Source organism: Peromyscus californicus, unplaced genomic scaffold (assembly GCF_007827085.1).
Source record: "Peromyscus californicus insignis strain IS unplaced genomic scaffold, ASM782708v3 Scaffold_4__1_contigs__length_199733344, whole genome shotgun sequence".
NCBI classification, from domain to species: domain Eukaryota; kingdom Metazoa; phylum Chordata; class Mammalia; order Rodentia; family Cricetidae; genus Peromyscus; species Peromyscus californicus.
In genome coordinates, this window is record NW_026294562.1 from 187,144,234 (window position 1) to 187,215,357 (window position 71,124).

Below are 71,124 nucleotides of genomic sequence, written 5' to 3' on the forward strand. Positions count from 1 at the left end.
CTGCCTTGAGAAAGGATATTGAAGAATGAGAGAGCCATGAATCCTTATGCTCAGCTCACTTTCTCCTCAAAAATGATATTCTTGCATTTACTTTTGTACACGGGTTTGTGGGATGTGGATATGTCACAGCATGTGCATGGAGGTCCGGGGATTTTGAGTCAGTTTTCTCCTTTCACCGATGTGATCTCAGGGATCAAATTCAGGTTGTCAGGCTTGGCAGTGAGAACTTTTACCAGCTGAGCCCTTCTGCTAGCCCTCTCCATTTTACACAATGTGGGACCACAGCCTAGGGAATGGTGCCACCCATAGTGAATGTGTCTTTCCATGTCAATTGAGCTAATCAAGACAACCTCTCATAAGCATGGGTAAAAAAGTCGGATGATTATAGATTTCATTGAGTTATAATTGAGATTAGCCATCACACCTTTAATCCTTTAGAATTTTAGGAGAGGTTCACTGTGATGAAGAGTTAATTAATTCTGAATTCTTTCCAGAGGAACTTCCCAGACCTTCCATCAGTGCCTGGCCCAGCTCTGTGGTCAAGTGCAAGAGTAACGTCACTCTTCGATGCTGGACTCATTTCCAGAATGTTACAGTCACTCTGGGAAAGTTACACAACTCTGGGTACCAGCAAGAGCTGAGATCAGCGGGAAAGGAGGCCGAGTTCCACCTCACTAACCTGCAGCCTGAAGATGCTGGGGGGTATTTCTGTGCCTACAGGACAGCAACCTCCCACCGGTGGTCAGGACAGAGTCAGCACTTACAGTTGGTGGTCACAGGTGAGCGGAGCACCCTCAGATCTTCTCCTCGTATGCTTTAAAATTGTATTTATTTATTTGTCGGGGGTGCATGGATGTACACATCCATGCCACAGCCTGTGTGAAGAGGTCAGGAGACAAGTTGTGAGGCTTGCTTCTCTCCTGCCACTGCATGGGTCTGGGGATCAAACTCACGTCGTTACACTTAACAGCAAACACCTTTACCCATCCAGCCAACCCTCCACTCCCTGGATTTCTAAAAATCATTTTGTGGTATATATGATATATGTGTATATGTGTGTGAGTGTGGGTGCAAGAGTGCCGTGGCATACACATGACGATCAGATGATGGTCTTCATTTCCTGCCTTGTTTGAGGCAGGGTCTCCTTTTTGTATTGTTGCTGTGTCCTCCAGACTAGCTGGCCTGAGAGGTTTCAGAGGTTTTTCTGTCTCCACCTCCCATCTCTCTGAGGGAGTACTGGACGACCAGTACTACCAGATGCACCAATCCAGCTTTAGATAGGTTCTGGGTATCTGAACTCAGGTCCTTAATACTTGGTCCGTTACCCACTAAGTCATTTCCCCAGCCTTACTTCTTGAGTTTTAAAATAATGCTATAATAATTACAAATATAATTAGTTATAATTATATTTTATAATTTTATATAACTTGTATAAATATTATTAATTATATTTGTAACTTCATATTCTTAGTATTATAGTGATTGTTATAATAATTAATAAATAGATATAATTGATATTTGTAACTGATGATGATGATGATGATGATGATGATGACAAAGTTGGCCTTGGCCCAGGCTGTCCTTTAACTCATTATATAGTCAAGCCTTGAACTTGCTATGTAGTGGAGAACGGCCTTGAACTCCTGATGCTCTTGTCACCCCCTCCTAAATGCTGGGATTATAGATGTCCACCATGCCTTGCTCTGATTTTTCAGTCAAATTGGTATTATTGTACATCTCCTATACAAAGTGATAGGTTTAATGACATTTTCCTTCAAGTCTATCATTGCTTAGCTTTATTGACCACTGGATAAGTTCCCTTCCCACTCACCCTCTTCCCAAATGGTCAGATCAGTTCCTTTATGGACATGTTCCTTCTTTTCTGATGGGACTTGGCTGGAGACTCCAGGAAGCAATAAAGATGCAATAACTCAGAAAGGACTGGGGAAGTGGGAGCTGAGTGCAGGGGATAAGGTTCTGGCTAGGGATTCTAAATTGGTCTCAATGATATGGTCATAGATGAATGTCTCAGTAGAGTGAATTAGTAGAAAATCTGATGTGCAGTAAGGTCAGTAGATCAGAAGATGAATATATGATGATCCAGAGGACTCAGCTTGGAAGCAGCAACTTATCACTGGGTTTTTAGAGCTAAATGTGAGTACATGAAGTTCTAATGCCTGTGAATTAAAATCTATTAGAGCAATAATGTGTAATTGATTTCAAGGCAATGGGCACATGGTTGGAGCATCCGTGATCGAAATACTCAGGAACAGGACAGTCAGAAATGAAATCCCAAGAAGAAAATCATAGACAGTGAGTGGACATGGTTGGTAGTCTATAACTGCATAGGAAATAACCATGAATTTGGAATCTCAAAACATCCCTTTTTTTTTTTTAGACAGGGTCTCCTGTAGACGAGGTTGGCCTTGAACTCCTAACATAGTCAAGGACAACCTTGATCTGCTAATCCTTTTGCCTCCACCTCCCAAGGGCTAAGATCATAGGCGAGGACCCCCTCACCCAGTTTATGTGGTACCAGGGGATCAAACCCAGGGCTTTGTGCATGGTAGGCAATGAATCAACCCACTGAACCACATCCTTAGCCCCATTAAACATCCATTTATTTGTCTTACAGTTTGCGTGGGTCTGGGGACAGAGAGGTTTAGTTGAGCTCTCCACTTTGGGTCTCACAAGGCTACAATCAAGTTTTCAGGGCTGTGTTTTCTTCTGGAAGTTGAACTGGGGAAGAATATCCTCTTTTGCACTGGTTTAAGTGGGGGTTCTTAGATAACAGCATGCTGTTGTAGGGATGACACTCAAACACCCTGCTGTATTTGCATGATTTTTGGTCAGAAGCCTGGGTATCTGTCTGCACTCAAGGGCAGAGGAATACACAGGAGTGTGAATATCAGGAGGGGAGGCTCATGAGGCTACTGAGAGGCTGTCCGTCACAGTTCTGGAGGGAGAGAAATACCCAATCACACAGCCTTCCGAGGATGAGCCTTTGCCAGGGGAGAGAACAGGAAAGCCAATATCAAAAAGTGTGTCTCTGGAATGCAGGAATGAGGTAGAAAAGAGAACAAAGAGGAAGAACGTAAGGGAAGAAGGTGAAAGACAGAACCCAGAGCCTGGGTCCTGTCCAAGTTTCATTTCTATTACTGTGATAAAATACCATCACCAAAAAAAAATTTAAAAAAAACGCTTATGGCCCAGCACTCGGGAGGCAGAGCCAGGCGGATCTTTGTGAGTTCGAGGCCAGCCTGGTCTACAGAGCGAGAGCCAGGAAAGGCGCAAAGCTACACAGAGAAACCCTGTCTCGAAAAAACCAAAAAAAAAAAAAAAAAAAGCTTATGGAAGAAGGAGTTTATTAAAACTTCAGGTTTCAGCCCATCCTTGAAGGAAATCAAGGCAGGGACTTGAGACTGCTAGTTGCGTCCACAGCCAAGAACTCATAGCTCTATAGTCAAGAGCAGAGAGGGAAAGGACACACCCAAGCCTACTGCCCAGCTCCTCTTCTCTACCCTTCCACAGTTCAGGACCCAAACGTAACGAATGGCATCGCCCACTTTAGGCTGGGTCACCCCTTACCTGTAAACATAATCAAGTCCATCTCCCACCCCATGCCCACAGGCCAACATGATCTAGACAGGACCTCAACGCTCTCTTCCCAGGTGACTCTAGGTTGTGTCAAATTGTCAATGAAAACTAATCATCACAGGTGTTTAAACTGACCATGGATTCTGTCAACCAGAACAAGACTCCCCTGGCAGCATTGGAACGAGAGAACAAAGTGATTGATTTATGTGCTGTAAGAGTTTCAGGATTTTGGAAAGTGGGTTTGGAGGATGGAAGATGATATTAGCTACTGTGTGTGGTGGTTTGAAATAAAACGGCCCCCAAAAGGAGTGACACTAGTAGGAGGTACGGCCTTCTTTGAGGAGGTGTGTCACAGTGGGCATGGGCTTTGAGGTCTCTTTTGCTCAAGCGTCCCTCAGTGTGACAGTCACTTGACTTCCTGTTGCCTGCACGATGTAGCACTCTCAGCTCCAGCACCATGTCTGCCTGCACACAGCCACGCTCCCCTTCCTGATGATATGAACTGAACCTCTGAAACTGTAAGTGAGCCACCTCAATTAAATGTGTTCCTTTATAAGAGTTGCTGTGGTCTTTAGATCACTAGCAATAGGGGAGAGGGGACCTGAACTAGCCTACTCCAGAAATCAGATTGGTGAATACCCTAACTGTCATCATAGAGCCTTCATCCAGTAACTGATGGAAGCAGATGCAGAGAGATCCAAAGCCAAGCACCAGGCGGAGCTCTGGGAATCCAGTCAAAGAGAGGGAATAGGGATTATTTGAGCAAGGAGGGTCAAGATCATGATGGGGAAATCTACAGAGACAACTGAACCAAGCTAGTGGGAACTCATGAACTTTAGACCAACAGCTGTGGAACCTGCATGGGACTGGACTAGCCCCATATGGGAGACAGTTGTGTAGCTTGTTTTCTTTGAGGGGCCCCTGGCAGTGGGATCAGGATCTATCCCTGGTGCATGAGCTGGCTTTCTGGAGCCCATTACCTATGGTTGGATGCCTTGCTCACCCTTGATGCAGTGGGGAGGGGCTTGGACCTGCCTCAACTGAATGTACCAGGCTGTGCTGACTCCCCACGGGAGGCCTTACCCTTTTGGGTCGGGGGGGGGGGGGGGGGGCGGGGGGGGGCGGGGGGAGGCTGGGGAGAGCAGAAGAAAGGATGAGTGGGGGATCTGTGGTTGGTATGTAAAATGAATAAAAAAATTTCAAAGAAAAAGAAAAAAGAATTGCTGTGGTCATAGTGTCTCTTCACAGCAATAAAAACCTTAACTAAGACAACTGTGTTTTAGATAGTGGAATGCTTTCTCTTTTATTTAAAAAAAAATCACTTAATTGACAAAGATTGTACTCAAGATGCACATTGTGTAATGATTATTACAAATTGATACATCCCTCAACACCCACACTGTACATCAGAGTCCCACAAATGGATCACATTATAAATGAAAACTTCCCATCTCTTTATTCAGTGCATTCTGGAGAATGATCTATGATAGCTATGTTTTCTGTTTTGAATAAGTGAGTTTATTAAGTAATAAATAGTGAGAGGGGGGATAGAGGAAGAGGGAGAGAGAGAATGAATTACCAACTTGGGTACTCAAAAATGGGGTGATGCCTGCCTTTAATCATCACTGGGAAGGCAGGTGCATCTCCCTGAGTTCCAAGTCAGCCAGGGGTACATGATGAGACCCTGTCTCAAAAAAAAAAAAAAAAAAAAAAAAATGGATACCAAAACATCTAGCAGGAAACCTAGGTTTTTCATATCTTGATGGGCCAGAAAGCAGAGAAGCTGAGTCAGAAAGAAGCAGTACTTGGGGCTGGAGAGACAGCTCAGCAGTTAAGAGCACTGACTGCTCTTCCAGAGGACCCGGGTTCAATGCCCAGCGCCCACATGGCAGCTCACAACTGTCTCTAACTCCAAGATCTGGCACCCTCACACAGACCTACATGCAGGCGAAATACCAATGCAAATGAAATAAAAGTAAATAAATTATTTTAAAAAAAGAAAGAAGTAGGACTGGATTATAACCTTCTAACTGCCCCCACTCCATGGCCCTGCTTGAGCTGGCTAGACTCCTTGTCCAAAAGGCCCCACAGCTCCCCAAGACAGTGCCACCAGTCTGGTAACTGGGCTTTCTGGCTCCTGGCTTTTGTTTTGTTTTTATTTTCAGGCAGGATTTCACTACACACTTGAGGCTAGCCTGGAACTTACTATATCGCCAAGACTGGGCTCGAACTCCAAATCCTCTCACCTCTGACTGGAATGCTGGGATTCTAGGAGTGTGCCACCACGCCTAGTGTGTCTGGAGCCTCTTAACCGTTGTGCTAAACTGTTTGGGGAAGCAAACTGATTCCGTGACTCAGTTCTCAATAAATGATCCAATGTACGGCTGTGAGTGAGATGCGCACATGGAATTTCCCATGTGTAAGGCTCTGTCTGGACCTCTTCAGCTAGACCGACATGTGCTCTCGGGATCATCTCATGATACGGCTGCCATTTCTGTCTCCACGGTACAGATGGAGTGGGAGGAGGTGGAGGAGATTCCCCCAGACCATCAAACAGCAAACTCATCTTCCTTACCACCTTCAGCTGCCTCTGCATCTCTCTCCTCTTTGTCTCCATCTACTTTATCTACAGACGCACTCAGCAAGGTGAGTTAAGAGTTCTCCATGCTTGGGAGGGAGAGGCAAAAGCAAAATTCTAGTAAGATGTGGGCACACCTTTAATTCCAGCTCTTAGGAGGCAGAGGCAGGTGGAGCTCTGTGAGTTCAAGACCAGCCTGGTCTACACAATCAGTTCCAGGTCAGCCAAAGCTACATAGTGACACCCTGTCATGCGTGTGTGAGCACACACACATACACACACACACACACACACACACACACACACACACACACACACACATACACACGTGTTTACATAGACACATATATATGTAAATTCTTCTTCCTGGTATGTTTTATAGGTTCATCACATGAAGAGCCCCCCGAGAGGTAGATGAATGCACAGTCCTTGGCAAGCCTCTCACCCCGCTTCCTTCCCACCCCATTCTTCTGAGACTCCATTGAAATGTCACCAATTGCTATGCTCAGCCCTACCTCCCCCGAGCCTGTTTCTGCCTCACCTCCCTCTCCCTCAAGTCTTCATATCCTATACTTCCATGTTCCATTTATGTTCTCTCCATCTCTCCCTCCCCTCCATTATCTCTCTCTCTCAAAACCAGCCATTCTAATTTCCCAAGGCAGGAGGAGGCTATAGGTAAGTGATAAGATATCAGAAAACCATGAGATTTTTTTTTTTTTAAGCAGACAAAGGGATGAGCCCTTTTATATACTGTTGGTGGGAGTGTGAACTAATGTAGCCACTAGCGGAATTGCCGGCAGGAAATAATATAGTATGGAGGTTTCTCAGAAGTACTAAAAACAGAACAACCAAATGACCCAGCTGCAGTTCTCCTGGGGATTTGCCTATAGGAAAATTCTCCCCCATATCAACAGTTCAGTCCTAGGTTTCAGTTTCTTCCAGGGGTTCATTCCTCCCAGCCTGGCCTACACCAAGAAACAGATCCCTGAAAAATGCACCCTGGAGGCTGGACATAGGCTTCTTCCTCTTACAGAGGACCGGGATTCCATTCCCAGCATCTACATGATGGCTGGCAGCTGCCTGTAACTTCAGTTCCGGAGAATCCATGGGCTCCTGCATATATACACTCAGATACACACATAAAACAAGATAATATATTTAATATATATGTACAATAATACATATATTAAAATGATGTGCCCTGGAGCTGGGCAATGGTGGCATGCCTTTAATCCCAGCACTTGGGAAAAGAGGCAGGTAGATCACTCTGAGTTCGAGGACAGCCAAGGCTACACAAACAAACCCTGTGTCCAAAAACAAACAAACAGAATGTACCCTGATTTCAGCTGAAATCTGGACATTTGGAGCCTTTCCAGCCCCACAGGTAGAGGAAGGGTGGGTGGTATTAGATGGGTAAGCTACCCCTGAGTTTATTATGGGTATGCTGTCAGTTAGAGACCACAATCTGATTATTTAATTCATCATTGTAAGGTTTCTCTAACATGGACTTCTTTGTTTCAGTGACACCGAGTGACCACATGTGTAAATATGAACATGAAGCCGACTGGGGTGAGTGACACCTGGAATCCAACACACAGGAGGCAGAAGCGGAAGACTGTGAATTTGAGGTCAACCTGAGCTGCGTATGGACAGCATATCCCAACACACATACACAGAGATGCACACAGAGATGCACACAGACAGACATACACAGACACAGAAACACAGATACACACACACACAGGTACACATACAGGCATGCAGAGAGACTCACAGAGACACATACACACACGCACATGCTTTGCTTCCAAAGTTCCGTCACTCTGGTTTGCAAGGCATTGTTTTTGTATAGGAAGGAATGAAAGTATGAACATTTGGATTATCTATATAAATATCCTTAGCTCATGAGCAGCTTTTGGATAACTTTCTCTTTTTTATGATTTTTGGTGTTTGGTTTTTTTTTTTTTTTCAATCTTGGTCATTGTTTGTTTGTTAAAACAGGTTCTCACTGTGTAGCCCTGGCTGGCCTGGAATTTGCTATGTGGAGTAGGCTGGCCTTGAACGCACAGAGATCCACCTTCCTCTGTGGTGGTATTTTACTTGTACTGAAATGTGATTTTAATTGTATATTAATAAATAAAGTTGTCTGGGGGTCAGAGCTATTAGAGTCATAGCAAGTGCATGGCGGCGGTGGCGCTCGCCTTTAAGGACCTGGAGGGCGGTACATTCAGGCAGTGACGAGGCAGTCACATGTTTGGGTTTACAACCAATGAGAAGGCAGAACAGGAAGACTTTAAAGACAGACACACAGGAAGTAGGTCCTTTTCGGAGAGCTCTCTTGGCTGGAGAGGATCCCTGAATCAGGAAGGGTGAGGCTCTTAGCTCTGACCTCTTGGCTTTCTTCTCTGAATTGGCTCTGTGTTTCTTATTTTATAAGACCGTTGGTTACATCTACATTCCTCTGCCTGCCAAATACTGTGATTAAAGGCATGTGCCATCATGCTTGGCCCTCTTTTAAAATTTTTAATTTCACAATAATTCAATCATAATAAAAAATAAAAAATATAAATAGAAACACATAGCCTGACATTGTCTAGACTGTGACATCTTCTCCTTCTCCTCCTCCTCCTTCTTCTCCTCCTTCTCCTTCTCCCACTCTTTTCAGTTTTAAATTTTCTTTTTTGCATCATTAAGACTTAAACTCAGGGCTTCACCCACGTTAGGCAAGCACTCTCCCGCTGAGATACAGCCCCATCCCTATCTATCCTTAGTTTATTTTCCCCTCTCTCCCAGTCACCCAGAGGCAAACGCTTTGTAAGGCAGTCTATATTTCTCCCGTGCTTTTTTGTTTGTTTGTTTGAGATGCCCAGGCTAGCCTCAAAGTAAGCTGAGGATACCCTTGAACTCCTGATCCTCCTACCTCCATCTCCCATCTGCTAGTAGTATTAGAGGCTGAGCCATCATGCCTGGATTCATTCTTGTGTGTTTTTTCCATATTTTTATTAAATAAGCATCTATTGATAGTCAATATATGGTAATATTTATGCTATTAAATACATGCATAAATACATTCAAAATCATGTTTTGTTTTGTTTTTTACCCTTGCAATATTTGGCACAATTGAAACTTCCTAAGGTGCTTTTAAAATGTTTATTATGACACTTTTCATGTGTGTGAGTAGATACATACCTGTGGGGATCAGAGAATAACTTGTGGGGGTTGGACATCTTCTTCCACCGTGTGGATCCCAGGGATCAAACTGAATAGTCAGACTTATCAGCAAGCACCTTGACCCACTGAGCCATCTCTTGGGCCCATTTGAAACTGGGTTTTGTTGTTGTTTTCGAGACAAAGGGCTACTCTGTGTAGCCCTGACCATTCTAGGACTCTCTCTGTAGTCGAGGTTGGCCTCAAACTCAGAGATCCCCTGCCTCTACCTCCAGGGTGTTGGGATTAAAGTCGTGTGCCACCATGCCTGCCTTGAAATTGCTTTAATCTAAACTGTAGATTCAAATTTGGGTCTGGGTAGGGGGCCTAATGTTTCTATATGTTAGTTTATGTCTTATGTAAACCCTCTTTGACAATTAGCTTAGTTTAGCCTCTTGGATCAAAGTAACAAGGGGAAAAGTCCAAGTAAGCGAGCCCTAGAGAGGGAGGGAGGGAGGAAGGAAGGAAGGAAGGAAGGAAGGAAGGAAGGAAGGAAGGAAGGAAGGAAGGCTGGTTATGTAAGCAAACTGAAGAAAACCCAGAGCTGTAGAGACATCCTCAGATGCCTGCATCCACATAATGAAAAGCACTCCAGCTTCCCTTCCTTTACCGCTCATCTCCATTTCTATTTCTGTGTTATTATTATTCAGAGCAGCTGTTCCTATGAGTCTATGACTGATAATGACAATTCCAGGCTTACAGACTCACAGACGTTTAGCCAAGGAGAAAAGGGAGGGGTTGGGGGATCTTATTTACTGGATCTGTTAGGGAAAAAAAAAAGTATAGACTCCCTTCAGAAGAGGCTAGAAGACTAACTCAGAGAGGTGTTGAGTGCGGGAGGTTTAAACAATCAAATATTTGAACTGAGTTAGTACAGTGCTTCCCTAGCACACCCAAAGTCCTGGGTTCCACCTCCAGGACATAAACAGACCTGAAATCCCAGCACTCAGGAGTTGGAGGAAGGAGGATCCGGAAGTTTAAGGCCATCCTTGGCTTCACAGTGAGTTCCAAGCCAGCCTGCCACACAAGGCACGGTCTTACAAAAGCAGGGAGCAGTAGCAGAGGACCTGGGTTTGGTTCCCACCACTTACGCTGGCTGGGTCCAGGTCCAGCTGATATGATGCCCTCTTCCACAAGGCAACTGAACCATGTGCCCACACCCACACAATGACACACATGCATATACATAACAATAATTTTTAAATAAAGCATAAAATCAAGCATTTATTGCCTGCTTTTTTTAACCTATAATTCAAAACAAGCAATAGTTATAAGGAAAATTTGTTGTTATTTCATTACAGTAATGAATCCATAAAGAAGACACCCTCCAAATCCTATCTGTGACTAGGACAAGCCCACATCATCAATAATAACAGACATCCTGTCTCGGTGTCTACCTTTCCAGAAACATCAAAGTAGCATGTTGGGAGGCCTTGCTGCCTGGTCAGAGGTTCAGTCTATCATGGCTTGGCAGCTTTTTCCAAAGCTCAATGACAGGGGGACTCCTCCCACCCCCCACCTCCTCCACCCCACCCCCACCCCGGGCCTCCTGAGGAACTTCCTGCTCTCTACCTGCCCTTATCTGGAGAATGTCCCGGGGCCTGGAGGACTGACCTTATCTGAAAGCTGTCTCTAAGCCTGGATGCCTGGTTTATCTCTAGTGTGACCCTTGGCACAGTTTCCTGCTGGAAGCCTTTCCCTGATGCACATATGGTAACTGAGCTTTGCTGTAGGACCCTGCGTCACATACAAAGCCTTATGATAGGAGCATGCCAGTTAATGCAAGCTAGGGTTTGTCTCGGGCTCCCCAACCCTATGTATTCCCTATATTCTGGAATAAAGTTGAGCAGATTCACCGGTCATCTCCCGGAGAGCTTCCTCTGTCATACCCACAGCCCTCCCAACCCTGTCCCCCACTTCAGCTCCCTCCACCTTCATGGGCCAATGCACCAATGATCCCAAGGAAGAAGTAGAATCACATTGGGATCAGAGGCCTGTGAACATCCAGAGGAAAGGTGGAAGGGATGTGAGACGGTCATCTTTCTCATTTCCACAGTGATGAACAAAAGACCCAAAGTTCTCACAACCAAAAGTATTTATATTTCCAAAGTCATGAAGGCTCAGATCTAAATCCCAGATCCTAGAGCCTCAGAAGATAGAAGCTTTTTGTTTTGTTTCTGAAAAGGAGCAAGCAGTAGTGATTTTAGCTTGTGATTACAGGAGTTCAGCACCCAAAACTGATACATAAATAAGCATGGCTGGTTATATTCAAATAAAACATTACAAAAACACATGGGGAACCATAGTTTGCCAACTCTTGTTCTGGACAAACGCATTGTGTGACTCTGAAAGAATTACCAGGATAAGAACTGGAGGGGCAGAACTATGTGTTCTAGGGTATCAAGGAAGACTTTTTTTTTTAAACCCCAGGATGGGATGGTTTCTGAGGACCTTCTCATCTTTGACGAACCGGGACTCTGGAACCATCCACCATGTAGTGGTTATGGTATGTCCTGTGGGAGGGCTAAATCCCACAGTACTGTGGAAAGAGACTGAGCATGCTCAGCAACTTGGTTTCGTTCATGGTTTCTCCTTCACAGCCTGAGTCATTACCACTCTCAATGCAGTGATGGAAGCCAAATGAACACTCTGTACTACGTACGCAGAGACCCACAGGGACAGCTTCACCCAGTCACCCACAGGCAAGCCTCCTTTTTTTTTTTTTTTTTTTTTTAGATTTTCAAGACAGGGTTTCTCTGTGTAGTTTTGGCTCCTGTCCTGGAACTCGCTTTGGAGACCAGGCTGGCCTCGAACTCACCGAGATCCTCCTGCCTCTGCCTCCCAAGTGCTGGGATTAAAGGCGTGCGCCACCGCCCAGCAAGCCTACATTCTTATAGAAAGCCACCAGCATGTCAGAACCACAGACCAAAACTTCTGCAGAGTCATTAAAAATTGAAGACACGGGACATGCCATGCAGGTATACACAAAGGAGATGACATACACACATCTTACAGCCTATATTCCCAAACCCAAAGGTTCTGAAATCAAAGGTCATGATCTTTAACTAAGTCTGACTATTTAGGCTATAAGCCCTAGACCATCATTACTCCCTCCACTTCTGTTCCTGATTAAGGTCCAGGGCATGAGAGGTAAGGAGACAATGTCTCCTTTCATCCAGACTGCTGTAACAAAACACCATAGACTGCAAGACTTATAAATAACAAATGTTCCCATTCTGGAGGCTGAAGTGTGAGATGGAGGTATGACAGATCTGTTGTCTGCTGAGGGCCCAATTGCATCATAAATGACTAAATGGCTTCTTTGTGTTGCTTTTTTTTTCCCCCAAGACAAGGTCTCTGTAGAAAGGCTACAGACCAGCGTAGCCTGGCCGTCCTGGAACTCACTCTAGCCCAGGCTGGCCTCAAACTTAGAGATCCGAGTGCTGGGATTAAAGGTGTGCACGACCGCTGCTCAGTCTGTGTTACTGCTTTTTTAAGGGAGGGGTGGGGCAGGGCCTATGGGACACCTTATCAGGTAAAAGTGCTTGCCGCCAAGCCTATTGAGTTGAGTTAGATCATCAAGACCCACATGGTAAAAGGAGACAACTGGCTTCCACTAGTTGTTCTCTGACCTTTACATGTGCGCACACACACACACACACACACACACACACAAATAAAAGGGGACTTTAAAAATTTTAAGCCAACCAATGGGACTAAAGAGATGGCTCCACGGTTGAGAGCCCTTGTTGCTCTTGCAGACAGCGGACTGGAACTTGGGCTCCAGCACCCACACCTGATGACTCACAACTGCCTGTTGCTCCAGCTCCAGGGTTCTGGTGCCCTCTACTGGCCTCCACATACACCTACACTCATGCACATACCCACACACAGATACACAGACACACACACACACAGAGACACACACGGACACAAGGGTTGACTCCACAGCTCAGGCTGGCCTGGAAATCATGGCAATCCTCTTGCTTCACCTTCCCAAGAGCTGGGACTACAGACAAGAGCGGCCACACCTGGCTTCACACCTGTGTGCTTGCATGGTGAAAGGGGTGGCAAAATTCTGGGGTCGCTTATAAGGGTGCTGATCCCATTGCCTCCCAGAGACACCATCTCTTAACACCCTCGTGTTGCGGATTCCATTTGCTGTGATAAGACATCATGACCAAAACCAACTTGGGTGAAGGGTATATTTCGTCTTACACTTCCATGTCACAGTCCGTCACTGAGGGAAGTCAGGCCAGGATTTCAAGCAAGAACCTGGAAGCAGAAACTGAAGCAGAGACCACGGAGGCGTGCTACTTACTGGCTTGCTTCTCCTGGCTTGCTCAACATGCTTTCTTATAGAACCCGAGACCACCTATCCAGGGGTGGTACCAAACCACATCAACCGTCAGTCAAGGAAATGCCCCCACAAATATGCTCACAGGTCACTCTGATGGAGGCAACTCCTCTACCAAGGTTTCCCCTTCCCCGGTGACTTGCAGCAAGCCGACAATACACACACATCTGGGCCGTAGCACCCACACAGACGGCCCAAGAAGAAGTTTCAGGAATATGGCTCTTAAGGAAGCCTCTTCCATCCCTCCTGGCCTCTCGTCTCGCCCCACAGCCTCCCTGTGACAAAGTGGCCAAGTCTCATCAGGAGCAGAAGGTGGGGGAGGAGCATCCGCAGCTCCTCTCTTGCGCACAGTCACGCTCTTCAAAATTTGGGAGCCCTCAGGACCATCTGTCCCTGCCATGTGGAGGAAGCTGGTCTTTAACAAGAAATAAGAAAGATGATTCAAAACATCCAGGAACCGGGGGTGAGTGGCGATGTCTTCGGCTTCGTTTTCTTGATTCTAATTGCTTCCAAACTCAGCATCCCTCTGCTCTCTAAAGCTCCCTCGGTCTATCGTTCTCTCTCCCTCCCTCCCTCCTCTCTCTCTCTCTCTCTCTCTCTCTCTCTCTCTCTCTCTCTCTCTTTCTGTGTGTGTATGTGGGTGGGTGGGTACACATGCCAGTGAGGGTGCACATGCACGTAGAGGATAGAAGGCAGCCTTGGGTGTTGTTCCTCGGGAGTCATGAACCTTGTTTTTTGAGACAGGGTCTCTCCCTTGGTCTCTCTCTTGTTGATTAGGCTAATCTGGCTGGCCAACAAGCCCGAGGCCTCTTCCTGTCTCCACTTCTGCAGCCCTGGGACTAGAAGCATATGCCATCGTGTCTAATTTTGTTTTGTTTTGTTTTGTTCCTGATTTCAGGGGAAAGAATCAGGTCCTGGGGCTGGAGAGATGGCTCCGTGGTGAAGAGTACTTGTTGCTCTTGCAGAAGACCCAAGTTCAGTTCCCAGCACCCACACGGTGGCTCACAGCCATCGGTAACTTCAGTGGCAGGATACTCAGTATCCACTCCTGACCTATGCACTAAGAATGCATGCGGATTGCAGGGCAGTGGTGGTGCACTCCTTTAATCCCAGCACTCTGAGGCAGAGGTAGGTGGATCTCTGTGAGTTCGAAGCCAGGCTGGCCTACAGAGCTAGTTCCAGAACAGCTAAGGCTGTTACACAGAGAAATCCTGTCTTGGGGGGGGATAAATGCCTGTGGGTAAAAGACTCTTACATATATATATAATAAATTACTTTTACGTTTTTTAAAGATTCCCCCCCCCCAAAAAAAAAGTCAGCTCCTCATGCTTGTTACTGACTGAGCTGCCTTGCCAAGCCCAGCCTGTCATTCCTGACTGAAACAAAAAGAAAAAGAAGGGTCCTTGCACACCCGAGTTTATTGTAATACTTGTCTCAATAGCCAGAGCACGGAATCAGTCTCGCTGTCCATCAACAACAGGTGAATGGATAAAGAAAATCTGGCACATACACATGAGAAAGCTTTATTCAGTCGCAAAAGGAAAAAAAAAGGAAACCCACCATTTTCAGGAAAATGGATGAACTGAGGATCACCATGTTCAGTGAAATAAGACAGGCAGGTCTCATGTATTTTCCCTCGTATGTGGAATCAGGGGGCAAGAGGAGGACATTTTAGTTAGAGGAAGGACTGCTAGGGATATATATATATATATATATAATGAGGTCACTGGGGTTTGCTGGCTTCCAGCATGCTGAGAAAGTGCAAGCCCTGAGGTAAAGGAGAGACTCTACCTCAAAGTAACAGCGGCCGGCGTTCTACTTCCCTTTCTGCTGCTATGACAAAAAACACTGGCCAGAAGCAACTTGGATAAAGACAGGATTTATTTGGCTTACACTTCTAGGTCATAATCAGTCACCAAAAGAAGTAAAAAAAAAGAAAAAAAAAAAATCAAGGCAAGATCCTGAAAGCAGGCCTGTTTGCTATCACCCAACTAAGGAGCTCACTTCATAGCCAAAGAAATACAGCAGAAACCATGGAGGATACTGCTTGCCAGCTCACTGGCAGACCAGCTTTTACTTAGCTGGCTTTCTTTTTAAGATTTATTTTTATTTATTAAGTATACAGTGTTCTGTCTGCATGTGTCCTTGCAGGCCAGAAGAGGGCACCAGATCTCATTACAGGTGGCTGTGAGCCACGATGTGGTTGCTGGGAATTGAACTCAGGACCTCTGGGAGAGCTGTCAGTGCTCTTAACCACTGAGCCATCTCTCCAGGCCCTTAGCTGGCTTTCTTATATAGCATAAGCTCACCTTGCCTAGGAATGGTGCCACCTACGGTGGACTGGGCTATCCTGCATCAACTGACAATCAAGATGGCTCCTCACAGAAATGCCCACAGGCCAATATGATCTAGGCAATCCCTCAAATGAGATGCCCTTTTCAGATGATTCTGGGCTGTGTCAAGTGGACAGTTATAATTTACTGGGACAGACAGACAGTGACAAAGGAAGATGCCTGATACCCTACTGCGACCTTTCAACATGCCCATAGGTGCATTCACCTGCACACACATACACACACACACACACACACACACACACACACACACACACACACACGCATGCACACAAATAAATGTGTCATAGATATAGATATGATGTTAGGAGGAGAGAGAAGGCCACAGCAGGAAGGCTGCCATCTGCCAGCCAGGAACAGCAGTTTTTCTTATTTTATTGTTCTTGAACAAAAAGAAAGAAAGAAAAGAAATCCTCCTTGGAGAACTCCTGACATTTGATCTCCAACTTCCAGCCTCCAGACTGTGAGAGAAACGAATTCGCTCTGTTTTGTTTTGTCGCCTGGCCCATCCCTGAGGGACATGCTGGGGAAGAAGCTGAGAATTATTATGGGACTAAAACCCGTTCGTCTGCAGTGTTGGATGAAAGGTTGGGCTGAGTGAAGATGGATAATTTCCTTTCTCTTTGGGAGCGGAAGATCTCCAACAAGGGCGCTGCTAGTGGTGAGGCTGGCTGTCCCTGACCTCACAGGACCGGCCTCTGCGGGTGAGGGGTTCTCACTATGTGTTTTTAAAAGGGAGTGAGTGAGGGATTTCTCAGGACACACAGCAGTTGTGGCTGCCTGCATGGACGGACGGACGGACACACACACACACACACACACACACACACACACACGCACACGAGAGTTCACACGCATGCACAATCACACAAAAGTAGAAGAGGGACGGTTTGGAAGAAGGGGTGTGAAGGAGTGGGAGTGACAGAAGAGAGACTGTCGGGGGTGAATTTGTTCACAATACATTGTATACATTGAGGTGAGGTGGTCCCCCTGGCTGCGAGCACAGGGGTGGTAAAGACGTAGGCATGCCAAACAACACATCATCCAGGCGGTAACCGGGCCGATGGAAGGAACAGGCAGTTCTCAAAAAGAAGAATAACAAAGAGCCAATAAATACATGAGAAAGCCTTCTCCATCCTTAGTCATCAGGGAAATGCAAATTAAGGCTACACTGAGATTCCATTTCACCCCACTCAACATGGCTATCATCCAGGAAATCAAAGACAAAATGCCAGAGAGGAAGAGCCGAAATGGACCCTTCATTCGTCGCTGCTAGGAGCGTAAGCTGATGCAGCCACTGTGGAAACCCGGATGGAGGTTCCTGGGAAATTAAAAAAAAAAAAAAAAAAAAAAAAGTCAGCAGAGCTAGCCTATGATCCAGCTGTACCACCTCTGGGCACACACACAAAGGATCCGAAGTCAGCACAGCACAGAGACACTTGCCTGCCCGTGTTTTCCTGCTGCACTGTTCACAACAGCCAAAACGTGAAACCGATGATGTACATCAACCAAGGAACGGAAAAAGGAAACATGGTACAAACGCACAAGAGAAGAGAACCAGACACTTCAGAGTACTTAGCCCTGAGTGAGAAATCTGTATCACTCCCCCTCCTCGCAGAGCTCAGAGGTCATGGAGAAAGAGAGGGTGGAGCCGGGCACAGGGGTTCACACCTTTTTTTTTATTCTAATTTTTTTTCATTTTACATACCAACCACAGTTCCCCGTCCCTCCCTCCCTTCCTCCTGCTCCCCACAACCTTCTCCCCAACCTACACCCCATCTACTCCTCAGAGAGGGTAAGGCCTCCCATGAGGAGTCAACCAAGTCTGGCACATCAAGTTGAGGCTGGACCAAGCCCCTCCCCCTGCATCAAGGCTGAGCAAGGCTCCAGAAAGCCAGTCCATGCAGGGCGCACACCTTTGATCCCAGCATTTAGAAGGAAGGCAGAGGCAGGTGGATCAATGTGAGTTTGAAGCCAGACTGGTCTACATAGTAAATTCCAGGATGGACAGTAAGGGCTGTGTACAGAGACCCTGTCTCAAAAAAAAAAAAGGAGTGTAGACAGACTATAGGAGTCTGAGGTGATCGATTCCAATGAAACAGTTGGAGGACACAGTAAGGCAGCTAACTGCACAAATGAACTTACATAAGTCATAACAGCATGCACAGGACCTGTGCGAGCTCAAATCACCCCACCATGGAGGGGGAGCTGGGCTCGAAGTCCCACACCCCAGGAGCTATTGAAAGCTGCTCAGAGAGGGAGAATCCATTTTCTTTAAGGGTGTGGCCCGGGTGAGTTGATCAAGATCTATGGGCTGGTCCTACACCCGAGTATTTAGGCAGCAATGAACTTAAAAAGAAAAAAAGAGAGAGAGAGAGGAAATGAAATGGGGTGGGTAGAGAAGGCGGTGGGTCTGAGAGGACTTAGGGAGGATGGCAAATCTGATCAAAATACATTCCATGAAATTCTCAAAGAATTAAGTACCATTTTAAAGAGCTGCAGGATGGCTCAGTAGTTAAGAGCACTTGCTGTTCCTCCAGAAGACTGAGTCAGGTTGCCAGAACCTGTATTGAGGGCTCACAAGTAACTGTAACACCACCTCCAGGGGATCTGACATGCTCCTGTGCACATACACACACATGGACATGCATGATGAAAAAACAAGTATCTTACAAATACTATTTCAAAGCTGGGCAGTGGTGGCACACGCCTTCAATGCCAGCACTTAGGAGGCAGAGGCAGGTGGATCTCTGAATTTGAGGCCAGCCTGGACTAAAGAGCTAGTTCCAGGACAGCCAAGGCTGTTACACAGAGAAAATCTGTATCAAAAAAAACCAAAAATACTATTTCAAAAGAACAATAAACACACAAGAGAGTTTTATTCAGCCATAAAGAAAAAAATGGAATTATGTCATTTCCGCGGGAGGGAATAGATGAGTCTGGAGATGAACCGTACTCAGAAAGAAAAATACTGCGTGCTTTCTCTCATTAGCAGAGTCTAGATTTACATACGCACAACATCAGAAGGGGAGAGGAGAAAGGAGAGGAAGTGGGTGGAGAAGGACGAGAAGGAGCAATGGTAGAGAGTGACTGTGAGCAATCTGCAGTCGTAGACACGGATAAAATGGCATAACCACGGCTGGGATGCAGCGCAGCTGATAAAGAACTTGCCTAGCATTCATCAAACCGGCGATCCAGTCAGTCCCCGGCACCATAACTGGAAATAGTGATACACTCCTGGAATCCCAGCACTGAGGAGGTAGAGGCAAGTGGATCAGAAGTTCAAGGTCATCACCGATGGGCAGCATGGACCCGGTCTCCAAAAAAAAAAGTCATAATGATACCATACATCTTAGTCACAAGACAGAGAGAAATGGGATTGGGCTAGAAGCTACTTCCTGCTGGCTAGGCCCTGTGGTGCCGGAAAGTGCTCTGCAGATTGCTGGGGGAGAATTGCCATCAACAGCATTTCTCAGCTGTGGACCCAGTGTGAACGCTACCAAACAGCCAAGTATGAGATGTGCCCACTGGGGCAGTAGTGGCGAGTCTGTTACAGGGGTAACTAATTGCTTCCTGATTGAACATGAGGCCCTGGTTGGACTTGAGGCCTGCTCCACAGGGGGAAATTCGTGTCTAGTACTGTAAACACAGTCAAAAGTCAGTGGCTGGCCAGGTGTTGGGGTGCACACTTTTAATCTCAGTACTGGAGAGGCAGAGGTAGGTGAAACTCTGTGAGTTCGAGGCCAGTCTGGTCTAACCACAAAGGGAGCTCCAGGTCAGTCAGGACTATATAGTGAGATCCTGTCTTGAACCAAACATGACTTCTCATCCACTTTCCCTTTTCAGTGCTGGGATTTTGTCTGGCTTTTGCCTGTGCAGGTCTTGGGTATGCTGCTATAGTCTCTTTGAGTTCATACATCTATTGATGTGTGTGTGTGTGTGTGTGTGTGTGTGTGTGTGTGTGTGTGTGTGTGTGTAGGATGTGGTTTCCTTGGAGTTCCTTTGGCTTTGGCAGTCTTTCCTCCCCCCTCTCCAAACAGATCCCTGAGCCTTGAGGGGAGGGATTTGATGAAGACATCCCATTTAGGACTGAGAGTTTCGGGGTCTCTCACAGCAATATCACCCAGCTACAAACCTGTTTTGTCTTACGATGGTGACCTGCCTGTAATAGGTGTACAACCACGGCATGAATATTATGAAAGTAACCAACTACTTCTTGATTTATTTAAGGCCTTTCCCATAAGATGGAAATCATATCTGACACTGCTAGGCTTTTATTGCTGAGGATCCGGGCTTGGTTTCCAGCACCTACATTAGGGGGCTCACAACGGCCTGTAATTCCAGTTTCAGGGGATCTGACACCTCTTCTGGCCTCTGTGCATATGCATACACACACATACACACACACACACACACACACACACACACACACACACAAATAAATAAATAAACATATATGTATATGTATATATACTTTTTTTAAGTTAGTAAAGTCATAGATATGATTGTTTCATCGATTTTCCCCATTGTCCACTTCCCTTGGATCTAAGTCTTTTTGTTGTTGTTGTTGTTTAGTTAGTTTTGGTTTTTTGAGACAGGCTTTCTCTGTGTGGTCCTGGATGTCCTGGAACTCTCTATGTAGAGTAGATTGGCCCCAAAACTCAGAGATCTGTCTGCTTCTGCCTCTCAAGTGCATGTTAAAGGCGTGGTCCACCATTTCCGTCATCTAGATCTTTGTCTGTGACTTTGGGTGCCATAGAAGGTGAGTCTAATGACCTTCATAGTCTTCTTGGGTCATAAGTACTTTCAGTCACTTTTTTTTATATTAGTCAGATGCAAGAAGAAGAAAAATGGTGTCAGCTCAGTAATTGAAACGCCTTGGCAGGCTGCCTGCAGCTGCAGAGTTAGAACGCTCAGCTATTTCTTTATTCCCCACCTGGGCCTTCTATTCCTCTCCTGCTCTCTCACAAGGATGCAAGCCTCTCATCTGCACCTCCGGTACTGGGAATGCATCTCCTCCTGTCAGTCAGCTAAGGACACCTGAAACCTCAAGGGCTCCTTCTGTATATTTCCAGGTTCCCGCTGCAGCTCCACCATGAGCCTCCAGGTGGCGCTCGTGCAAAAGTCATTTCTCTCCCTGTTCTGTGTCTCTCTGTCCGTTCCCCTCCTCCCAGAGCCTCGCATCCCCAAGCTGGTCTCAGACTCTATGGAGTTGAGGATGATCTTGAACTTCTGATCCTCCTGTGTCCTCCACTTCCTGAGCCACGGAATTGCCGGCCTGCGCTACCACACTCAGTTTATGTAGTACTGGCTTTGCGCATGCTGCAAGCCCTTGGCTGTTACCTTCCAGCCCTCCCGTTTCCTCCTTTTCTTATTCCTTCTCTTCTTCCTCTTTCCTCCCCTCTTCCTCTTCTTCCTGTTTGTGTTTTCCCCTCCCCCTTTATTCCTACCTCAGCCTTTCAGGGCTTGCAGGCCTGCACCACCCATGCTAGAGAGTTTCCACTATTAATTAAACCTATTTTACCAGAGAGTCTGTGGGCTACACGGCTTCCTGCACCAGGCCCCAGGAGACCAGATCAAGCCGCAGTGGAGTCCCCTCTTCTAATAGCCAAGTCATCTCACTGAACTTTACAGCAGGCTGTCTTCTAAAACCAGAAAATTTCCAGGCCATCTGGCTCAGGATGGTAAGGAAATCCCCGGGGACTTCACTGGATGATGAGGACAGTGAACTATTCACCCCGTGTTCTCTCTCTCTCTCTCTCTCTCTCTCTCTCTCTCTCTCTCTCTCTGCTTTCTTCACGCTGACCTCCCTGTGACCTCCCTTTGCAGCTCAAGTGCCTTGTGGTTTTTTAGGGTGAGGTACCGCCTGGCTGCAGACCCCTGATATGAGTCAGCCAGATCTTTGTGATAAATCTATTGCGAAATTGCTTTTTTTTTTTTTAATTCCTTTAACGAGCACCGGCAAACAAGCTGTTTGTTGTTGTAAGCCAGCTTTGAACACCACAAATAAAGCCAAAGCCAAGGAAGTGTGAGGTTGCACCTAGCCAGCGACCTAAACTTGTGAACTAATAAATTGAGAACTGTGGTGTTGACTCACAGACACTAGAAGGAGACAGAATAAAAACAATTGAAAGAGTTTCCCCGTTTCCCTCACAACGGACTGTTTCCCCATCCCAAGTACCAGGTGATTCAAACCACACCCACACTCGGTGTACCTGACCTGTTTCTCTAAGCCCCTCTTTCAACTTACTGTGGGGCTTAAATCTATGTGTAAAATCCCCTTTTAATAAACTTCAATATTGTTCTTTGAGTAAATGAGTGATGTAACCAAGCATGGTGCTATACGCTGTGTTTCCAGACTTCCGGAGGCTGAGGCTGGAGTTCAAGGCCAGTCTAGCCAAACCTATCGGCCCCAGGTCCCAGTGAAAGACCTACTGCTGAGCCGGAGAGCATGAGTTCGATTCCCAGGACCCTCGTGATGGGAGGAGAGACCGGACCGGACACATCCATAAGTTGTCCTCTGTTCTCTGTAAGTGCACGGCAGAATGAAAAAAAAAAGATGCTCACATACACAATAAATAAATAAATGAGGTAGGCAGTTCCTAAAGATAACCTCCGGGCCCCCGCTGTGCACATGTAAACATATACATACACCCCAGCACAGACATATATTTAGTCATTTAAGTAAGAGAGATGTTTATCTCCTCACCTGACTGAAGGCCAGAATGTGGGTCAGCATCTCAGTGTGGACTGACTGAGGAGCTGCGTGATGTCCTGGAAACAGCGGATTCAACAGAACGCTTACATTTATTCCTCCCTCGCCCTGGAATTATCCATATTTTTGTAATCAGCCCGGCATATGCACAAAACCAGAAGCTGAATCTCTGAGCTGCTTTTTATTCAGAGAGTGGGTTAGCGCCCTAAAGATCTGCCTTCCACGCCTTCTTTAACTAGCAGCTTTTACGGGGAAGAGAAAACAAAGGCAGTCAGTCATTCTAAAATTTCATCTTGTCCCTCTGGTCAAGTGGCCAGTCTTGTCTCTGAGACTTGTGGAGTTGGTGCGTTTTTTCTTATCCTCTCCTCTCTGTACAGGGGAGGGTTCACAAGCATCACTGTCCTGAGTCTTGCATTTGGATGACATCTAGTTTAAAGGTTAGCTCAGAGCAAACAGACACAGGGGAAACCAGATCCCCTCCTGGGGTTCTTTGTCTCACTAATAGAAGAATTTAAGAGGCCAGCCAGTGGTGGCTGCACACCTTTAATCCCAGCACGTGGGAGCAGAAGCAGGAGAATCTCTGAGTTCGAGGCCAGCCTGGTCTACAGAGCAAGTTCCAGGATGGCCAGGGTTACACAGAGAAACCCTGGGGGTGGGGAGGTGGGTGCTTAAGAGTGGACTCAAACAGAAAATTAAGGACTATTTTATTAGAGATAGCAGATGCCTGGAGAGTGGAGGAAAGAAGAGAAGGGGCCAGCCATTTAACCTGGTGTGGAGGTCAGAGGGGTGCCAGGCAAGCAGCCACGTGGTGGGCAGGGAGGCTCTAGAGAAAGACCCAAAATGTTGGGGAAAACCCAAAGCATTAAGGAAAATACGCTTAGATTTTAAATAGATTGTAAAAAATAGAATTTATGCTTTAGAGAATAATTCAGAAGAAAAAAATAAAAACCAGACAGACTTAAGAGCCTTCCCAGCTGCAGCTGGGGAGGGGATTCTAGGAAAGAAATGTACAGCCATCATTCCTCCCATCGCTTTGACTTGCTTACGATGAACCCACCTTCCTAAGGGTGGTCCCTTAACCAAAGTGATTGAACCAGCCCAATTGGAACACCGGGTCTCCACCACCACCATCTTGACCAGGAGTTTTTTCACATTCTCTCTCTCTCTCTCTCTCTCTCTCTCTCTCTCTCTCTCTCTCTCTCTCTCTCTCTCTCTCTCTCTGTGTGTGTGTGTGTGTGTGTGTGTGTGTGTGTGTGTGTGGTGTGTGTGTAAATCTCTTCCCACAGAATGAAGTACAAATGTGTTCTTAACCCACATAGCATGCAATGCCCATCACTGTAACCTTGCCATTTTGACAGTACCTGCCTGTCAGCCAAGCCATCATGCCAACAGCAGCCTTCCCCTCCATCCCCCAACTTTGACTCACAAGCCCCCTGGGAGTCAGCCTGTGAGTCTGCAATAGGCTCCCTAGGTTCCTGGATTCCTCACGTCTCCAAGTGAGGTTGCCAGACTCAGGCATCAAAGAGGCTACCCGTGGCCCCCTCCCATCCCTTCCCTGCTGCCTGCTGGGGACTCAGAGAAATCCTCGCTCCAGGCTTCTCTGAAATCTGTAAGAAGCAACACCCCTAACTCTGACTCTTCAGCCTAAACTCGCCTCAGAGGCATCACCCCCCATTCTGCTGTCTGCCTGCCGGTGGGGTTAATAACTTAATACACTTCCTAATCAAAAGGACAACCCATCTCAGGCCCCCCCCCCAAACTCAAGACCTTGAGCTGCCCAGTTCTCAACCCCCACCCTAACTTCTTAGAATACCCATTCTACTCTCTGCTTCCATGGGTTTGACTTTTTTAGATTCTACATTTGGGTGACATCATGCGGTGTTTCTTTTTCTGTGCCTGCTTCATTTCCCATAACATAACATTCTCCAGGGAGAGCATCTGTGTTGTCGAAGTGACAGGGTTTCCTTCTTTTTAAAAGCTGAATTATATTTCACTGTACAACATAGTGACTATAGTTATGATAACAACAACAACATATTGTGCCCTTGAAAATCACCAGCAGCACTTGGGCATGGTAGTGCACATCTGTAATCCCAGCACTTGGGAGGAGGAGGCCGGGGAATCACAAGTTCAAGACCATCCTGGGGGCGCTGGAGAGATGGTTCGGGGTTTAAAATGGCATACTCCTCTTGCAGAGGACCCGAATTCAGTTCCCAGCACCTATATCAGGGAGCTCACAACCACCTGTAACTCTAGATCCAGGGAATCCCACATGTTCTTCTGGCATCTGAAGACACTGCACTCCCGTGCTCAAACCTGTGAACAGACATATACACATATACATAATTAAAAAAAACACCCCAGGAACTCAGTGAGACCCAGTCTTTTTGTGTGTGTGTGTGTGTGTGTGTGTGTGTGTGTGTGTGTGTGTGTGCATGTGTACTTGGTTTGGGTTTTTGGAGGCAAGGTTTCTATGTAACAGCTCTGGCTGTCCTGGAACTCGCTTACTACTGCTAGCCTACTGACCTCAACTCACAGAGATCCACCTGCCTCTGTCTCCCGAGTGTTGGGATTAAAGGAGTGTACCGCCAATCCCAGCCCTTAAAATATAATGTCTAAGAGAAGATTTGTTTTTATCTTACGTGTATGAGTATTTTGTCTGAGTGTAAGTGTAGCAGTGAGCACAATGTCCACAGAAGCCAAAAGAGGTGTCACATCCCTTAGAACTGGGGTTACAGGTGACTCTGAGCTGTCAAGAGTGTGCAGGCAACTGTATCTGGGTCCTCAGCTAGAACAGCAAGTGCTCTTAACCACTGAGCCATCCCTCCAGTCCCCGGTGTAGTACAGTGTGGTAGAGCATCTGTTTAGCAAGTGTGAGCTCAGCCTCGGAATCACCACCCCAGCCCAGCGCCCCAACGAGGGAAGAAGCTTCTAGATGGTTCTAGATGGTTCCAGCACCTGAGGCTCCAGACACGGTCAAGCAGGTTGCCACCGTGTGATCTGTCCAAATCCCTGCCCACGGAATCTGGATTAATGTAAAGGATAGTTGTTGAGGAGAGGGCGATTGTGTGTAAGTCCATAAGTGACTAGAAGAGTTTCTGCATCAAAAGGAACTTAACTGTAGAAGTGGGGAAAGGGTGGCAGAGTTTCTGCATCAAAAGGAACTTAACTGTAGAAGTGGGGAAAGGGTGGCACCATCACGACACTCTGGAAGCCCTTGCTGTAGGTCTGGGTCGTCGCTGCCTATCCTGCCGCAAGGTGGCGCCGGTGATCGTTTCCAGAAAAAAAAAAAAAAAAAAAAAAAAAAACCGGGTTGCTCTCTGAGCCAACCCCACTGCAAGGGCCTAAAAGCTAGTACCGGAAAAGCAGGATCATTATTCCCTTAGAGAAACCCAGCTCCACTTTGCATCTTTCCACACCAATACCTCTGAACCCCAAGCCTTGTTCCCAAGCACAGAAGGGCCAGGAAACACGGCGGCCCTCTGTCCTGCCACAACCTTGGGTCTGCAGCCTGCCTGGAGAGGGGACTCTTATTCCTTTCTGCTCCTGTGTTCTGTGGGACAGATTGTCTTGTCGTATCTTCTGGGAAATGGCATATAGCCACACAGGGAGACCCTCAAATCATTGTCTCGAAATTTAAAAGTTCTTAAAAGCGCGATGGCTCACGCTTTTAACACCAGCGCTCGGGAGGCTGAGGCAGCTGGATCTCCGGGTTCGAGGCCAGCCTGGTCTACAGAGCAAGTTCCAGGACAGTCAGAGAAAACTTGTCTCAAAAAAAATTGAAAACCGGGTATGGCACTGCACACCTGTAATCCCAGAACATGGGAGGTGGAGGCAGGAGGATCAGAAATTTAAGGTCAGGCCAGTAGGAAGGCTTTGCTGGCAAAGGCACCTGCCATCGTCCTCTCTGTTTTGGGCCCACAATGTTAAACTGACATTTTGTAAAGCCTTATTGATTTTTTTAAAAATCATCTTAAAATCATTTCTCCATCTTTCTTTCCATATTTCTTCCTCCCTCCTTCCCTTTCTTTCTTTGCACAGAATTTCTGGTGGCCCAGGCTAGCCTTGAATTCATTATGTAGCCAAGGATTACCTCCAACTTTTTATTTTTAATTTGTATTAGATTTTATCTGTCGGGGGGCAGAGGGCAGGTGACAGGGTACTTGTGTGCAAGTCAGAGAATAATTTGCAGGAGTCCGGTCTCTTCTGCCACCACGTGGGTCATGGAGGTCTAACTGGCCGAGCCATCTGCTCGCCCAACCTGGAACTTCGGGTCCTCCTATCTCAACTTCTCAAGCATGGGATTAGAGATATGTACCACCACACCTTACTTTTCCTTCTTTCTATAATATATCTGTCACCTATCCATCTATCTATCTATCTATCTATCTATCTATCTATCTATCTATCTATCTATCTATCTATCATCTATCATCTATCTATCCATCTATCACCTATCTATCACATATCTATCTATCTACCTATCTATCCACCTATCCATCCATCTATCTATCCACCTATCCATCCATCCAACCATCCATCCATCCATCATCTATCTATCCATCCATCTATCTATCCATCTATCTATTCATCTATCTACCTATCCATCTACCACCTATCACCTATCTATCTATCTATCTATCTATCTATCTATCTATCTATCGTCTATCTAATTTTAAGACAGTGAGTCAAGCTCTTACTATGTAGCTCTGGCCTGGAATTCACTATGTAGACCAGGCTGGCCCCATGCAATCCTCCTTCCTCTGCCCCTGAGTGGTGGGATAACAGGCGTGCACTCCACATTCAGCTTTAATCCATTGATTTTTAATTGACAAATAAAAACTGTATGTATTTATGGTGCATAACATGACATTCTGAAATACTTGACATTTGGGGGAATGACTAAATCAAGCTGATGAATGTGCAAAACCTCACCTCTTCATCATTTTCTTGTGGGGAGAACACTTCAGATCTACTCTTCTCCATTTTTGAGAGTACAATGCCCTGCTGTCCATGGTAGCCAACGTCAGGCTCTTGAAAGCTATTCCCCACTGGGCTTTCCTCCATGTGAGTCATTGACTGACTCAGTAGAAGCTCATACTTTGAATTCTAGCCCAAAATAGACCTACCACATGATTCAGCAATTCAAAGTCTGAGTGAATACCCAAAATAATCGACATCAGGATTCAAACGGAAATTTTAATTTTTTAATTGAATTTATTGGTGTATGCATTCATGTGGGTGTGCTCTTGCCACAGCATCTGTGTGGATGGAGGTCAGAACACAACTTGTAGGAATCCGATCTCTCCTAACACTAAGTGGATCCCTGGAACTGAACTCAGGTCATTGGGCTTGACAGCAAGTGCCTTAATCCACCGAGACATCTTGTCAGTCCTCAAACGGATATTTGTGCATCCATGTTTATAGCAAAATTATGTACAATAACCAAGAGGTTGAAACAACCCAGAGGTCTGTGTGTAGATGAGAAGTTAGACACAATGTGGCCTATGTGGCTGGGGATGTGGTTCAGGAAGTGGAGTGCTTGCCTAGCATGCACAGTGCCCTGGATCCAATCCCCAGCACTGCATACACCAGACATGGTGGGACTTGTGTGTAATTCTGTCACTTGGGAGATGGTGGCAAGAGGATCAGGAGTATAGCTAGCTGCACTGGGTTTTGAGGCCAGCCCAGAAGATGTGAGGTTGTGTCTAAAACAAACAAACAAACAAATAAAAATGGAGTGGAGAAGTTATGGGTATTTACAAATATTGAAAATCGTGCAGCATATAGGGCGGTGGTGGTATACACCTTTAATGTCAGCACCTGGGAGGCAGAGGCAGGGGGATCTCTGTGAGTCAGAAGCCAGCCTGGGCTACAGAGCAAGGTCCAGAACAGCCAGGGCTACACAGAGAAACCCTGTCTCAAACCTCCACTCCTACCCACCCACCCCCCCAAAAAAAAGAAGAAAAAGAAAATTGTACATCAAACTCACAAAAACCCAAACTTTTTAAAATTACCTCTCCCTCCCCCCCACCGTGTGTGTGTGTGTGTGTGTGTGTGTGTGTGTGTGTGAGAGAGAGAGAGAGAGAGAGAGAGAGAGAGAGAGAGAGAGAGAGAGAGAGAGGATGTGTGTGTGCATGTTTTTGTGCTTCTGGAGGCTTAAGATCAACACTGCGAGTTCCCTCTATTTCTCTCCACTCTATCTGCTGAGGCAGGGTCTCTCAGTTAAATCCAGAGCTCACTGGTATGAGCTAGTCCAATAGCCAGCTGGCTCCAGAAGCCACCTGTCTCTACCTTGCCAGCACTAGAATTGCAGGCTACACCACGACCATCCCACAGTTCCTTGCTGCTGGGCATTTGAACTCCAGTGCCCATGCTCGTACAGTGAGTGCACTACCCACTGAACTACCTCCTTAGATCCTGAATACAGTGCTTGCACACACACACATACATACACACACACATACACACACACATACACACACATACATACACACACACTAAATAAAGTGTAATAATAATTTTGTACGCATATATTTTTACATATGGGGATGTTTGCCTGTGTATATTCTGTGCACCGTGTATGTCTGTATGCAGTGCCCATAGAGTCCAAGAGAGGGCGTTGGGTAACCCGAAACTGGAATTACAGCTGGTTGTGAGCCCCTGTGTAAGTCCTGGGAATGGAACACTGACCTTCTGGATGAGCAGCCAGTGCTCTTAACCACTGAGCTCTCTCTCCAGCCCCAGAATTTAATAATTATAATTTTTAAAACACTGATGAGAGAGACCAACACCTTCCTGTGTCCCCACATCCTGTGGTTTCTCACACCTCACAATTCAGCGACTCTTGTTTTCTCCTGCACATGAAATGAGTAACGATGAATCATTTCTGGAGCTGATATTGTCAGACTCTGCTGGTCCCTTCCTCCTACACCTGAACACATACAGGAAACTGTGCAACTCTGTGAAGGCAAGAGGAGAGTCCAGGTGGGTCCTCTGCCCTCTCCGTGTCCCCTGGACCTGGCTCTGAATCTTTTCATTTTTGGTTTTCTGAGACAAGGTTTCTCTGTGTGGGCCTGCCTGTCCTGGAACTCACTCTGTAGACCAGGCTGGCCTCTGCCTCCCACATGCTGGGATTAAAGACGTGCTCCACTACACTCAGCCCCAATCCTGAATCTTTTCTTTGCAACCACTCCATATCCATCTTCTCTCCCTGTGGCAGTCTGGTAACAGTGCAGCAGAGGCAGGGAGCCTCTCCAAAGGGAATAACCAGACTTCACATGAAGCTACAAGATGTCCACTTGAATCTGTTATCTTCAGAAAAAGTCTTCGAGGTAGCTCAGTTAGTGGAACACTTGCCTAGCGTGCATGAAGTTCTGGGTTCAATTCTTAGCTCCAGCATTCTGGAGGTAGACATCCTCAGCCAGCCTAGACTACATGAGACCCCATCTCAAAAGCAACTAACTGGGCCAGTGGGGTTGTTCAGTGGGCAGAGGCACTTGCCACCAACCCCAATGGCCTGAGTGCAACCCCCAAAACATAGCTGGTGGCGGGAAAGAGCTGACTCCCATAAGTTGTCCTCTGACCTCATATGCCTGCCACCGTACCTGTGCCCCAACCCGAAACGCAAAACAAATGAAAACAATTAAATCAATAACTATGTAAAATCCAAAAAAAAAATATCTCAGAAGAACAGCAAAACACGTGTGTGTTGGTGTGTGTATTTTTAGAATAAGTAAGGGGGAGGGAGGGGGAAGAAGGAAGGGGAGGGGAAGAGAAAGAGGGTTGGTGGAAGCTGTGTTTGGAGGATTTGGGGAGCAAGAACAGGGGATTCTCAGGAGCTGACGATCTGGGCAGCCCTCAACCCCACCTGTCTCTTCTCTGGGTCCAGCCCCATACAGGGGATTGGTACTGTGTGCCCTCACCCCTCTGTTGCCAGGCAACCCACTGCTACTGCTCCAGCCCCTTACTCTCCTTTGAAGCCCTGAACCTCTGTCTGATCTTGGTCAAAGTCCGAATCCTCAAAGGGCAAAGTGAAGAGAGAAAGGTTAAATGAGAAGCCATAACTTGAAAATAGCCGCCACTTTATCAACTACGCAGCTCTGTGTACTACAACCGCCATCACAATGTAATAGTTATTTACTTATTTATCTATTTGTGTTTTTGTTTTTCGAGACAGGGTTTCTCTGTGTAGCCCTGGCTGTACTGGAGTCACTGTGTAGACTAGGCTGGCCTCGAACTCATAAAGATCCGCCTGCCTTTGCCTCCCGAGTGCTGGGATTAAAGGCATGAGCCACCACTGCCTGGAAAGGTAATATTTATTAAGGGTATATCATATGAGAAGCTTCTATTAAAAACTTCACTTACTAACCCTGCGAACAACCTTAGAAAGTAGATAATACTATTACCAAGCTTTAAGGATAACTGCACACAGAGGAGGAAACTGAGGCAGAGGGATTCAACAACTTGTCCAAGATCACACAGCCAGGAAGTGAAGAGGTAGCCCTCACACAGGGTGAGGGTGGCTCCTCTTTTTTCCTCAGCATGATCTCCACTGCTTCTCCTTTTTGCTTTATCAAGGCCTCTGCTTTTCAAATGCTAGACTTCCCTTTTCAAATTCCCCTGATGGAGGCGCCCAAGCCCAGGCACGAGCTTGCATGTCACAGAGACATCTCACAGGCCCTTAGATTCAGACCCACCAGCACTAACAAGGGCGACCCCCACACACAGAGGAAAAGGATACCCACCAAAGCACCTGCCCGCAAACTCGGAGGAACAGAGGACACAGACGCCAAGGCAAAAGCCCTTCCTCAGATGGCTCAGTGGGTAAGGCATTTGCTACCAAAACATGACCGGAGTTCAATCCCCAGATCCCACATAAAAACAATGCTAGGCAATGTTAGGGCATGGCACTATATGCTTTTATTCCAGAGTACTGGAGAGGCATGGACAGATGGGTCCCTGGTGACTCTCAGGCTAGCCAAATTGGCAAGTTCCAGGTAAAGGTAAGAGAGCCAATGCTGGTAGGTGGTGTCCAACACCTTTAATCCCAGCACTGGGGAAGCAGAGGCAGGTGGATCTCTATGAGTTTGAGGCCAGCCTGGTCTACAGAGCTAGTTCCAGGACAGCCAGGGCTACACAGAGAAACCTTGTCTCAAAAAATAAAAACAAACAAACATGAAACAAGCAAACAAAACAAGGTAGGAGCCAGGGAGATGGCTCAGTAATTAAAGTGCTAGCCACACAGGGTGACAACCTGAGTTCAATCCCTGGAATCCATGGGAAAAGTGTGCGTGGTGGCATGCATTGGTAATCTCAGTCCTCCTACTATGAGAAAGAGGTAGGAACTGGAGTTAAGGATGGTTGTGAGCCACTATGTGGATGCTGGAAATCTAAATGGAGTCCTCTGCAAGAGCAACAAGTGCCCTAAACCACCGAACCAAGGCTCCAGTCCCTCCTTTTCATTTCAAAGCATCTGTACTAAGCAATTTGAAACACTGAGTTTTTAACCAATCATGGTCATGCAAGTTAATGCAGGGATACATTGTTGTCAATCACAGTCAACTAAGAGAATACAAGTTAAACTTAACACTGGGTGTGCTGTTAGCTGTTTTCTTAAGTTCTTATTGTATGTGCATGGCATTTTGCTGGTGTGTATGTCTGTCAGCATGTGCATGCAGTAACCATGGAGGCTAGAAGAAGGCATTGGATCCCCTGGACCTGAAGTTACAGATGGTTGTGAGCTACCATGTGGGTGCTGGGAACAAAGCCGGGTTCTCTGCGTGAGCAGCTAGTGCTCTTAACCACTGAGCCATCTCTCCAGCCCCCAAGCTGGTTAGTATGTTTTTATTGTCAACTTGACACAACCCTAGTGTCACTGAGGAAGAGAGAACGTCCGCCGAAGAATTGCCTTAGTCAGATTGGCCCGTGGCCATGTCTTTAAGGAAATGTCTTGATTGTAGATTGACATGCAGAGGGTTCAGCCCACTGTAGGCAATGTCATCCTGAGCAGGTAGTTCCTGGGCTACATAAGAAGGAAGCAGGACCAGTGAGTCAGTCAGTAAGCTGCATTCTCTGTGATTCTGTTCCAGGGGCCTGCCTTGAGTTTCTGTCCTGACTTCCTTCAGTGACGGACTGTGATTCAGAAGGGAAGCGGAAATAAACCCTTTCCTCCCCAAGCTGCTTTTGGTCATGATGTTTATCACAGCAACAGAAGCGCAAACTAGGATGCAAGGATACATTGTTGACAACTATTGTTCTACAACTTACTGCTTGGTCACAGTGCTGCACAGCTTATGGGTCCTTTGTCTTTGGGGGGGGGTGTCTTAGTTAGGGTTTTATTGCTGTGAAGAGACACCTTGACAACAGCATCTCTTATAAATGGAAACATTTCACTGGGGCTGGATTACAGTTTCAGAGGTTTAATCTGTTACTGTCACGGTGGGGAAGTACGGCAGCATGCAGGCAGACATGGTGCTGGAGAAGGAGGTGAGAGTTCTACATCTTGATCCACAGGCAGCAGGAAAAAGACGGAGACACACTGAGACCTCAAAGCCTACCCTCTAGTGACACACTTTCTCAAACCAAGCCACACCTACTCCAACAAGGCCACGGTTCCTTATAGTGCTACTCTCTATGGGCCTATGTGGGGGGGGGGGGGCATTTTATTCAAGCCAGCACAGGGGTCTCACCATATCTGAGAAATCCATGTGCCCTCCTTCCACTGCCATCACTGTCAACCTGGAACAGAAGCCTGTGCTGTCCCTGGCGCTATGAAGCAGATACTGTCACTTGGATCTTGAATAGCTCCAGAAGGCCACATGTCAAAGGCTGAGTCGCCAGCCTGTGGTGCTACTGGAAGAGAGTGGAACCTTTCGGGGGCAAGGCCTAGAGGAAAGACGTGAAATCACTGGGGGCAGGTACTTTAGGGGATATGGACCCACCTCTGCTTCCTGGCTGCCGTGGTGTGCAGGCCTCCTCTACCACGGCAGCAAACCCAGAGTCACAGGGCCAACTGACCATGCAATTTGAAATTGTGAGCCACAGTAAATCTGTCCTTTTAAGTTTTGTAAGGGTTTCATTTCTTCTTCCTCTACCTATCTACCTATTTACCTATCTACCTATCTATCTACTTATCTGTCTGTCTGTCTAATCTGTCATCTATCTATCTATCTCTCTAATCTGTCATCTGTTATCTATCTATCTGTCATCTATCTATCTATCATCTATTTTTATGGTGCTGAGGCTGGAACCCCAGGTCTTACACAAGCTAGGTAAGCACTCGACCACTGAGCCATGCTCCCAGTCCCTCACCGGTGAATCCTAGGCAAGCACTGCTGAGCTGCACACACCCTCCTCCTAGTGTATTCTAATAAGTTCACTAAGCTGCATGTTTCCTGAGACAAGGTCTTGCTGTGCAGCCCTGGAAGGCCCTCTTGCCTCAGCCTCCCACGTTCTGAGGCGACAGGCACCCACCACCACATTCGCTTTAAGTTGACCATCTGTTACCAACTATCTTCTTGCAGTGACAAAAAGCTGACTATGTCAGGGGAGCCGTGGTTGGGGTGGGCTGGAGGAAGGCTGCAGGCTCCTTTGGTAGTCATATCTCAGTGCGGTCCCTCCCTTGCCTTGACCCCAGGTAGGAAGGAGATTTGGGGGCCTGGGGAGATGGCTCAGTGGGTAAGAATGCTTGCTGTGACTTGTCGATTCTCAGCACCCATTTAAAAGCCGGAGGTGGCTGTGTGTGTGTGAAAGGAAAAGTATCAGCTCAGGACCCCCAAGATGAAGTTCCGCCCCGGAGAGACAGAGGGCAGAGAGGAGAGAGGCAGAGATAAAGGCAGGAGGTAAAGAAGGGGAGAGGCAGAAGAGGAAGGGAACCAGGAAGTGAGCAGGGATATTTGTCCCAGAGGGACAAAGGGCTGCCTCTGGATAGAAAAGGGACAGACATGGCCCATAGGAAAACAGCAGTTTATAAAGGTATAAGAGGAAGTCCTGTGTTAGGATGAGATGTTCATTTTAATTGGGTATGTTCACTAGGTGAGCCAAAGGGGGCCTTTTGATTGCTATTTCAATACTTTGATAGCTGGATCCTGATAGTCAGCCTCAGGAGGAGGAAGTGGCCAAATAAGGGACTGACCCTTGGGGGCTAGCTTTAGAGATGTGATCTAACAGTTTTTAGCCAGTCAGAGGGAATGGGGGAGAAGGGAAAAGCCTGCCAGAGCCACATGCTCGAGTGGGCTAGAGTCCCTTCCGGGTACCTTTAACCCTAGTGTTGGGGAGCAGAGAGAAACAGGGACATTTGGGGTGCTTGCTGGTCATTCAGTCTGGACAAAATGGTAAGTTTTCAGTTCAGTGAGAGACCTTGTCTTACAGGGAATAAGGTAAGGAGTGAGAAGACACCGGATGTCATCCCCTGGCTCAGAAATTCGCTCTAGGTGGCCATTCCACCAGGCAGAACCGTTTCTCCCAATCAGAGGCCCTTCCAGCCTGCTAAGCCCCGCTGTTACACAGCACTCTGGGATCGTCCAAGCTGGCGAGGCACAAAATCAAAGATAAAGAGAAGTGGTTGGTGATCTTTCTTAGCACTTATCTCAGCTTATAATTACACGGCCATTAGCATGATGATGGGATTAATATCTGTTTCCACGGGCAGACTGTCAGCTCCTCAGGGGTCGGTCTTCACTCTCTACTGCATGCCAGGCCCGAAGTGCCGCTTGATAAACAATAATAACTGCAAAGACAGATGCAGCTATGATCTGGTGCCAGGAGGCCTCCAAGCAGCTTTGCAGGGATTATTACCGCATTTACTCCTTGAAGTGGCCCGGGGAAGCCAGTGCTGTGCTGAGCCTGTGAGCTATGCTCAAGATGATGTCATAAAGGCATACACAGAAGGCAAGTTCCTCCAGCTACATGGAGGAGCCACACTTTAAAACCGACTGGTTGGTTTTAATTTTTGATTTGTTTGGAGATAGGGTCTCACTATGTAGCCTTGGCTGGTCTAGAACTGTGTAGACCAGACTGGCCTCAAACACACTGAGATCCACTTGCCTCTGCTTCTCAAGTGCTGGGATTAAAGTATGCATCGCTACACCTGGCCTCCTTTTATTAAGGGTTTTATTTCTATTTTTTTATGTATACATATGTACGTACGTGTGTGTGTGTGTGTGTGTGTGTGTGTGTGTGTGTGTGTTGAAACACCAGATCCCTGGACCTGGAGTTACCTGGAGCTGTTCAAATTGGGTTCTGGGAACTGAACTCTGTTGCTCTAAAAAAACTTTTATTATTTTATGTATACGAGTGTTTTGCCTGCATGTATGAATGTACACCATATGGGTACCTGGCACCGGTAGTCAAAGAGATTGAATCCTCTAGAGCTGAAGTTACAGATGGTGGTGAGCCACCCCGTGGGGGCTGGGATTCAAACCCAGGTCCTCTGCAAGAGTAGCCAGTGCTCTTAAACGGCAAGCCATCTCTCCAGCTGAACCATCACGTTAGCCCAGACTTTCACCTTTTACGATAAGCACACAAAGTGACGGGTCTCCTCGTAACATACATTTTCACACATCGTTCTGGCTGGCCAACCCCGCCTGGCATGTCTGTGGGTTCTGTGGAATCTTGATCCTCGGACTTGTGCCGCAAGTGCTTACCTGCGGGACCGTTTCTCCAGCCCCCCCAAACCAGATTTTCATTATCCGTTTGTGATGGACATCTGATGAATTTCAGCCCCCAGCTAGTGTGACCAGGGGTGAACAGGGATGTGGTGGGACACAGGGTCCTTCGGTTGCATGCCCAAGGTGGTACAGCTGGGTGGTTATAGAACACAGAAGTTCTAGTTTTAGTGTTTGGAGGAACCTCCACACTGACTTCCACAGTGTCTGCTCAGTGAATAAAGGTTCACCATGCCCCACATCCTCACCAGCATGTTGTCATGTCATAGTCACCACACCTTGGCTGTCCAGCCTCGGTGTCCTCTGCCTGTGGCTGCTCAGGCATGGTTTTGACTAAATGCCTCAATTAGCTTTAGTTTGGTGTTTCCCCATAATTAGATTTGTATTATAAGTACGAATCATCACAACTAATTACAAATGTGTGGAACTACAGCATGGGGGCTTTATTCTCAGGGAGGCAAACACCGGAGGGAGTTTTTGGTTATTATTTTTGAGACGGGTATCATAAATAGCCCTGACTGTCCTGGAACTCACAGAGATCTGCCTGCCTCTGCCTCCTGAGCGCTGGGATTAAAGGTCACCATCACTGGCAAGCCTGAGTTTTGAGTGTATCATTCTGGCTTCTCGTATAATTCTACGCTTCGTAGCAAACAGGCGTGTGGTGTGAAAGGCTGGGGTTGGGATTCTGCCTTCTCCACGTAGTAACGGTATAGCTCTGAGAAAGGCCACATTTAAGTTCTCTGACCGGTTGCATTTCTATTGAGCCATCAACAGCAGTATCACAGACTCGCACCATAACATAAAACACCTGGACCTGTGCCCAGCACACAGTGGTATGTGAGCAAGGAAAGACTGCTCTTCATAAGAGATGAAGGCAGTCTTCTCGCTGAGAGACTCCAGATCTGACACAAGGCCCTCAGTTCCCGGTGGCTTTGGGAACATTTTGCAAGAGGGAGAAGAAAGACTTTTAAGAGCCGGAGGATGGAGAGGGGTGTTGTGCAATGCTGTGCTCTGGACATGGCGTGGTACTCATAAACTCACAGCAGCTGCAGTCACCTGCTCAAGATCAAGGCAAAGAGATCCCTCAGCATTCCAGCAGGAAGCACCAACTGGACCCAGTGGGTTACCAGAGAGAGGGGAAGAGGGGCGGGATATGAAAGTGTATGCTTATGTGTCGGGGTGCCTTGTGGGAGTGAGAGGGGAGAACTGGGGGTAGATATGACTGAGATGCTGATTGATACATGCTGAATTGTTAGACAATAAAAGATACTTTTATGACAAAAAGTAAAAAATTTTTATGTCTCCAACAAGATAATTGCCTTTCATGAATCTCATACTGCCCAAACTCTACCCATCATTAGTCAACGACACCTTCATATAGCATGTGCATGCACTTGAGGGGGGGGGGGGGGCTCGCGAGCGCGCGTGCGTGCGTGCGTGCGTGCGTGCGTGTATGTGTGTGTGCAGGCCAGATATCAACCTCAGCATTATTACTCAGGTGCTTCCCTTATTAGTTTTATAGACAGTGCCCCTCACGTGAGGCTCAGGAAGAGGCTAGACTACCTAAAGAGCAAGGCCCGAGGAGCCTTCTGGCTCTGCTTCCCCAGCTCTGGACCGCCATACCAGGTTTGCACATGGGTTCCAGAGATCAAACTCTGCTCCTCCTGCTTGCATGGCAAACACTGTACTGAGCCACTTCCCCAGCCTCCACCTCCAACGCTTAATTCCGGTTTATTTGTGTGCATGTCATGGTATACACGTGAGGCCAGAGGGAAACTTTCTGAAGCTGGTCCCTTCCATCCCGTGGGTGCTGGGGATCGAACTCAGGTCCTCAGCCTTGGCAGCAAGCACCTTCACCCTCTGAGCAGCCTTGAAGCCCCTCCTCTGCACGTTTTTCAGCTTCTCTCCTACAAGCACCCACATTCTCTGGTGCCAAAGTCTGGATTCTCCTGCTGGGGATGTTGTCACAAATCATTGCCAGGTGCTTGGACAACAAACCTGTCGCCTTATGGTTCTGGATGTTTTAAGTATAGAATGCAGGTTGAGCATCCTGCTTCCTTCCTTCTGAGGCTTGAGGCAGGAATTCACCAAGGGACTTACAGATGGCTGTCTGCTTCCTGTGTCCCTCCACGCTGCCTTCCCTCTGTGAATGCCCGTCTCTGTGTCCCCCATCTCTCCTGAATTTAGAGCCAACCCTGGTGACCTTGCTTTGATGTGATTATCTCTGTAAAGCCCTGCTCTCCAGAACCACACCTATCACCCCAGCACTCAGGCAGGAGGGTCACTGCAAGTTTGCAGCCAGCCTTGCTTAATTAGTGAGTTTTAGACAAGCCAGGAGTTCAAAGGAAGATCCTGTCTCAGAACAAGCAAACAACAAACGCATCTTCAGAGCCAGACACAGTAGTGGATGCCTGAAATCCTAGTGCTCAGGAGACTGAGGCAGGAATATTGAGTTTGAGGCCAGCTTGGCCTACACAGCGAGACTGCCTCAAATTTTAAAAATAAAATAAAATAGAAGGGGGACTACTTGGGAACAGGTAGGAGAGCGGGGTGGGGGGGATGATGAAGTGGTCAAAATATGTTTGTACAGAACGTCATATGAGGGGTTGGAGAGATGTCTCAGCAGTTAAGAGAACTTGCTGCTCTTGCAGACGACACAGGTTTGAGTCCCAGTCACATGATGGTCCACTTCCAGGAGTTCTGATACCCTCTTCTGACTTCTGATGGCACCAAGGACACACAGGGTGCACAGACATGCAGGCAAAAATACTCACACAGAAAACAAAAGTTAATAAATCTAAAAAACGTCATATGAAACCCAGCATTTTGTACTGTGAATACGTACACACACACACACACACACACACACACACACACACACACGTACACACGTACACATGCACACACGAATGCATGCACACATGAAACTATAACCAAACAAGGTTGCACTGAGGGTCCCCAGTACGTGTACTTTTGTGAGGGACAAGATTCAAACTGTGGCCATGTCTGTGTTCTGAACTGTTGCCTTTTCCATGTTCTTGTCTGCATGTGTGGGCATGTGAACAAGTGACTCCAGGACAGATAGGAGCATGTGGCCAGTGAATGAGGAGGACAGGGGCTCCTTGCTCCACCCTAGAACGCATGAGTTCCACACAGACAGGCTCCAAACCAAAGCTGTCACATCTTCAAGCCTTTAATCTCAAATCAGATCACAGTGAAGTCAGACCCGGGCTCTTCCCTGTCCCACCAGGTAGTCGTAGGAGTCTCTCCCTCAAGTGAATCAGCATAGACTTGGACAAGGAAGGCCCCCAAATCCTTCTGGGACCCCTGCCCTCCCACCAGCTCATACCCTTCTCTCCATCAGCTCCCTGGGAGGTTCCCCAGGGAGCCTGAATCAGCACACAGCCTCTTCACATCCTGCCCCAAGCAACAAAAAAATGTGTGTGTGGGGGGGGGTATGTCAGAGTTCAGCATCAGGCATCTTCCTCCGTAGCCTCCACCTTATTTTTGGGACAGTATCTCTCGCTGAACCTGGACCTCATTAACTGGCTAGGCTAGCTGGCCAGTGAGCCCCAGGGTTCCCCAGTCTCTGCCTTCCAACCCAGAGATTACAGACATGTGCTGCTGATTTGGCTTGGAAAGTGGGTTCTGGGGGCCCAAACTTAAGCCCTCCTGCTTGCTCAGCAAGCACTTTACCTACCGAGCCATCTCCCACACCCCCAAACCTGCTATTGACAGGGAGAAGATGAGGGCCCAAGACGCTTTGTGAAATGGGCCCCCAGAGTGGGAAGAACAGTTTCTATAAAAGAGAGATGGAAAGTCTTGAGGAGAAAGCTGGAAACTGAGGCAGGCTTGGCAGATGCCTACAGAAAGCAGGCCAGGGCTCTAGGTGGTTGGGCCACGCTTGGGGCACAGCGACCCCCAGGGCCAGGAAGGCAGGGTGAGCAGCAGGAAACAGATGCCCCCCAGCAGCAGGATGAGGCCAGCGCCCACACCACAGCCCAGGGACCAGGAATACTCATAGGTCAGGCGTGGAGCTGGGGGAGTCTCAGGGCTGGCTCCCTGAAGCAGGGCTCTTACGGAATGCCGGAACACCTCCAGGCTGACGAAGAGCAGCAGGCCTGTAGGGGAAGAACAGAGCGAGACTCAGGCTGGAGAGATGGCTCAGTGGTTAAGAGCATCCACTGGTCTTCTCAGCAACCACATGGTAGTTCACAGCTGTAACTCCAAGATCTGATACCCTCACACAGATATACATGCAGGCAAAACACCAATGCACATAAAAACAAACAAACAAACAAATAAGAATAGACAGTGAGACTCTCAGCCCTGGCAAAACACCAGTGTACATAAATAAGTAAGTAGAGAGACAGAGAGAAGAAAGCGAGACTCTTAGCCCTGGGACTCCAGTTTGGGTTTGAGATTGTCACCCCTTCGTTCCTTTACCAACCAAGGATCCTCTTACGATTTTCCTCGGCCATCCAACAGTCATCCTCTTTCCATCAATGGGGGACAGGAAATATTACATCTGTGCTTAACATGCAGACATTTTTCTTGCTCTCTCTCTCTCTCTCTCTCTCTCTCTCTCTCTCTCTCTCTCTCTCTCTCTCTGTGTGTGTGTGTGTGTGTGTGTGTGTGTGTGTGTGTGTGTGTGTGTGTGTGTGCATGCCTGCCCATGTGTGTATGCATGAAGAGGTCAATGCAAGGTACCTTCCTCAATCACTTTCCACTTTTTTTGGGGCCCTGGGGATTGAACCTAGGGCCTTGTACTTACTAGGCAAGTCCTCTATCGCAGAGCTACACCCCCAGCTCCCACTTTATTTTTTAAAACATTTTTAAATTACATTTTGGGGAGCGTGTGTGTGCACCACGGCACATGCGTGGAGGTCAGAAGACAAACTGTAGGGATCAATTCTCTCCTTCCACCACCTGGGACTTGGGGGGGTGAACTCAGGTCATCGGGGTTGCTGTCAAGTCCCTACGCCTGCTGAGCCATCTTGCAGTCCCTACGCCTTATTTTTTGAGACAGGGCTTCTCACTGGCCCAGTGCTCACTAATTTAGCTCGACTCACTGGCCAGCAAGTTCTCCTGTCTCTGCCACCCTGCTGGGATTATAGACTTATAAAATATAGCGTATAAAAGCTGCCTTGCGTTTAGTGGGTTCCGGAGACTAATCTCAGGTTCCCATGCTTGCAACAGCAAGCACTTTATTGACTGAACCATTTCCCCAGCCTCCCATTGCTTCATTTTGAGACAAGGTCTCCTATAGCCCAAGTTGCCCTGGAAGTCATTGTGTGTACCAGGCTGGCTTTGAAGTTACAGAAATCCTTCTCCATTTGTTTAAGTAGTGGGATTACAGGCATTTCCTACTATGCCTGGCTTAATCACTTTTATTTGGGTTGGGAGGATCTCTACAGTGCTGGCTGTCCTGAAGCTTGATATGTTGACCATGTTGGCTTGGAACTCACAGAAATCCTCCTGCCTGCCTCCCAAGTGCCAGGATTAAAGACATGTGCCACCACACCTGGCAAGCATTTTTATATGTTTGGTTATTTTGCCTGCATTTTTGTCTGTGCACTATGTTCCCAAAGTGCCCACAGAGGTATCGGATCCCCTGGAACTGGAGATATTGATGGTTGTGAGGAATCGAACCTTAGTCCTCTGGAAAAGCAGCCAGTGCTCTTAACTGCTGAGACATTGCTCTAGCTGCAATCATTATTGTTTTTAAAGGAATTGTTTGTTTCTTGGTTTGAGACAGTCTTCCTATGTAGCTCAGGCTGTTCTCTAACTCACGATTTTCTTGTCTTAACCTCCTGAGTGTTAGGGTTATAGGTATGCACCACAACACTTAGCTAGCTTTTTATGGGATTTTTCTCCAATCTTTTGAAAGTCACTTCAGAGAAATCCGTAGACACTCTTGCCGAACAAAGAACACAAACTAGACACCACTGACCTGGTGGTGACATATTGCACCTTCTAAAACAAATATAGGAGAAAGAAAGAGGATTTCAGAGAGTGATACACGGTAGGGAGAAAAGAAAATTAAAGGTGTATTTATGCACGTGTGTGTGTGTGTGTGTGTGTGTGTGTGTGTATGTGTGTGTGTGTGTGTACTATGTGAGTGCAATACCCACAAAGGCCAGAAGAGAGCAGCAAGCCTCTGGAGTTGGAGTTATAGGCAGCTATGATCTGCCTAACATGAGTGCGACCAAACTTGGATCCTGTGGAAGAACACCTATTGCTCTTAACCACTGAGCCATCTCTCACTATCATCTCTAGAGTCACCACCACTGCCATCACTATCATCGTCACAACCTATCAACACCATGATCTCCATCCCTACCCTCACCCCGCCATAATCACCAACATCACTGTCTTTACTTTGACTGTCATCACTACCATCTCTATCACCACCATCAGCACCATCAATCACATCAAAATCACCATCATCATCATCATCATCATTACTATCAATTACATTATAATCACCATCATCACCACCTATCATCACTATCATTACCATAAATCCCATCACAATCACCATCATCACCACCTATCACCACCAATCATCACCATCATCACCACCTATCACCACCATCATCACCATCAGTCCCATAATAATCTCCATCATCACCACCACACCATCAATACCTACATCATCACTCTCACACCACCACCATCATTATCAACACTGACACCATCAACATCTCTGACACCACCTATTCCCACTTCAATTGTCAATACCATACTTTGGATAACTCCCATTATCTTTTGAGCATCAGCTTAAATGTCACTTTCTTGGGGAGGTTTTTTTTTTGTTTTTGTTTTTGTTTTTTTATTTTTGTTTTTTTTTTTTACGTGCAATACCATAACAGTGTAGTCTTCATATCCCTTCTCATCACAATAGCAGTTGAGTGGTTATACATGTAATTATTAGTTGTTATCAGCCAGAATGAAGAGCACTTGATAACAGACATGGTGTCTTATTTGATTTAGTCTTGCATCTCTAGCATCTCCTAGAACATACAAGCATTCACAGCCATACAAAGAATAAAGAAATGAACTTGTATGCTTAGCCATTTTTCTAATCATTGCATCTGGCTCAACAAGGCTCAATGACACCCCACGATTCAGGACACACCTAGCATCTTAGGTAGGGCATAAAACACAGAGTCTCCAGCTAAGCATTCATTCTATCATACCAGCTCTAAGCCTACAAAGACCCCACAGAAGCAAACGTCCCAAAATTCAACAACAAAATTCAGCGAAAAAGAGGCCAAGAAAGCTTAGCATCAAGCCTTACCTCTGGGTGGCTACCTGCACAAGACCTGCACAAGACTGGTTATCCATTATGAAAAGGGGAGATGTAGGTAGTTAATGGTTTCTGGCCAAGGAGAAATATATTCCTCAGTGGTGTTGTAGCCACTGGTAACTTGACTTTGGTCAAGTAAATAACCCTCTATCCATGCAAGCAACACTAATCAAATGCAGTGGGGCACCAAAAAGTTGAAGGGGGACTTGGAAGGAAGGGGGTTAGCAGGAGAGGGACAAGGGAGGATGCATGGGGTGGGGATGTGAACAAAGTATATATGTGTTTGTGTATGTATGAGTGTAAAACTGTGAACAAGTTTTGTTTTTTTAAAAAAAAAAAAAAAAAGTCCCACCTCTGCCATTAGCTATGTGGCTATGAGAAGTCACTTGATTTTTCTGAATTTCAGTGCTCTTATCAACAAAATGAAGACTAGTATAGCCTTTGGGACTGGAGAGGTGGCTTGGTGATTTAAGAACACTTGCTGCTCATGCAGAGAACCCAGGTTGGGTTCCCAGCACTCACAACTATCTATAATTCCAGTTCCAATGGATCCAATGCACTTCTCCGGACTCCTCAGGCACCAGGTATACATATGGTGAACAGACATGCATGAAGACAAGCATTCATACATATAAAATAAAAAATAAATAAATAAAAATAATAGCAACCTTTAGCTAGTCCACTCGCTGTAATACTTTGAGATAGATGTGAACTAAACTGAAGTCTTCGTTATTACTGAGATATACATTTCACAAAATGTGGCATTTTTTTTTTCTGGATCTTCACCTACAAGAATACAACACGTCAGGCTGGAGAGATGTCTCAGTAGTTAAGAGCACTGGCTGTTCTTCCAAAGGACCTGAGTTCAATTCCCAGCACCCACATGGTGGTTCATAACCATCTGTAATAGGGTCTGATTGCCTCTTCTGGTATGCATGAAGACAGAGCACTCATACACATAAAAGAAATAAATAATCCATTTAAAAAAAAAAAAAAAGAACACAACACAGTCCCTGCAGATACCAAGTCCAAAACTCAAAGACTGTTTGGAAACTTTCTTAATGGCTTGAGACTCTCTCATCTTCAGACCTGCTCAGCCGTTGAGCTCCTTTGCCCTCCCAGCATGCAATACTGCTCAGAGACCTGCCTCCACCTCCAAGAATACAACAGTGTTGGAGATTCCAGGCCAAATCTAAAAGAGTTGCTTGGAGAGAATTCAATTGTCATGCAACAGCAGGGTTTAGAATGTTCCTAGCTTTTAGATTTTACATAAACTCACCCTAACTCCTGGCATGCAACAGTGCCTGGAGATCAACCCCTTCCCCTTGACATCAAACAATCGTTGGAGACCCCATGTCCAAACCCAAAATAGTATTTGGAGACATTCCACTCCTCTGCAGACAACAGGATTTGGAATTCTTCTGTCTTTGAACCTACTACAGCCCTTGAACAGACCTATCCTCTGCTCCCAGCATCGAGTAGTGAGTAGAGATTCCATTTTCAGTGTACTTGGCACTCCCAGCTCCAAATGCAAAACAGCATTTAAATCTAAATAAACCTTGCCAGCAAGAGTCCTTGGAATTCTTCCATCTTTGAGCCTACTAGAGCTCTTGGGTTTCTCCTCACTCCCAGCATGCAGCTGTGCTTAGAGAATTCTACTTCCCAGCATGCAACATTGTGTGGAATTCCCGCTGCTCAGCACTCAAATGTGAGCGGAGATGCTAACTTGCAGCATGCAGCAGTTGGTAGAGATCCAACTACCCAGCATGCAGCAGTGTGTAGAGATCCACCTCCTAGCATGCAGTAGGATATAGAGTTCCCACCTCCCAGCATGCAACAGTATGTGGAATCCAACCTCCCAGCATGCAGCGGTGTGTAGAGACCTCACTCACTTCCCAGCATGCAATGTCCTTGGCCTCCACACACTCAGCCCTCACCTGAGAGGCCAAAGCAGACAGCTCCCAAGCGGAGCAGGAACTCGGCACCTTTGCTGAGCACCATGATGACACAGAGGCAGCCCAAGGCCATGGCTGTCAGGCTCAGGACGGCTATCACAGCAGCTGCCAGGTTTACCTCTGCAAGGAGGGGCCAAGGAAGAGGCAGAGACCATGGGGACCGGAGAATGGACAGCACTCCTCCGCGGGAACCAGAGCCAGAAGGATGGAGGACTTCAAAGTCCTCCTGAGAGCTTGTTACTTACACTGTTGAGTGAACGGGGGCTTGGATGGATCAGTTAGCTAGCTTTGCTCAGGTTATAGAACAAAAAGGGGACAAGGCCAGGTCAGGGAAACTGGAGTGACCATCTGCAGCTTATCCTTTGGTCACCACTGGGTTAAGAGATGATGAAGAGGAGGGGATAGGGTGTGGTGATATTTTATTTGTGCACCCCGATAAAGCTTATCTGGAGATCAGAGGGAAAAGCCAGCCACTATATTAAACACAGAAGTCAGGCAGTAGTAGTACATGCCTTTAACCCTAACATTCAGGAGGCAGAGATTCATCCAGACCTCTGTGAGTTCAAGGCCACACTGGGAACAGAGCCAGGCGTAGCGGCACATGCCTTTAGTCCCAGTACTAGTTAACCATAGAGGTCTGGAGGTCTGTACAGACAGGCAGGAAGTGACAGAGCTGGGCAGAATGAGGAAGTGATGTAGCTGGGCAGAGAGAGGAAGTGAGATGGCAGGGCACAGAAGAGATATAGGCATGGGTATACAGGAAGTAGCTCTCTCTGGAGGCTGAGGAGTTGGTGAGGTGAGGTTGGCTGTGGCGTGTCCTATTCCTCTGATCTCTCAGTTTTCACCCCAATATCTAACTCCGTTTTTTTTTATTAATAAAACAGTTTAGTAATTCATCTTACAATAAGGTGTAGGGGACAGTGATAAGGGTGATTCGTTATCTTGCAACCATCCAGGTTGTTATTTTCCACAACTACTTCCCAGCTGGAAAATTCTGGTAAAGTGCTACGACCCCTCTCAGTCTTCGGCTCTGGAAAATCCAGGTTAGAAGTGCCCAGTGTGGTGCTCAGCACGTAGTAGGTGGTCCGTATGAATGCATCAGGTTATTTTTAACATCTCAGAGGTGAACAGTGACTTGACCCAGCTCACATGAGAAAAGAATGGAGACGGTAAGGGGCTCTGGTATTGACCAGGACTCACAAGTTTAGCTGCATTAAATTCTTATTTAATGCCGGGTGGTGGTGGTGGTGGTGGTGGTGGTGGTGGTGGCACACGCCTTTAATCCCAGCACTTAGGAGGCAGAGCCAGGTGGATTTCTGTGAGTTCAAGACCAGTCTGGGCTACGGAGTGAGTTCCAGGAAAGGCGCAAAGCTACACAGAGAAACCCTGTCTCAAAAAAAAAAAAAAAAAAAAAAGTAAATTCTTATTTAAAAAAAAAAAAAAAACAGTAAGAGACATGAAATGATCCCAGTTCCTCTGTTGAGACACTGGGGCATTGGAGTGATGTTCACAAAGCCGTATTTAGAGTAAAAAGGACAAAGTCCTCAGAGTTGCACTGTTCGGTAGAGTAGTAGCTATCAGATACACATTCTATTTTAAGTTCACTGAAGTTAAAATTAAAAACACATTTTCCCCATCACACCAGCCACCTTCTGAGTACTCAGCAGCTCCATGTGGCTTGAGGCCCTCATATGGACCAGTGTGCACATGCAACATTTCCATTGTTCACATACGTTTCTGTAGATTCGGGGGTTTTTAGGATTGGGCTAGTGCCCCTGCCCTTTTTTGGGAAATGGATAGTAATACTCTCATCCATTTCTGATTTGTTGTCTCACCTGGATGACGAAGCTAAAGTCCCAGCCTTGCAGGGTCATAGCAAGAACTAGAGTTTGTGCTAACAAACTTGGGTGTTGGGATTAGCATATAAAGTATCTTTAACATGCTTATAATGCTCAGTACAGAGAGGAAGTATGATTTGCCCAAGTCACACAGTACAGGCAGAGTTAGTGATCAGAGTGCTGGACATGCGGTCTGGTGATCATTGTTCTCTCTCTCTCTCTCTCTCTCTCTCTCTCTCTTTTTTTTTTTTTTTTTTTTTAGATAGGGTTTCTCTGTGTAACAGTCCTGGCTGTCCTGGAACTCACTCTGTAGATCAGGCTGGCCTCGAACTCACAGAGATCCACCTGCCTCTGCCTCCTGAGTGCTGGGATTAAAGGCGTGTGCCACCACCGCCTGGCTGTTGTCCCATCCTTAACTCACCATCACCCTCCTAATACGGAGCAGCCACCGAAGCTGAGCCCATGCTGAGCACAACACTGTCACTCACTGCTTCAGAGCTGCCATCCTAGCCCCAGCCCTCCCTTGTCACCCTGTGAGACGTCCTCACCTTTCTTGGTGGTTCGCTGGAAGATGCGCGCATTCTCCCCCGTGGTGAAGAATTTGAAGTAGGTGCAGTTTGCTTCTGCGGGGTGCAGGAAGGAAAAAAGGGAGGTGATGACGTGAAGTTTTGTGTAAGTTCAAGGCTGGACACTACCCAGGCACTACAGGGAACTACAAATAGAATATTAGTATGGCTAACACACAGCAGAGAAAAATCAGGCTGGCAAGACGGTTCAGCATATAAAGGTGCTTGTTGCTAAGCCTGATGACCTGAGTGAAGGAGAGAGCTGACTCCTGTGTGTCTCACACACAAACACACACACACACACACACACACACACACACACACACACACGGTTGGGGGAGGGCAATAAATAAATGAAGGCACCAGGATAGAAAATGACACTGAGAGGTAAATAGCACTTGCCACACCACTGACGTCCAGGGACTAAGGTTTTAACCCCAAGCCCTGCAGTCTAAGCCTTTGGCACAAGTGAGCCATTAACCTCTCTGGACCCTCAGATTCTTCCTCTTTAAATGAGCTGACAGTCTCTCTCCTGGCTCCTTCATGTGAGTCCTAGGAGCAAGTGGATTGGAAATGAGTTATCATTTCATTCAACAAAGGACACCAAGATGCAGGTACCAGGAGGCTAAGAGACTCGGGAAAAGTTCCTCTCTCCTATGCTGCATCCACAAAGGGCTCCTGCAGATTAGCAAGTGGGGGAGAGAAGTAACCCCATTGAAAGACGGGCAAAGGATATGAATAGTTATTCACGGGAGGGCAGGTCTGGATAGCTCACAAGTACATGAAGAGAGACTCTGCTGCAGCGGGAGTCGGAGAAACGCAATTTGAACCAGCAGGGAGGTACCACTTCACATCAATTAGTTGGGCAAATATTGAAAGGGCAGTATGAAGCATGGAGGGGAATCCGAGGAAGCAGCTGGGAGTGTAAACTGGCACTAGTGAAGGGCTCTGACATGCCTAGAAAACGAAGTGCAGGTATAGAGCAGGCAATAACCGTTCGGTCAAGTAACGGGCTGTGGGCATGGCTGAGGAACAACAAACGTATGTCACTTGCAGCTGGGGAGATGGCTCTGGGGTTAAAAGCATATGCCACCCCTGCTGAGGACCTGGGTTAGGGTCCTGGTACCCACATCAGGCGGCTTACAACAGCAACTCCAGTACGAGAGAATCCAATGCCCTTTTCTGGACTCTGTGGACCTTTCTGGGATGTCACACACAGGTAGGGTACACATCATCCCCACATATCACATAATTCAAAAGTAAAATAAATCACGATAATGTCACATAGAAGTCATCCTAGTCTACATAAGTGCACACTGCGATGTTCTCAAGATGAATTAGCTTAAACATGCATTTTTCAGAACACATCTCTACCGCTAAGTGACACGTGCTTGTGTGTCTTTGCCCTATGACACAATAATTTCATTTCTGGATATCCCAAAAAGGAAAGAATACCACGTATAGGAATACAGATATGGTTGTTCTCTGTGGCATCGTTTACTAAGGTGTAGTAGGAAATAACCTAGTGTCCATCTCTTGAGCAATGGACAGTTGAGACAGATGCTCTCATGGACATTGTTGTAACATAGAGTCTCCATGAACTACAAAAACATAAAGTAAGTAGGAGAAATTTGGAAATCACAGCGTTGAGCAAGAAAACTTACATTGAAAACAATATAAAAATCGCATGATACCATTTCTTCAAATCAAAACACACATATAAAAACTCAAACTCTACATATATTTCCAAGTCAAAACATGTGTGCATGGATGCAATGTCAAACACGTAAGAGAGAATTTTCTTTGAGACAGGGTCTCCCTGTGTAGCCCTGGCTATCCTGGAATTTGCTATGTAGACCAGGCTGGCCTCAAATTCACAGAGATCTTCCCGCTTCTGCTTCCCGAGTGCTGTGACAAAAGGTATGTACCACCATGCCCAGCTTGGGAAATAAATTTTAAAATAGGCAGATGTGGCACCAGACTGGGCTATGAGATACCTTGTCTTTAAAAAGAAAAAAAAAAAAATTAAGGCATAGCATGAGAAGGACCCTGTGAAAGCAGACAATCATTTTTATGTAAACATTTTATGTAAACATATGTAAAATTCACTCAATGCCACTGTTAATCTCAATATGAGAAAACAGAATGTTCTAACTTGCTAAGACAGGGTTTCATGTATCCTAAGCTGACTTTGAACCTGCTGCAAAGCTAAGGACGGCCTTGAACTTCTGACCCTCCTGCCTCCACCTCCCAAGTGCTCGCACTATAGGTGTGTGGTACCATACCTGACTTATGTGGTGCTGGGGATCAAACTCAGGGTTTTGTGCATGCTAGGCAAGCACGTACGCCAATTAAACTACATGTAGTTCTCGCGTGCCTTCTACACTCTGACCTACTCTTTTATTCTACATATGGGGAAACTGAGACGCGGCGGAAGAAGAGAAGGGAGGATGCAGAATCACAAGGGTCAGAGAACAGTGAAAAGGGAGCCAGACAATTTGGAGAAGTGGAAATGGAACCTTATCATTTGAAGGGAAGATATGAAGGGACAAGGAGATAAATCACGTCAAGTGAGGGTACGGGGCATGCCCGATTTCAGCTCAGGGAAGAAGGGTTTGCAGTTTCCAGGCTGGAGCAGCTCCAAGTATAAGCCTATCAGCCTCCAGCACCAAGAGGCAAAGGGCACTTCCTGTGAAAGGAAGATGCTCTTTGTAGCCACGGGTAGAGGATACATTCTACACCCGTGAGAGAATACAGAGTCCTTCTGGGGCTGGGTGTGGTGTCTGGCATCCCATTTGGCTGCTGATAACAGGACGAGGATAGGACAAACTGGCTTGGGAAGCAACAGAGTGAGTCACTCTCTGATAGACAAGGGACATACTGGCTTTCTTTTAATTTTTAAATGAAATTATTTCTTTGAGACAGTGGAGTCCAAGAAAGGTCTTCTGATGAGGCAGAATTGTGGGATGCTGGGAACGGCCTTGTAAGAAAGGTAAAGTCCTCTTACTTAGTTTTGTTTTTGACAAAAGGTGTTATGCAGCCTAGGCTGGCCTACAACTCACTATATAGCCAGGCTGGCTTTGAACTCCTGATCTTCCTGCTTCTGCCTCCTGAGTACTGGTGTGTGCCTCCATGCTCAGTGGTGAAGTCCTTTCTGACAAGTAGAGGGAATAGCGAGAGATGTGAAGGACCTCATCACACACAGTGAAGTGGCGGAGGACAACAGTCTTCTCTCCCAAAGAGTGAAGGCCTCTGAGACCTTTTAAGCTCTAGTGACACACAATAAGGGATAGCTCTTAGGAACAGAGACGTCCGAGAGTCAAACCCCATAGAACCAGCCTGAGGCACAGACTAGGCACTAAAAGTTCTTGCTGCTTATTCTCCTGCTCTCCCTTCCCATAGAACAAGTATGGTGGTAATCCAGGTAATCCATCACTGAGCTGTGCTCCAGCCCCTCACGGGGGGGGGGGGGGGATTCTAGGCAGATGGTCTACCACTGAGCCACACTCCCAGCTCCTTAACATGAGATTCTAGGCAGGTGCTCTACCTCTGAGCCACACACCCAGCCCCTCACTGGGGGACTCTAGGCAAATGTTCTACCACTGAGACATGCCCCCCCCCCAGCTCTCTTTTTGCTTTTTAAGAGAGGACCTCACAAAGTTGCCCAGGCTGACTTTCAACTCACTCGGTATCCCAGGCTGCCCTTGCGCTCTCAATCCTCCTGCCTCAGCTTCCTGAGTACCTATGATTACAGAAGTGCACCACCAGGCCCAGCTAGCATCCCATATTCGTTTTCATTATCCCATTTTGCAAAGGTTTGGGATCATCTTGACTGAGGTGCCAAGCAGTGAGAAACACCAGAAAAGAACTGTTGAAGATAGCTGATTAGGACAGGCAAGGAGTTCAAGCCACAGACAGAGGCTTCCCACTTCAAAGGCTTAGGGCATCCTATGTGGGTTCCATCATCACATCTGGAAAAGGAGGGGTTGAGGAATGAAAGGAAATCCATTTAGAGCCCAGAAGGGGTGAAAGGTATTCCTTGAGGAGTCCTAAGACTTGAGGGAGCAGCATGGCAGAGATCTCACTGAATAAATGATACCCAAAGCGGTTTTTGATGGCTGTCAAATACTATCCTTGAGTCAAAAGAGGTAAAATAAACACCTATCCAGTTCCCGGGGGTATAGAATGTCCCACTTGTCTAAGAAAAGGGCATAGCATGTTCTGTCAGAGAGTGAGAGGTACAGGATAGCCCTCTGGCACAGCTGAGAGCAAAGGAACCATCACGGGGGAAATGAAGGGTGTGGAGTGTCTGTAGAGCAAGGGGGACAGGGTTGGACAGTGTCCGCTCTGACCACGTAGAGGTGAGAGGGATTGGAAATAAACATTTCCCAGGAGAGTCAGTGTGCACCCGGAATTGTGAGAGGCACCCTGGGAAGAACTTCATTCGATTATATCCACAAACAGGGAATCAGCACAGATTTTTTTTACTTCCGGGTGGGCGTAGGGTGGTCTGTCTCCACATAGGCTCACAGAGTGGGAATGTGGGATGTCTCCAGGCTTCTAGTGAAGGGCACAGGCTGTCTGTGGGTGCATGCCTGTCTGACGGGGAATGCAGGCAGTTCTAGGGGATACGGGTTGGCGGGGGTGGGTACAGGCTGTTCTGAGGGTACCAGCTGGGTCTGGAGGCACAGGCTGTCTCTTGGGGTACAGGCTGGTCTGGGGCACAGGCCATAGCTAAAAGACAAACTTTAAGAAACAAGTTTCTTTAGGAGATATGCTACTTAAGGACATGAGCTATGTCTGAGCTTCCCTTCCCCACCCCCTTTCTCTCCAGTTTCTGTGAGCACAGGTTGATCTGGGCACAAATCATTTCTCAGGGAAAAGACTCCCCACCCTCCTCCCGGAACAAGGTTTTCCCAGATATAAGCTTCTTTCTCCCTGACTGTGGGACACAGGCCTGGGTTCAGGACACTGCCTCTCACCTCCTGGTAGCTCAGCCGGGCCACAGGTCTCCCTGCCCGCGGGCACGTCAGCCTGCCACAGCCGCTTGATGCACACCTTCCACAGCCCCATATGGGCAGCCTCACAGACGGCGCTGCCGTTGGTCTTGTATGTATTGAGTTCCACCCAGAACTCGGTGCCCACGGACAGCACAGCCAGTGTGGCACCCACCGTAGCCAACAGCAACACCAGCTTGATCTTGCCCTCGCGCTCCGGAGTCAAGCCGAGATTCTGCTGTCCCTGGGCACGACGCCGTCCCACAGCGGCTCGACGGCGATCCTCCTCTTGCATAAAGAAGTTAGACCACATCATCATGATGATGGGAGCGGGCAGAGCTCAGGCGAGCTTCGAGGAGTCAGACAGATCTGTGCAGGGGTCCCTGAGGGGCAGGGAACAGGGCCTGGACTTTTGAAGGAAGTGGGGGGGGGGTGCTCAATGTCAACTAGATTGGGAATGAGCAAAAGCTGAACCCCAAATGCAAGAGTGGAGGCCTCTGCCTCTCGGAAGAGGAAAAATAAACAAAAACAAAGAAACTGTATTCTTGACCTAAGGATGCCTGATATTTTAAACAGACACCACCTGGGCTTGTGCACGTGAATTTGGCAAAGGTGAGGCCTAGAGGAAAAGCCAGGCTCCTCTGAGGTCCACCTATCCTGGGGAGCTCCAGGGGGAAGACCTGCCCAGTCTGATAGGCTCCCTCCAGTAAGCCTCAGAATTCTCCCAGAGAGGGGAGCTGAGGTGCGTCGTGTGTTTGAGAGAAATGGTCTAGGGTTGTTCGGGCTCAGAGTTTGAAAAGGGAGGAAATCACAACACCTTTAGATTATACAAGAGTTAGAATTGGGGTTTCCCAGGGAGGATTAGATACCCCTCCAAGTATCTGAGAGGCAAAGAGGATCCTCCAATATTCACAGCAGATCCGGGTGCCCTACTGGAATTCCGGGGAAAGGGGGGGTTGGGTGAGTCAGGAACTACTCAGAAAAGAGCCCAGGTCCCCACAGTGGCTGAGAATCACGGTGGGGTCCAGAAAAAGAGGCTGGGGAACTCTCTGGGGGCGCAGCAGAAAGACCTGGGGTCCTGACAGGGCTCAGACCAAGGCACTGTGGTTGGTCCACACTGTGGCTCAGAAAACCAGAGCAAAGTACCCTGGGGGGACACAGGACCTGGGAAGGGACACAGTGAGTCTGTCTCCAGTCACTCGGCTCCCCCTCCCCCGGGCTCCCAGGGCCGGCCCGGCCGGGATCGCTCCAGCCTCAGCTCGGGGTCCCGCGCTCCCCTCGGTCTTCCCACCCGGGTCTCCCGGGCACCGGCCCCTCGCGCTCTCCTGCCTCCGCGCCGCGCCGGCCCCAGCTCCGCGATGCCTCCGCAGCGTCCGACTTTGCTCGCCTCCACCCGCTCGGCCCTCCGGACCCGCTGCGCTCGCTCCCGGCCTCGCCCCATCCGCCCACCCCCTCACCCCACCGGCTATTTCGGGCTCGACCCGTAAATAACACCCGCACCTGTCGCGGGCGCCTGTTGCCATAGGGATCCCGGGTATTTTAAGGGGACAAGGGGCGGGGGAGGGAAGCCTCTAGGAAGGAGGGGCTGGGGGCCGGGTCTTCAACAGGCAGAACCCGGAGAGATTTGTTTCCCCGAGGGTCCGGAGGCGGGGCTGCAAAGTCCCAACTCCGAAATCTGGAAGCCATAGAGCCAGGAAAGGACTGAGAACTTGTGTTTCAGTCCTGAGCTGGCTGGGCTGGAAACTAGCTGGATTGCTTGGTTCTAATGGCCAGAGGCTAGGGAGAAGGACTGGAGGTGGGGGTGGGGTGGACCCCTGAGCTGAGGGAGGAGGGCTTGAGTATGGGCTTCTGGGTTTGAAGGAGGAGGGCTGGGTCTAAACTCTTGAGTCTGAGGGAGGAGGACTTAGGTATGTACTCCTGAGTTTCAGGGAGAAGAGCTGAACTCCTAGGTATGAGGGGGGAGGTCTTCAGTATAAGCTTCTGGTCCTAAGGGGAGGAGGGCTGGGGCCTGAGCTTCTGAGTCTGAGGGAGGAGGGCTTGAGTATGGGCTTCTAGGTTTGAAGAAGGAGGGCTTGGTCTGAACTCTTGAGTCTGAGGGAGGAGGCTGGGGCCTGCACTCCTGGGTCTGAGGGAGGAGGCTGGGACCTGCACTCCTGGTCTGAGGCAGGAGGGCTGGGGCCTGCACTCCTGGATCCGAGGAAGGAGTCTGGGGCCTGACCCTTGAGTCTGGACTGGGGGTTGGAGGGTGGAGGAAGTGGGAGGTGGGGTGGGCTCCAGGGTCTGAGGAAGGAGGGCTAGGACCTATATCCCTAGAGGAGTTGATTGAACCTGCACTCGAGTCCCGGAAGAGGCCATCGTGGCCAGAATCCTGGTTATCAATGGATAGAGCAATCACAGTGTTAAGAGTCCCCCAGAAGGTAGAAAAGGCAGATCTCAGGGAATTGGGGGCTTGGGACACATGAAGCAGAGCAACTATCCTCATTGGATTTATTAGACTGGGTCCCCCTGGGGGACCTTCCATGCAGTTTCAGCTCCTTCAGGGTCAGAGACCCGGACAGGGACAGCCATGTGGCATGGCAGCAGGGCCTGATTATTAACCCCTCACTCCCTCTCTCAGCCCTTCTGTGGACCACCCAGGTGGGACCCACCTTTTCCCAACTCCTTCCTTCCCCAGGTGACTCCTCCAGGTGGGCCTGGTGCCATGACCAGGCCCCTGGAACACCATGCCACCTCTGCTGTCCCTGCTCTGGAATTTATCATTGGAGGTGAGTGTGTGTCTGGCTCTCCCCTTTAGACTGGTCCAACCGGTCATGGTCCTCTCCAGTATCCATTTCAAGGCCAGGTGTAGAAGAAGCCTTGGACACTTCAACTGGGTGATATGAAGGAAGTATGGCTGAATGAATATCCTAGTGCGATGAGATGGCATATATACACCTCCCTCTCCAGACTAGGAAAGATGTGACCTGCCTCTCTTCAGTGTCCATCTGTCTCTGTTCTCCCTGGCTTAGCTACCTGTCTCCATGACAAAGTGGCCACAGCTCTAAAATGACGGGAGCCTGGCATCTCCAAGTCCCCAGGAAACATTCCCGAGCACTGAGTTGCGTTTTCATTTCTGAATGAATGAAGGGAGGAAACTTCACTGGCTCCCTCAGGGCTGGATGGCCTCCAAGCCCCACAATGTCGACAGCGGGAGCTGGAAAGTGGACAGCAAGCAGCCTCGTTCTGGAAGTCCTCCGAGCCTTTCTTCCCTGCCTGCTACTGAACTGGTCTCCCCCACCCCCGCCCCTTCTCCTGAGCCCTGGGTCTCCCCATCTTTCTCAGTCCCATCTGCCGCAGCGACTCAAACTTCGGGGTGTGTTTTCTGTCTTCTTGCCTGTACGTTTTCCTTATTTTTAAATTTAGAAGTATTACCTTTATTTTGGGGTGGTAGAGGGGCATGCGGGTCCTGGGGCGTGCGTGGAGGTCACAGAGTAGCTTGCAGGGCTTCACTTCTTTCCCTCCGCCATGTGGGTCCAGGGCGAGGACTAAACTCACGCCGTCAGACTTGCCAGCAAGTGTGCGACCTAAAAAGCCGCCTCACTGGCCCTCTTTAATATATTTTTTTTATTGTTCTACGAAAACGATCCCCCTCTGAAGCCCAGGCAGGCCTTGAACTGTGTCAGCCCCCTGCCTCAGCCTCTTTTGTGCCTGGATTATAGCCGCACCCCTCCCACCTCCCCCAATGCTGGATCCAGGCTTTCATCTCTGAAATCGGACAGAAGTCACCTCTTACTGAGCTTGTACCACTGTCCATTTAACAAACCTTTTAGTCTTCCATATCTTTTTCCAGCTCTTAGCAGCACTGGGCACGGATGGCTGACTTCTTGCTTCATGAAACATTATGTACTTTCCACCCTTCCTTCTTTCCCTTCTTCCTTTTGTGCTAGGGATTCAACCAAGGGCAAGTGCTCTAGCCCTGAGCCAGACCCCCTGCCCCTCACTGGGGGATTCTAGGCAGGGGCTCTACCATTGAGCCACACGCCCCAGCCCCTCACTGGGGGATTCTAGGCAGGGGCCCTACCACTGAGTCACACACCCCAGCCCCTCACTGGGGGATTCTAGGCAGGGGCTCTACCACTGAGCCAGACCCCCTGCCCCTCACTGGGGGATTCTAGGCAGGGGTTCTACCATTGAGCCACACGCCCCAGCCCCTCACTGGGGGATTCTAGGCAGGGGTTCTACCATTGAGCCACACGCCCCAGCCCCTCACTGGGGGATTCTAGGCAGGGGCTCTACCACTGAGCCACACACCTCAGGCCCTCACTGGGGGATTCTAGACAGGGGCTCTACCACTGAACCACACACCCCAGCCTCTCACTGGAGGATTCTAGGCAGGGGCCCTACCACTGAGCCACACACCCCAGCCCCTCACTGGGGGATTCTAGGCAGGGGCTCTACCACTGAGCCACACACCCCAGCCTCTCACTGGGGGATTCTAGGCAGGGGCTCTACCACTGAGCCACACCCCCCCAGCCCCTCACTGGGGGATTCTAGGCAGGTAGTCTACCCTTGAGTCACACTTCTTTTGCCCTGTGAGAGGGTCTACCTTTCTGTTTACCCCCAGGTCACTTCCTCTCATAGAGATGACTTAGGTGTTCCCAAATTTCTAGACCAGAGTCATAACTCTATCCACATTACCTTTCAAAGTTATCCCATTCTGTGGCATTAAATGTCTTCTGTGTGCTGACGTTACTTAAACTTGTATTTCCAGCCCTGACCTCTGCACCAATCTCATCATAACCAACTGGCTACCTGATACCCTGACTTGGATTTCCAGAGGCATCACCAAATGGGCATGTCCAAAAGAGAACCTCTGATTCCTCTCACCTAAAATCTGTCCAATATATAGCGGTGCAACTTCAACTCAGATTCCTTTCTTCTTTTTACCTTGGCTTCTTGATGTCCCCCTGCCCACAGACCTAGCTCACCATCACTGTAGACACAGTCGGTAAAATTCCATGCCCATAATGCTGACTTCCCCTTTCCATTTGGTTGTTGTTGTTGTTGTTGATACAGAGTCCCACGTAGCTCAAGCTGGCCTTGAGCTCCTGATCCTCCTACCTCCATTTCCCAAATACTACGTTTATAGGCCCGGGCCACCGTGCCATTTATACAGGGGTGGGGATGCAACAAAGGGGTCTCCTGCATACTGGGGAAGTACTGAGTTACATCCTCAGGCCCCCCAGCTTTGTTTGGAAGACAGAGTCTCATGGAGCCAACCTTGAACTCCTCCTGAGTGCTGGGAGTACAGGCATGCTCCCCCACCTAGCCCTCCTCCTGACTGTGAAATCACTCCCAGCACAGTAACAGGATTCTGTTATTGTTTTGTTTAAATGAAACTATGACTGACCCCCGGCAGGCCTGTGCTTAAAGCTCTCCAGGTGTTTCCCATCAGAGCTGGAACAGAATTTTTTTTTTTGGGGGGGGGCGGGGGCAGGACTACCAGGACTGATCAGTCTTTTGTTCCCTGTGCTTTGGAATTTCTGTGCAACTTGTTCATCCTTGTTCACACCCATCATCTCAAACGGTGTATCTTGGACGGCTCTGCCTGGTCATATACGGTTACCGTATCCTCTGTAGCTTTTGTAGTCAGTTGCGAAAGTCTCAATGTGCATCTCACTGTTCCTACTTCAGCTTCTAGGGAGCTGAGGTTTTTAGGTATGCATCAGCATTCCTAGCTCCTGCTTTTCTTTCTTTTTAAAACATCTCATGTATCCCAGGCTAGCTCAAATTCCTTTTGTGGCCCCAAATGGCCTTGAACTTCTGATCCTCCCGCCTCCATCTCCTGGGTTTCCACATGTGCCAGCATCACCACATAGTTGATGCAGTGCTGGGTATTGAACTCAGGACCCTGTGAATTCTCAACACGCTTGCCACCCTCTGAGCCACACCCCAGCCTCCTGCTTAGCTTTCATTTATGGACCTTAGTATTTACTGCTTGCCCCCCTTGGAGAGGTCCCAAAACAGTAGACCCTTGTCTACTTACTTGCTATAGTTTGAATGTGAACTATCCAACAGGGGATATTAAGAATTAGATTGTTGGGTTTGGGGGAAGTGACTGGATCCTGAAGGCTCAGTCAATGGGTTAATCCCTTCGTGGGTTCATATGGTGGCTTTATCTGGAGGTAGTGGTGAAAACAGAGGGTGGGACAAGTTAAGGAAGTTACTTGGTGTGCCTTAGGAGGCCGTCTGGTCCCAAGCCATTCTTCTCTCTGCTGTCTACCATGGGGTAAGGGGTCTCTTCAGATGATCTAGGACAGATTGCTGGCTCTGCCTCATAACAGTGATTGACTCTAGTTCCTCACACATGGTAGGCTCTACCACTGAGCCACACCCCAGCCCCTCACTGAGGGATTCTAGGCAGGTGCTCTACCACTGAGCCACACCCCAGCCCCTCACTGAGGGATTCTAGGCAGGGGCTCTATCACTGAGCCACATCTTAGACCCTCACTGGGGGATTCTAGGCAGAGGCTCTACCACTGAGCCACATTCCCCAGCCCCTCATTGGGGGATTCTAGGCAGGGGCTCTACCACTGAGCCACACCTCCAGCCCCTCACTGGGGGATTCTAGGCAGAGGCTCTACCACTGAGCTACATCTTAGACCCTCACTGGGGGATTCTAGGCAGGGGCTCTACCACTGAGCCACATTCCCCAGCCCCTCATTGGGGGATTCTAGGCAGGGGCTCTACCACTGAGCCACACCCCAGCCTCTCACTGGAGGATTCTAGGCAGGGCCTCTACCACTGACCCACACCACAGCCTCTCACTGGGGGATTCTAGGCGGGGGCTCTACCACTGAGCCACATCCCCAGCCTCTCACTGGGGGATTCTAGGCAGAGGCTCTACCACTGAGCCACATCTTAGATCCTCACTGGGGGATTCTAGGCAGGGGCTCTACCACTGAGCCACACCCCCAACCCCTCACTGGGGGATTCTAGGCAGAGGCTCTACCACTGAGCCACATTCCCCAGCCCCTCATTGGGAGATTCTAGGCAGCGACTCTACCACTGGACTATATCATCAGCCTTCTCTTTGCTTTTTGTTTGGAAACATGGTCTCACCAAGCTGGCTCTGAACTCAGTATGTCAAGCAGGCGATCCTCCTTCCTCAGCTTCCTGAGGTCTACACCACCAGGGCTAGCATACAGAGTATTTCTCTTTTTCTAATTGTATGTGCATGTATGCATGTCCCGTGTTCATGAGAGAGAGGGGAGAGGGTGGAGAGAGAGGAGAGAACTCACATGCACTTGTCTGAGGCGGTATATCCATGAAGATCAGAAGAGGGTGTTGGATACCCTGGGTCTGGAGTTATAAGCCACTTGATGTGGATGCTGGGATCTGAACTCTGGTCCTCTGACAGAGCTGTAAGCATTCTTAACCACTGAACCACCTCTCCAGCCCAATATTCCTCTGATGTTAAAATAAAAGATAGGCAGTGTATGGCGGCACACCTTTAATCCCGGCACTCAGGAGGTAGAGGCAGGCCTCTGTGGGTTCAAGGCCAGCCTGATCTACAGTGATACCCTGTTCAAATAAAAATAAATTTCTTAAAAGATAAGAAATAGCCTGTTCCTCTATGCCTTGTGGACTTCTTACCTGCCTCTGCCAGGATTTGGTTTTCTGTTCCTGTTTTTTGTCTTTGCAACTTCTTACCTATGGTTGTCAAGCTTTCATGACCCTCCCTTCTCAGGATCTCCTTTTGTCTTTGCCTTCTGTCTCCGCCCTCCCTCCTCACCTATCCCTCACTGCATGCCTTCTCTGGCCCACTCCCTACCTCCCTTTTGCTCTGGGTTTGACCTTTGGACTACAGATCCCATCATGCCTCAGGACACTTGTGTCCTCCATGTTTGTCTCTTTCACCTCACCTCTCACTATGCCCAGTCTCTTTACCAGTCACCTTCCCAACACCAGCACCCCACCTCCACCCCTAGTGCCACTAATTTATATGTTTTTACCCATTTCCCAGCATCCCTTCCTGAACTGCCCTCTCAGACTTCCTCCCAGGTCCCTGACTCAGCCTCCCCACCTTTGAGTTCCATCTGAGCCCGGGAGCAAATTTCTGTCCACCTTCCCCCTCCCCTTTTTTTGGGGGGAAAGTGTTGAACACAGGCTGGCCTCAGTCTCACTATATAGCTGAGGATGTCTTTAATTTGTGATCCTCCAGCTTACACCTCCCAAATGCAGGGATTACAAGCACTCCTTACCATACCTAGTTTATATGATACTGAGGATGGAACCCAGGGCGTCGTGAATGCTCCGAAGGACTCTCCCAAGTAAGCTACATTCCCAGCTCTTCCTTTACATTTTCTGGAGTCAGCTTCTTAGCCTAGGGGCAGCCTCAAATTTACAGTCCTCCTGCCTCAGCCTCAGAAGTACTAAAATGACAGGTGTGTGCCATTCATGAGGACTCCCAGCAGCAGATTTCTCCTACCCAGGCCCTATGCCCTCCTTCCTCAGTCTACCCCTCCTGTTCTCCCACACTGCCACTTACTGGTGCCAATGATGACCACTTTTCCCCTCATGCCCTCTGTACCTGTTTTCCCTTCAGCTTGGAAGCCCATCGAGGCAGGGGCGTAAAGAAAAGCATGCTTACTCTCCAGCATCCCTACGTACAGGGCCAGTGTGCAGACCTCAGGGATTATTTGCTGAGCAAATGAAACCAGTGAGAGAACCTCTCTCTGCCTGCTGAGTGACTGCCAGGTCCCTCCGCTTGCGTCTACCCCAGAACCCCAACCCAGTTCAGTCCTGCTGTCCTTCTCTCTCACTCCCCTTAGAAGCAAGCCCAGGCCCCTCAGCCTGGAACTCAGATCCTCCACTACCTCCCAGATTTACCACTGGACTTCCGCATCCCAGAGTCATCGTCCTTGTCCCGCCCCCGCCCCCACCTCCCGCACATCATGCTGTTTCGCTTCCGTGGGGTTCTTGCCCAAGTTGCCTTCATCTGCATCAGCACATATCAGACACCTGCTGGTCCTTTAAATGCAGACATCACATACTCTCGGATGTTCTGTTTCCCCCTGCACGTATGTGGCGGTGGGTCACTCTGTCCCGTGTTCTCAGGTGACCACCGTGACCCTGATATGGCACTCAATGGCCTTCCTGGATCGCATGTTTTTGACACTGAAAGCAGAACAGTGATCTGTCACCCCCCAGATCTCAGCTCACACAGCACAGAATGGTAGCAGCTAAGAGTTAGTAGGTGAGTGGCTGAATGAATGAATGGAAAATGACCCCAGCCTCCCTGGCCTCCTGAATATCAAACGCCGGGATCCAGCGTTTGTAGCAGAGTATTCTGCCTCCCACAAGGAGCCTTTGCCTCTTAACTCTTACCTCTGAGTCCCTGTCTTTGTGCTCCATTCCTGCTGAAAGCCACTTCATGGCCCTCGTGTTGCCCTTATAATAAGTCACTTAGGAGTCCTGAACCAGTTTGTCTGCAGACTCTGTCTTCACTCAACCACAGCTGGCTCACTACACTTCGGTACACCCTGGAAGCTGCTTCCTGTCCCAGGACCTTGGTGTGTTAAATTCTCTGCCTGGGTCACCTCACCCCAGGTCTGACTAGCTAGTACCACTCTTTGTCAGTATACTTGGCTGAGTTAATTACCCTAGCTTGGAGCACTCTGCAGCATCTCATATTCACCCCCACCCCGCCCCAGCCCCCGGGTGTGCCTTTTGAAAACTACAGGAGTCTCATAGTCCAGGCTGGCCTCCATCTCAGCATGCAGCCCGGGGTGGCCTTGAACACCCGACCCTCCAGCTTTCATCTTCCTTTTCCCAAGGGCTGGAATTACAGGTGTGCACCACTACACCCAGTTGATGCAATGCTAAGGATGTAACCCAGGGCTTGTGTTATGAAAGCACTCTATGAACTGAGAGCTACAGCCCCAGCGGGCCTCTACGTTTCTACGTCTCATTTACTGGATAGGTACAGGATTCTGTGATTAACGGCCGTCTCATGTACAAGACGTAGACTCTGTGAGGACACCAGGGACCCTATTTTCTTCCCTCGAGTACAATGCCTAGCGGTTACGCGCGCACACACATAAAATTTCCAGGAATGGATGAATGGATGCGCCCGCGTTTATGTCCCCTCCTCCCTAGCACCGCCTTCTGTACCCATCACCTGGTACATAGTAGGTGCTTAATAAGCCCTTGTCGAAAGATGAATGAAAAAGTGAACTAAATGTCAGCGCGTCCCTCCCTTGGCCTTTGCCTTCTGCTGGCCTGTCTCTTTATACAGAACATGTGTATATATAGTTGTAGATGTAACTCTATATTCATGTGTTATGAGCCCCTCTCCAGGAGTTGGGCTGGGCTGGGCTGGGAGTCCCTCCCTTCCCTCCCCCCGCCCCGCCCCCACATGCACACAGCAAAACATTTAAAAAGAAAACATCTCAAAACTGCAAAAAACACCACGGCCCTCCCTCCCTCCCTTGAAATGCCCCCCACACAAAAATAAAACACAGCGCTCCCACGCCAGAGCCCCTTCTCCCGTCCCGCCCCGTCCCCCTCCCCAAGGGTCCCTGCTTCGGAGCGTGACCGGGCTTCCCACGCCCGGGGGTAGAGGGTGCGGAGGGGCGCGGGGAGGGGCTAGAAGGCCCAGCGGTGTCCAGCGCGCTCGCGGGGATAGAGCTGGGGGGCACCCCGATCCGGTGGCCTCGTTGCACGCGCGCCCGCGCACGCGCCCCGGACGCGCCCCCCGGCTCCCCGCGAGGGCGCGCGCCCCTACACGGGCGTGGTTTTCCTGTTGAGCGTGTTGGTGTTGGACGCGGCGGCCTCTTTGGACAGGGTCCCAGGCGCGGGCGCTGCAGGAGCGGGCGGCGCGGGCGCGGGCGCAGCGGGAGGTCCGGTGACCGTGACCGTGACGCCAGACGCCGCCTCCTTGGGGAAGGCGTTGTGCAGCGTGAGGAAGCCAGCTGCGCCCCCGCGGTCCCGCTCGGCGCCCGCCCCGCCGCCCCCCGTGCCTCCGGCCGCCCCGCCGTAGGCGCCCACGCCGCCGCCGCCGCCGCCTGCCCCGGCGCTCGCCAGCCCCGCGGCCACGCTGCCCTTGGACGGGTCGCGGCTGAGCGTGTACATGGAGATGTCCGTGGAGGCGAAGCCCGGGCCGCCGGGGCCGCCGGGAGACGCGTCCCGCGACGGCGACGCCTCGCTGGAGCCTCGGGAGCTGGAGCGGGAGCGGCGGCGGTAGCGGAAGCGGTAACTGGGCAGACGGAGGATGGCCGAGGGGCCGCTCCCGCCACTGCCGCCCGCGCCGCCGCCGGCCTTGAGCAGGTCCGAGCGAGATTGGCAGTGCGCCTCGCGGCTGCGCTCGATGTAGATGTTGACGGCCAGGACGCCGATCACCTCGGCCAGGATGAAGGACAGCCCGCCGAAGTAGAAGGACCAGCCGTACGAGTAGTGGTTTTTCTTCTCCTCGTCCCTCTTGGGGCCCGGCTCGCCCGCGTTGGCCGATATGTACACGATCACCCCGATGATGTTGCTCAGGCCTGGATGGAGACGGTCGTGTGGGAGCCTCGAGGCCGCTGCCGCCAGGGCCCGCGGTCCCCTCGGCTGTCTTAAGCCCCCTGGAGTCCAAACCGGGTCCTCTCCTGGGCCAGGCTCCATCCCAGGAGACTAAGCCCGGAGACCCATTAAGCTAAAAACTACTCTAAGAGTCTAAGCCGAGTTCCCACTTGGTTAAACTACACCTCAGGAGTCTTAAGTCCTGCCCACCTGTTCTAAGCCCCACCCCATTGGCCTAAACCCCACTCAGGAGTCTAAACCCGCCCCTGTTCCCCACTGGGTTAAATTCTACTCCAGCAGTCTCAGCCTTGCTAGCTAAACTCCACCCAAGAATTTAAGGCCCACCCAAACTGGACTAAATCCCACCCTAAGAGCCTAAGCCTCACTGCCATTGGTCAGAACTTCACCCCCCAAGAAGTTTAAGTACCATTCCAATGGGCTAACTCCACCTCAGGAATCTAAGCCCGTCTGCAGTAGTCAAAACTCCACCAGAGGAGTTCAAGCTCTGTTCCCGTTGGCCTAAGCCGTCTTCAGGAATCTGAGTCCCACCTTCGTTGGTCTAAACCCCTACTTCAGAAATCTAATTAAGCCCCTTCCCCATTGACCTAAAATACTTCCCTTGGAGGTCTAGCCTCTGCCCTCTGTGTTAACGCCATCCCCCCACTTAATCTTGGCCCCACCCTGCCCTGGCCCCTTCTCTGTGTACCAGCTCCACAGGCCTTACCTACAAGGGTCCAAATTGCAGCCCTATGTGGCCAAGGCCTTGCCCCCAAGAAGACTCAGACCTTACTTTGGAGAGTCCTGACAATGGCTGAGAACAGCCCATCCCTGTCCTAATGATCTTGATTCCTCCCGCAGCCTAGGTTAATCACCCCCAGGTAGTCCAGGTTCTGTCCCTTCTTCTGGCTCTAAACTCTGCCCTAGCACATCTAAGCGCAACACTGACTGGTCTCAAATCTACCCTTGGTGCTGTAGTCCCAGGCTTGGTTTGCAGGTCCTGTCCAAAGTATAAACCCGTGTTTTCCGCAGCTTCCTCCCTCTGCTCCTTTTTGCTGCTAATGATGTCATCCCACTTTAAATCTCTAGGCTCCGCCCACTGCTGACCTAACTCTCCCTGCACTGTAGAGTGCCGGCCTAGGTAAGGAGTCTAGTCCGCTCTCGCCAGCCTTTAGTTTGCTCTTATTAGAATAAATCTCCCTTCTGCTCCAGGCCCAACCTCCAGTTTTCTGATCCCCAGGCCCTCTGCCACACACCTCTCCCGGACCTAACCAGCTCCTCCCTGTGAAGGTCTAGACCACCCCTCTCCACAACCATATACTCTGCTAATTAAATATGTTAAGCTTCCTTCTAGGATTGTAAGCCCTGCCCTTATTAATCCAATCTCCACCGTGGTGGTGGTGGGGGGGCTAAATCCTGTTACCCATTGGTCTAAACCATCCTGGGGGATCTAAAGCAAGCCCCATTTCCACTGGCCTAAACTACATCCCTGTGTAGAAGGGGGCCTTTTCTGCATTCTACCCACTCTCCAGCCCTAATCTTACCTTAACGAGTGGGTCTGAGCTCTGCTCCTTAAGATTCATTATCCTGGTGTCCGCTACCCTAGGGAGGTTTTATTCGGGGTGGAGGATGTCTTTATTTTGATATTTTTTCACAAAGCCTAGGCAGTCCTCAAACTCTTCATGTAGCCAAGGATGACCTTGAACTTCTGATCCTCCTGGATTACAGGCAGGCATTACACCTGGGGTTGTATGTGGCTGGGGATGGGACCAAGGGCTTTGTGCACACTGTCGACCCAGTCACATGCACAACCCAAGGTCCTAGCTCTTGCGGTAACCGACTCCACATTCTGGCCTTGGTCTAGCTTCTTTCTTGCATAACCTCTCTCCTTTTGAACGTCCGGAAAATGGCCTTCCTCCTCGAATAGGCAAAGCCTAGTCTTCCCCACCCTTCAGTTTCATTTTCCTAGGCCTAGAGCAGTGGTTCTCCACCTTCCTAATGCCGCGACCCTTTAATACAGCTCCTCATGCTGTGGTAAAGCCCCCCCACCCCACCCCACCCCCGCGCGCACGCGCGCCATAAAATTATTTTTGTTGCTACTTTATAACTGTAATTTTGCTACTGTTATGAATCATAATGCAGGATATCTGATATACTACCCCTAAGAAAGCATCATTTAACCTCTCAAAGGGGTCTCGACTTACGGAGAAGCCTAGAGGTTTTTCTTAGGACCAGGCCCTTTTAGTATCCACCCAGGTCAATGTCTTCCTCTTCAGTCCCTGTCTTCCTAAGGCCACCTCCCTATCCTTAGACTCCAAGTGTCTCAGGTACCCGCCTACATCCCAGACGGCTTCCTTAGTTCTCTAGGACAGCTAGGGAAACTCCCCTCCTTGCCTCCCACTTTACCCACAGACACTAGTCTGTGCAGACGCAAACTAAACCTAAACCTACCTTACCCAGCTGGAGGTGGTGCAGCATGGGAGAAGCCTAGGAAAGCTCCGGTCCCCAGGGGGCGCTTGGGGCAGGCTGGCTTTTCAGTCGCATGCGCCCATGCACACGCAGACACCCACGCGCGTCCGTGGGTAGCCCGCCGCCCCTTCCCTCTGCCTCTCACCTGCTGCCACGAACAGGATCCCCGCGCCCAGGATGATGTTCCTTTTGGATTTGTAGACGCGGGAGGCAGCCACGCACACGCCCCCGAGCAGCAGCAGGATGGCGCTCAGGATCGGAAAGATGCTGGAGGCCCGGACCACTCCTGAGGGAACGAAAGAATAGAGAAGGAACGAGAGGAGAGAGCGAGGGCGGTCAGGCGGGCCACTGCGCCCCGGGCCCACTGCGCCTCCTGCCTGCTTCCCTCATTGCTTAGTTAAATTTAGTTCACTAATTCTGCCTCTCTGGTTCTTTTCTTTTTGTCTCATTTTCCCTCCTGTTTTTAAAGTTTCTTTCTTTGCGCCCCCCCATCTCCTCTCCCTTCTCTCTGCACCTTTATCACGTTTCTCTTTCCCACTCTTTTTCTGTCTTCATCCCTCTCCTGCCCGTATCTCCATATTTCATCCCTCTCTCCCTCGCTGTGTGTACATCCTTCTCTATCTCCCCCGCCCCTTTTTTTTTCTCCCTTTCCACTCGTTCTTTCCCACTCGTTCCTAAAACCTTGGACAATCAGATTCTGTTATTTCTGAGCTTGGTCAAAGCAGCCAATCATAATTAAGGCTTTGCTACGTTCTCGGGATAACAGCCCAATCGCAGCACGGGCTTCCCCAGGGGAGTAGTCAGTCCGGGGCCCAGACTGCCGGACCAGAGCAGCAGCCAATCTACAACCCTTTACTATATAAAGTTGCCGGGCCATAGACATCGAACCGACCAATCATCACCCAGGATCCCCCGCTGGGCCTGCCCCTCTGGTCCGGGGAACTGAACATCTGGACCTGGATTGGCTGGGAACTAATACAGGAGTGAGGTCCAAGCTCCGCCCAGTCCCCCTCCTCCGCCCCTCTCCTTCCAAGTACTCGGACCATCCTTCCTCATCCCACCTGGATCCTCGTGCCCCCCACCCCACCCCACCCCACGTACGGAGCAGGTACTCCGCGCTGTCGTGGTCGTAGTCCGTGTCCTCCGGGAAGTGGTTGATCTTCACGCAGACACCTCTTTTCAACCCTGGAGAGGGGATGGGGACGGTGGGATCTTCAGAGGGTGGGACGCACAGCCCCACTGTTCTGAGATGACCCTCCCCTACTCAGACGCACACCCTCAGACGCCAATTCCTATCCCCGCTCTCTCTGGGCTGATTAAGAGGTGGAAATCTTAGTCCCTAGCTGGTGCCAGGGCAAACTTTGCACCCCTCAGATCTGTTTCCCACCGGTATTAAGAATGTTTTTTGAGGACCAGAAAGGGGGGCGGGGTAGGGAGAGGAAAAGGCAGGTGTGGTGGCACACGCCTGTAATCTCAGCACAACGCGGAAGTAGAAGCAGGAGGATGGGAGGATCGTGGTCACTCTTGACTACACGGAGAGTTCTGAGGCCAGCCTGGGATACTTAAGATCCTGCAGGGAGGGAAGGGGTGGAGAGAGAAGAGGAGATAGGAGGAAAGGGGAGGGAGAACGAAACTACCTCAGAGGCTGACATCCTTCCAAGTATCCAATTCTAGAGATTTTGCTCTCAATTCATGTGGCTTCCCATTTCCCCTTCAAGGAAGTCATCGCCGCCATGTCGAGGCACCCTTGTACCCTAAGCTTGTTGAAAAGGCTGAAAATGCATGGGAAAACCAGCGACTCCTAAAACACTGCAGTTCCTGAGAACCGAGAGTCCGTCCATCCGTGTTGCAGCCTCACCCCTCCTCTCTCCGACCCTCACCCTCCCACCCAGCTAGAACCTATCTATTTCATCCTTTGGAACAGGTTCTTTTTTATTGCCTGTGGTATATAGCCTGAGAAAACAAATGGCATAAATACACTCATTCTCAACTCCAACCTCCCTCCAACCTGCTGGTCTTTGCAGATGTAATAGTTGTTCTGCAGAAACAGTTCAGGGATACACACACACACACACACACACACACGAGATGGACCTTCCAGAGCCAACAGTTCCCTGGGCTGTCCCTTGTAGTGCATGCATCAGGTAGACTTTTTGATATTCTTTTTGATATCCTCTGCAAGCTGAGAGTTCCTAAAAGGTGGGGTGGGGAGATAACTAAGATATGACTTCTTGTATCCCTACCATTGCACAGCACAGAGCCTGGCTCCCAGGATGACTCAAAGAAGGGGTGGATGGATGGGTGGATGAATGGGTGGATGGGTGGATGGGTGGATGGATGAATGGTTGGATGGATGGATGGATGGATGGATGGATGGATGGATGGATGGATGGGTGGATGGGTGGATGGATGGATGGATTGATGGGTGGGTGGTGGATGGGTGGGTGGGTGGATGGGTGGATGGATGAATGGTTGGATGGATGGATGGATGGATGGATGGATGGATGGATGGATGGATGGGTGGATGGGTGGATGGGTGGATGGATGAATGGTTGGATGGATGGATGGATGGATGGATGGATGGATGGATGGATGGATGGATGGGTGGGTGGATGGGTGGATGGGTGGATGGATGAATGGTTGGATGGATGGATGGATGGATGGATGGATGGATGGGTGGTGGATGGATGGGTGGGTGGATGGGTGGATGGATGAATGGTTGGATGGATGGATGGATGGATGGATGGATGGTGGATGGATGGATGGGTGGGTGGGTGGATGGATGGATGGATAGACGGAATGAATAATGAATGACTATAAAGATAGCAGAAAGAGGTTGGAACAAGTCAGGCAAAGGAATGCAGGGGAAGAAATAGGAATAAAGCAGGGAAATGGAAAGAATGAGTCCGAGGCAGTGAGTAATGCTGTGAAGGCCCAAATGTGTAAGTGCTTCCTGTGTTGATTAAGACACTTGATGTGCAGTGAAAGAGAGCTTTAGGGACTGGAGAGGTGGCTCAGTGGGTAAAAGCACTTGCTGAGCAAGCGTGAGTACCTGAGTCCGAATCTCCAGCGCCACTTAAAAAACCAGACATGGGTGCTGGCTGTGGTGGCACACGCCTTAAATCCCAGCACTTGGGAGGCAGAGGCAGGCAGATCTCTGTGAGTTCGAGGTCAGCCTGGGCTACAGAGTAAGTTCCAAGAAAGTTGCCAAAGCTACACAGAGAAACCCTGTCTCAAAAAAAAAAAAACCCAAAAAAGAAACAAACAAACAAACAAAACCCAGATATGGTCACATGCATCTATTACTCCAGTGCTGGGGGGAAGGGGTCAGACACAGGGATATCACCAGGATTTGCTGCCTGCCAATCTAGCTTCAGGTTCAGTGAGAGATCCTGTATGGAGGAGGTAAGGCAGAGAGTGGATACAGCAGGACATCTGATGTCCTCTTCTGGCTTCTGCGGGCATGCGTGTGCATGTGTATACATACACACACACACACACACACACACACACACACACACACACACACACACACACACTCTGCACATGCATACATCACACACACAAAAAGAAATAATGGAGCTTGCAAGGTGACTTAGTGAGCAACCTAAGTTTGACCCCTGAGACTCACATCACAAACAGAGAGGACATGTCTGTGCCCCCCCCATTACTTAATTAAATTAATTATAATTAAAAATAAAAAGATAAGGTTGGTATCATGTTCAGACCAAATGTTTTGTGCTAAGAATCCCACTTTGGGAGCTGGAGAGATGGTGTAATGGTTAAGAGCACTTGCTTCTCTTGCAGAGGACCCAGGTTGAGTTCCCAAAACTCGAATCCCATCTAACAGCTATCCCTAACTCTAGTCCCAGGAGATCCAATGCCCTTTTCTGATTTCTGTGAGCACCAGGCAGGCACACAGTGCATATGCATACACAGAAAATAAAAATAAGTATTTTTTTAAATCCTACAGT

At 48.7% G+C, this 71,124-nt stretch overlaps 2 protein-coding genes and 1 long non-coding RNA gene across 4 annotated transcripts in view; all 3 read right to left on the reverse strand.

Moving 5' to 3' along the window:
* The window catches only part of LOC128094965 (uncharacterized), a 25,280-nt gene extending 2,277 nt beyond the window's left edge, over positions 1 to 23,003 (reverse strand). The window contains exons 1-2 of the long non-coding RNA XR_008213121.1: positions 22,803 to 23,003; positions 22,529 to 22,620 (exon numbers count right to left, since the gene is read on the reverse strand). This is a non-coding gene — a long non-coding RNA (uncharacterized LOC128094965). The remainder of the gene's footprint in view (positions 1 to 22,528; positions 22,621 to 22,802) is intronic.
* Positions 23,004 to 39,652: 16,649 nt separating this feature from the next.
* Cacng6 (calcium voltage-gated channel auxiliary subunit gamma 6) lies at positions 39,653 to 54,671 on the reverse strand. 2 transcript variants are annotated; one of them, XM_052713214.1, is made up of 4 exons: positions 53,129 to 54,670; positions 48,129 to 48,203; positions 45,725 to 45,862; positions 39,653 to 40,596 (listed from the first exon to the last, which is right to left on the reverse strand). In XM_052713214.1, the coding sequence occupies exons 1-4, from the start codon at positions 53,460 to 53,462 to the stop codon at positions 40,361 to 40,363; spliced, it is 783 nt and encodes a 260-aa protein (XP_052569174.1). In that variant the 5' UTR covers positions 53,463 to 54,670; the 3' UTR covers positions 39,653 to 40,360. The 2 variants fall into 2 exon arrangements, with proteins under 2 accessions (XP_052569174.1, XP_052569175.1); XM_052713215.1 differs by lacking the exon at positions 45,725 to 45,862 and having other exon boundaries at positions 53,129 to 54,671.
* Positions 54,672 to 63,240: 8,569 nt separating this feature from the next.
* Positions 63,241 to 71,124, reverse strand: part of Cacng8 (calcium voltage-gated channel auxiliary subunit gamma 8) — a 23,366-nt gene continuing 15,482 nt past the window's right edge. The window contains exons 2-4 of the mRNA XM_052712741.1: positions 68,252 to 68,335; positions 67,296 to 67,436; positions 63,241 to 64,668 (exon numbers count right to left, since the gene is read on the reverse strand). Coding sequence (XP_052568701.1) covers positions 63,908 to 64,668; positions 67,296 to 67,436; positions 68,252 to 68,335 — 986 coding nt within the window. The 3' untranslated portion in view covers positions 63,241 to 63,907. The remainder of the gene's footprint in view (positions 64,669 to 67,295; positions 67,437 to 68,251; positions 68,336 to 71,124) is intronic.

Excerpts from the sequence above, each read along its gene's own strand:
- Cacng6 (XM_052713214.1), bottom strand. The coding sequence starts at position 53,462 with ATGATGATGTGGTCTAACTTCTTTATGCAAGAGGAGGATCGCCGTCGA. Across the intron at positions 48,204-53,128 it reads CCCGGCTGAGCTACCAGGAG|AAGCAAACTGCACCTACTTC; the intron begins GTGAGAGGCAGT and ends TGCACCCCGCAG. Across the intron at positions 45,863-48,128 it reads CCAGCGAACCACCAAGAAAG|AGGTAAACCTGGCAGCTGCT; the intron begins GTGAGGACGTCT and ends CCCTCCTTGCAG.